Source organism: Saccopteryx bilineata, chromosome 1, assembly GCF_036850765.1.
Source record: "Saccopteryx bilineata isolate mSacBil1 chromosome 1, mSacBil1_pri_phased_curated, whole genome shotgun sequence".
In the NCBI taxonomy this organism is placed as follows: domain Eukaryota; kingdom Metazoa; phylum Chordata; class Mammalia; order Chiroptera; family Emballonuridae; genus Saccopteryx; species Saccopteryx bilineata.
The window spans coordinates 11402526-11468097 of NC_089490.1; the positions used below are offsets into that span (position 1 = coordinate 11402526).

The window sequence follows — 65572 nt, forward strand, 5'->3', positions numbered from 1 at the left end:
CTGCCTTTTTAGGACGGGACAGGGCAAGCCTGGGGGGAGGGATGAGGTGACCAGCGCTACAGGTGCAGGGAACACTGTCATGGAAGTGAGCCTCTGTCTCATTTGCACGAAGTGTAGGCCAGGCCACCACAAAGCTCCTTCCAGGCCTGCCGTCCCTAAGGATGGGGGAGGGGTGTTGAAGGCGCACCCTTCCCCGGAACCGGTCCAGTACCGGTGTCAGACAGGACTGCGGGGTCCCGGGGAGGGGAGGGGATTCTGTATGTCGGCCAGGCTTTCTGACACCCAGAGGGACAGATCCTCCAGGGAACAGGGATTAGCCATCCATTTCTGCAAACAGCTCAGCCAGGAAGAAGGCGGTGTGGGGTGGGGGTTGAAGTCACAACACAAGCATCTCACACATAAGAGGACACAATCACATTTTTTAACCATCATTCAGAATGGACACTGGTCATAGGGCTAGACAAGGTCTTGGGAGTCCCTTCCATCCATAAGCCGCACACTGTCCCTTGGATTTCAGGATCAGGGAAGGAGAGGGGTGCCCCGGGGAGGGACTGGGTGGCCAGGACGCAGTGGGATACTCGGTGGGGGGGGGACTCAGGGCTGCGATGACTCCCCAGCTAATACAGATTCCGATGTTTCAGCAGTCCACTGAGCAGCCTGCACTATCCCATGCTCCCGGGGCAGTGGCCTGGTCCCCGAGTAGCCGGCCCTCCTGCCAGGCCAGACCAAGTGTAGGAGAGTGGCCGCGTGGGCAGGGAGCCAGCAGGGATGTGGAGAGGAGTCAGAGCCCTGAGGCAGAACTGTATATTCCCGTGTCCACAGTGGGCGCTGCGCCTGGGGTGGGAGCTGGGCTTCGGCCCCCACACGCCCCTCCCCACAGTCAGTGAGGAAAGCCCTGAGGCAAGGGCGAGGGTCCGGGGTGGGGGGCTCCGCCCTGGAGAGCCCTGTCTCCCAAGTCCGCTGATGTTCCTTGGCCTTGCTCTCTTTATCTTATGTTGTTACTTAGTTTTCCGCTCTTTAAATAATTAATATAATTACTTTTAAATACAAAATACACAGTGTCCTTTCTCTTCTCTTCCTCTTGCTTGGGGTGATTGGGAGGTGAGTTTTAAATAAGAGTGTCAGCTGTCTACCAGGTCACAGGCTCCAGGGGGGATGCCACGAGCCCCAGATGCCACCCCCTTCCCCTGGGGGGTTCCAACACCGCTGCACCCCTCCCCTGGTCTACCCCCCGACTGGGGGCTCCCGGTGTCCTGGTCCGAGGCCCCCAGATGGTGAGGAGTCCTCTCGGGAGGTGGCACGGAGCTGACGCTGTGGGATCCCAGGTGGGCCTGGTTCCGACTGCCAGGGTCAGACAGAGGAGAAGGTCCTAGCCCATGAAGCAGACGGGCCCCAGCAGCACCCCTCCCCGCCGCGGGGGTGCCCCCAGGTCCGAGAAGGAGGCGTCCAGCACCGGCAGCTGATCCAGCACCGGTGTCCGCACCTCCAGCACCGTCCGGCCTTGCTGCATCTGGATGGGGACACAGGACAGAAGGGTGGTCAGCATGGTGGACAGGCCACACCCCACAGCACCCCATCCTCGGGCCCGGGCTGCATCACGTGTTCAGGTGCTACATTTTCTTACAGAGAGTCAGGGCTGGGAAAGCCAGGAAGGTTGTATGTGCCTGTGTGCACGCGGTGTGCATGCACAGTGTGTGTGTGCACGCGGGTGTGTGTGTGCACACGGTGTGTGTGTGTGCATGTGTGTGTGCATGCACAGTGTGTGTGTGCATGCGGGTGTGTGTGTGCATGCACAGTGTGTGTGTGCACGCGGGTGTGTGTGTGCATGCACAGTGTGTGTGTGCATGCGGGTGTGTGTGTGCACGTAGCATGTGTGTGTGTGTGTGCACGTAGTGTGTGCGCGCGCGCGCACTCACAAGCCAGTCTGTGCGGCTTTGGGTTTGTCTCTGTGTTATCCGCCCGTGATAAGGTGAGTCAGTGTGACTCCACAGGAACGTGTGTACATGTGTCTGTGGGTGGGCCTGTGTGCTTATCAGCCAACATGACTCCACATGTGTGTCCCCGTGTGACCCTGCCGGTGACTCTGGGACGTCTGTGCAGACTGGAGGTGTCTGCACCCCTGTGCCTCCATGGGGGTGTTGCCCCCACCCCATGTGTGCCCCTGCAGGGTGATCTGTGTAAATGTGTGCACTCAGGGGACACTGCTCTCTGTACACAGGGGAGCCCCACCTCCCTGCTCCCCACCCCTCACCCATCTGAGCCATCCGAGCCCCCTCAGCCATATCTGAGCAGGAAGCCACAATCCTGCTCTCCCTGCTGCCCCTACTCAAAGGGGCTTCCCGCAGCCCCCGCCTGGGACCCGCCCTACTGGGTTCCTGCTACGCCCACCTGGCAGCCCTCTCTGAACTCCTTGACGTAGGGGCTGGTGTCCGGGCTCAGCTCATCCTCATTTGCCCCCCTGAGCTTCAGGGGGCCTTCCCGGGCCACCCCAGAGCAGGGGTAGGAGATGTCCTGGTGGGCGGAGACGCTGAGCAGCCTCAGGAAGGTGAGCTGGACCACGCCCACCGGGGAGCCCTCGGAGTCCACGTAAGAGAACTGCAGGAGAGGGGCCGGGTCAGGGCTGCCAGAAGTGGAGCGCTGGGCCCTGTGTGAGCAGGGAATGGGCGGGAGGGAAGGGCTGGGGAGACGTGAGGGGCTGAGTGGGCACCGGGAGGCTGGGGGTGAAGGACAGGTGGGCATGTGTGCTGGCTGCCCGAGGAAGGAGAGGAGTGAGCACCAACGGCCGGCGAGGAGGGGAGGAAGAAGCCCAGGAATGGAGAAGGGCCGGTGGTCTCTGCAGGGGCAGCAGCCAGGGGCCGTCACCGACGCCCATCACCACAGCACCCAGCGTGGGAGAGGACAGCCAGGGACCGTCACTGAGGCCCATCACCACAGCACCCAGCGTGGGAGAGGGCAGCCAGGGGCCGGTCAGCACCCAGCGTGGGAGAGGGCAGCCCGGGGCCGGTCAGCACCCAGCGTGGGAGAGGGCAGCCCGGGGCCGGTCAGCACCCAGCGTGGGAGAGGGCAGCCAGGGGCCGGTCAGCACCCAGCGTGGGAGAGGGCAGCCCGGGGCCGGTCAGCACCCAGCGTGGGAGAGGGCAGCCAGGGGCCGTCACCGACGCCCATCACCACAGCACCCGGCGTGGGAGAGGGCAGCCCGGGCGGCCCGCACCTGGGTGACATCATCCCGTGGCAGCACGCAGGTCTCCCCGCCGGCTGTGAAGTTGCAGAACACCCGGAAGGCGTCCCGGGCGCAGCCCTGGTTGGGGTCCACCCAGTATTCTCCTGCGGGGTGAGGACAGGGGAGGCTCAGGGCCTGGGCGCTGGGACCCAAGATGCTCTCTGCCCCACATGCCCACGCCCCCAGCCCGTCCCAGCCCCCAGCCCCTGCTCCCCGCCCCCCAGCGCCCCTCACAAAGCACCCGGTCTTCCTCATCACCGACACCCCCGCTCCCGGACACCCTGACCCAGCAGCACCCCAGCTCCTGATGGCCGTGTGGCTGCAGGTGTGCACATGTGTGCGTCTGTGCGGACGCCGGTCCGTGTGTGCCCGGGCGTGTTTATCGGTTCCCGTGGACGGGCTGACAGCAAGCAGGCTCACACTGGGAGGGCCGTGCTCGGTGTTAGCCCTGAGATCCGTCCGGCCTGGACGGTGAGTGGCCGCTGCTGTCCAGTCCCCGCCACCCTCGCGACCACCCGACATCCCCCCCCCCGACTCCCGGAGCTCCATGCGCGTGCCCATGCCCACGCGGTTGTAGTTCTGTGCCCCCGAGGCTGGCACTGACCGTCGGGCAGCTCAGGGTGGCACAGCTTCAGGTCCTGGCAGGTGCGAGCAGGGCTGTCCTGGGTCCCCGTCGGCCGCCTCATCTGCTCGATCTCCTCGCGCAGGGAGTCCAGGGAGCCGAAGATCTCCTCCAGGCCCCCGGGACTGCCCGGGGCGCCCCCGGTCGGCGCGGCCTCGTCGTCCTGCAGCAGGCGGCCACCATCTACCGAGCGCCGGGTCTTCTTGGGCATCTGGATGGGCAGGGGCTGGATCACCTCGCCCGGGGGGCCCTGGGTGGAGGCACAGGTGGAGAGAGGGGGTGAAGTGGAGGCAGCAGGACAGAGGCCCAGTCAGGGAGGCAGGCCTGGCCTCGGCAGCACTCACCGGGTGTCCCGGCGGGCCCTGCACGCCCTTCTCTCCCTTGGGTCCGGCTGGTCCCTGCCAGAGGACGAAGAGAAGGTCATAGAGGGGTCAGAGGCACAGAGGGGTCCCCGAGAAGCCAGGCTGGGGTGAGGGCTCCACTGGGGGAAGCTCGTTTGCTCCTGAGAGACAGTGCCCAGCCCAGCCCAGCCTGGGGGGAGGGATGGGGGCAGGGCGGCGGGGGGTCACTCACCGTGGCCCCTTTGGCTCCCTTGGGCCCAGCAGGTCCCTGTGAAATGAAAAACCAGAAAGAGAGGGTCACTGCAGGGGGAGGGAGGACAGGGAGGAATGAAGAGTCCAGGGGTCGGTGGGACCACCAAGGAGAGGCAGGCGCGAGAGAGAACATGGGGAAATCACGGAGCCCTTGGCCGGGTGGGGGAGGAAACACGTCAGGTTCAGGACGCACGGGGGAAACTGAGGCCTGTGTTTGTTAGGCTGGCAGTTGCCATGGGAGCCACTGGGAAATGACCGAAGGGGAAGCAGGGAGGGTTAGGGATTTAGCGGAGGAACAGAGGGGGTACTCACAGTGAGGCCGGGGGGCCCTCCTAGGCCAATGGGGCCAGAGGCTCCTGGGATACCCTAGGAAAGAGAGGACCTCGTTCAACCGGGTCTTCCACCTCGCCCCTCCCTCGCCTCACCCCCAGTCTCCACCGCAGCCCCTCCCACCCCCAGTGAAGGCCCACCCTCATCTCCCAGACCCTCGGGACCACGCCCTCACTCACTGTCTCTCCCTTCTGTCCGGCGGAGCCCTGAGGCCCAGGCAGCCCCCGGTCACCCTTCTCCCCCTGCTCCCCAGGGGGCCCGATCAGGCCGATGAGCCCTGGGTGACCCTGGAGAAGAGGACAGGTGGTGGTCAGGGGGACGCAGAGGGTAGACATGGCTGCTAGACAAGGAGACCATGGGGTCGAAGCCCAGGAGACAAGAGAAACCCAGGCACGGGGCTGTGAGCAGCCCGCATGGAGTGAGGACCCTGAGGGCTTGGGGCCAGAGTCTGGGGACTCCGGACCACAGGCTCCACGCTGAGGGGGAGGGGGAGGGGACAGACGCCTGGCTGCCCGGCTGTCACTCACCTTCTCTCCCTTGGCCCCAGCATCACCACGGAGCCCAGGAAGCCCCGGGGGTCCCTGTGGGGAGAAACAGGAAGTCACTTTCCAGGGACAGGTGAAAGCCAGCTCTCTGCCCACCACGTCCCACTTCCTCCAGCGCCCCAGCCGGTGCCCCCTGCCCTGGGGTGCCCCACCCCCTCTCTCCCCGATCAATCCACAGTCACTCACCACAGGGCCGGGAGGCCCGGCCTGGCCGGTGGCTCCAGGACGACCTTGCTGACCCTACAGACCGGAGGACACCCCAGATGTCAGGAGAGTGACCCTCCCCTGGCATCTCACCCCGCCCAACCCATCCACCCCACGCCATGTCTCACCACTGAGCCGGGGAGCCCCCTCAGGCCGTCAGGACCGGGTTTACCCGCTGGGCCCGCAGGACCCACGGGGCCGGTCTTTCCTGGGGCGCCCACAGCACCGGGATCCCCCTGAAACACACACAGGAACGTGTCCTCAGGGGTGGACGGGGGGCAGGTGGGCAGGGCGTCCAGACTCTGGGACAGGGTGAGGCAGGACGCAGGGCCTACACCCCAGGAGCCCTGGGGGGCAGGAGCAAGTGCAGGGACCCCCGCTCCCACCAGGGACCAGCGTGGGGGGTGGACAGAGGGGCGGAGGGCAGAGGGAGTGTCCCAGCACCCGCAGTCTCTCCCTCACCTTGGCTCCCTTCTCCCCTTGGCGCCCCTCAGGACCAGGTGTGCCCGCAGGACCCTGCAGACGGGGTGGGAAGGAAGAGGGTGAGGGCGCACAGGCCCATCCACAGCGGCCGAGAGCAGGGGGCCGGCGTAGAGGGACCAGGTGCTGAAACCCTGAGCAGTTCTGAGCACCCGGTGAAGAGCCGCTCGGTGCCCACCTCCCAGCCCAGCACCTGAGGGCGAACTCCAGAGAGCCAGCCCTTCCTCCAGGGTCTGTTCCGACCAATGGGTACACACCACCCTCCTGGCAGGAACTCTCACACCAAACCCCAGGAGCAAACATACCCAAACGTGCACAGCACACTTGTCAATAAACGTGTGTGCTCAGGCACATGCACCGGCCCGGGACAGCCCAGACCCCAGGCATCTCGCTGCTGGCCCCACCGGCCACTGCCCCAGGCTCCGCCCCCCCTCCCAGACTGTCCACCTCACGTACCCGCTTTCCAAGTGGTCCAGGGGGTCCATTCTCCCCGGTGGGACCAGGGGATCCCTAGGGAGGGACAACAAAGGTGACTGAATGTCCGGCCTCCAGCCAAGGTTGCCCCCCAGAGCGGGGCCGAGAAGAGGAGCCAGGGGTCAGCAGCTTGGGCGCAGTGGGGGCGAAGGGGCCGCGGTCACTCACAGGCTGCCCTGCCTCGCCGTCCTCTCCACGGTCACCCTTCGCACCATCCTGGCCCTGCGGGGGAGAAGCAGCGTCAGAGGGGGCCCCCAACCTGGCTGTTGCCACCTGAAAACAGCTGACACAGGCCCCACCCCCAGCTACCCCCCACGCCCCGCCTTCCAGCAGCCAAGCCCGTCAGCCGCATAGAGGCCCTGCGTAGAAGCCCGGGGTCCTCTGTCCTGCCCCCCACTGGGTAAACTCACCCGAGGGCCGCCTTCTCCAGGAGGGCCAGGGTCACCAGGAAAACCAACTGGGCCCTAAGGCAGAGAGAGTACAAAGGTCAGGCTCACACACACCCGGAGCCCACCCAGGAAAACCAACTGGGCCCTAAGGCAGAGGGAGAACAAAGGCCAGGCTCACACACACCCGGAGCCCACCCAGGAAAACCAACTGGGCCCTAAGGCAGAGAGAGGACAAAGGCCAGGCTCACACATACCCCCGGGGCCCACCAGGAAAACCAACTGGGCCCTAAGGCAGAGGGAGAACAAAGGCCAGGCTCACACACACCCCCGGGGCCCACCAGGAAAACCAACTGGGCCCTAAGGCAGAGGGAGAACAAAGGCCAGGCTCACACACACCCGGAGCCCACCCAGGAAAACCAACTGGGCCCTAAGGCAGAGGGAGAACAAAGGCCAGGCTCACACACACCCCCCGGGGCCCACCCAGGAAAACCAACTGGGCCCTAAGGCAGAGGGAGGACAAGGGCCAGGCTCACACACACACCCGGGGCCCACCCAGGGGCAATGCAGGTGCCTGGGGCACATGCCACTCTCTCCCTGTCTGCAGGCAGTGCCCACCCGCACCGCCCTAGGAGGGGCCCTGCACCCCTGCCCCTGACTAAGTGCCTCCTGACGCTCCCGGGTACTGACTAGAGGCCTCTCCCACGTTCTCACTCTCTGGGCCCCAGACTCCGTAGACCCCACCGGGGAGACCCTATTCCCAGAGTCTTCCTCCCAGGTGCCCCTGCTTCCGGGGTCCCCACGCTCCTCGGTCCTCACACACACATTCCCAGGTCTCCCCATTGGCAGGACGGCCCTCTCGGCCCCTCCCCCAAACTCACAGGATTCCCTTTGGGGCCGTCATCCCCGGTGGGGCCTTTAGGCCCTGGCGGTCCCGCCTCTCCCGGCTGCCCGGACTCTCCTTTCTCTCCACGCTCCCCGCGTGGACCCTGGAGGACGAGTGGAGGGTACAGATGGTCTCAAGGGAATCTTTTTTTTTTTTCTATTTTTCTGAAGTGAGAAGCAGGGAGGCAGAGAGACTCCTGCATGCGCCCAACCGGGATCCACCCGGCATGCCCACCAGGGGGCGATGCTCTGCCCTCTGGGCCATTGGGCCCTTGCTCCATTGCAACAGGAGCCATTCTAGCACCTGAGGCAGAGGCCATGGAGCCGTCCTCAGCGCCCGGGCCAACTTTGCTCCAATGGAGCCTTGGCTGCGGGAGGGGAAAAGAGAGACAGAGAGGAAGGAGAAGGGAAAGGAAGAGAAGCAGATGGGCGCTTTTCCTGTGTGCCCTGGTCAGGAATCGAACTCGGGACTTCCACATGCAGGCCGACGCTCTACCACTGAGCCAACCGGCCAGGGCCCCAAGGGAATCTTGAAGGTCAAGGATGCAGTCTCTGCCTCTAAGACGCCTTCATCTCCTCCCAGTCCCTCAGTGACAACAGGATGCACCCAGAAAGGCAGCCCTCGGGGGTCCCCGGGACCTCCTCCCTTGGAGGGCAGGGTGGCAGGGCTCACTCAGACACAGGGACCAGGCCCCACAGAGAATGGCTGAGGGCACAGAGTCCTGGGCGTGGAGGAGGCCCGGCTTCAGGAGGCCGCAGGGAAAGTGGGGGTGGTGTTCAGGGGTGAAAGGCACTGGGAGGGGGACTCAAAGCCCTCACTCACCTTGACGCCTGGCTCACCCTGGACCCCGGGAGATCCCGACTCGCCTGGCTCCCCCTGCAGGGAGATTGGTGTCAAAATCCTCCTTCCCCCCAAATCCTGGGATTGCCCACACCTCATTCTCTTTTGATCCCCAACCAGAAGAGGCGGAAGTCCCACCCCCACGCCCTCCCAGACCAGGCCATTCTCCCCCTTCCTAGTTACCTTCTCTCCAGGGGGACCCAGGTTCCCGACACCTCCTGGGGGGCCTTGGGGACCCTGGAAAAGGAACAGAAATAGGGATCACCGCTCAGGGGAGGTGTCATTCCAGGGGCAGGGCCTGAGTGAGGGCACCGAGGTCACAGCGTGGGACAGCAGGAGGCCTTGGGGGGGAGGCGTGCCTTCTCCTGGCACCTGAGATGAGACTGGACTTTATAGTCTGGGGAAAGGGAAGCCGAGGACGGCCACCCTGACCCAAAGGGACAACAGGCCGAGAGGACTCACATCAGCTCCATTGGGTCCAGCTGGGCCTCGAGGTCCTGGTGGTCCGGGGGGTCCCTGTGGAAACAGACACAGCAGAGATGGGGCAGGGATGCAAGGGACACAGCGATGGGTGCCCATGAGTGGTGGAGGGTTGGGCAGGCAGAGGTCCTGGGCAGAGAGGAGGGGCCGGGGCAGCCAGGTGGGGGAGCACGGGGTCAGTGGCAGTGGGGTGCCAGATGGGTAGGGGTGACTGGTAGGCGGGTCTGGGGTCAGTTGGGGGTCACACACCATCGGTGGGGTCACACTCACCATGGGGCCCACATCTCCTGTTTCTCCCTTCTCCCCCGAGGGGCCTGGCAAACCCTGTACAGGTACACACAGCAGAGACCCGGGTGGGCCACCTGTACTAGGTCCCCGGTCCCCCTTCTGGTCCCACACGCCGGCCCCGGTCCCCCGTCCGGTCCCACACGCCGGCCCCCAGCCTCCCCTCTGGCCCCACACACCGTCCCCTGGTCCCCCCACCACCACCACCTCCGGTCTCCTCATTAGATGGGGCTGGCAGTCTCCAGGGCAGACATCAGCTCCTGAACCAGATCCCCCTCACCCCCGTCTCACCTGTAAACCAATGGGTCCTGGGGGCCCATTGAATCCTCTGGTTCCTTCATCACCTTTGGCTCCGAAGTGGCCCTGGGGTCCCCGGGCTCCGGGCTCCCCATCTGCCCCCTGCGGTGAGGGAAGGGTTGGGACAAGGACACAGAGGTGGTCATGGTCAGGTGCTCTCTGCCTGGAAACCCCACACAGAGCGGGGCAGTAGGCCTGGAGCCCCCTGCTCCCGTCCCCACCCCAAAGGCAGAGGGAACAGTGGGCCGACCGGGGCCTCCAGCAGGCGCGGCCAGGCATCAGTCACTCACCGCTGCTCCCGGCTGCCCCACGGGGCCGATGGGGCCAGGCGGCCCGGGAGGACCCTGGGAAGAAAAGAGAATCAGAGACACCAAGACCCAAGACGCCAGAGAGAGAGCAGGTGGGCAGGAGGTCAAAGGCCAGAGGTCAGAAGCCAAGGGCCGTAGTCACTCACATGTTCACCCTTGTTCCCTTTCGTGCCCTTCTGTCCCGGGTCGCCCACCTCGCCCTGGGAGAAGGCAGATGGGGTGTCAGAGAGGGGAGGTGGGGACACAGGGGACAGTAATGAGACAGAGATGGCGGGCCATGCCCACACCCGCAATCCCATCCGGGAAGAATGGGGGCCGGGGGGCCCCTCACCTTGTCTCCGTCCTCTCCAGCCACGCCCGGGGGGCCGGCAGGACCAGGAAGCCCCACCGGGCCCTGCACCCCGTCGCGGCCCGTCGGGCCAATGGGCCCCTTCTCGCCCTGCGGGAAGGGAAGACAGGAGTCACGGCCTGAAGGTGACCCTGACCCTCCAGCACCCCACAGGGAACCTTCCCCACCCCAGTCGTTCACAGACCCCGCCCCGGGCCCCCCACACTCACCGGGACACCTTTCTCTCCGGCAGCTCCAGGGGGGCCCTGAGGTCCTGGGCGCCCCGGGGGGCCGATGGGCCCCCCAGACCCTGCCGCACCTCGTTCCCCAGGGGAGCCCTAGGAGAGGAAATGAAGTCAGACCCCAAGGAGGGGACCACAGCCTCCCCACACCAGAGGGCCCCCGAACGTGGTTCCAGGGAGAACAGCCCCAAAGCAGATGCACTACGGCTGCCGCTGCCTGGCACCCAGTCCGTGCCCGGCCCGCCCAGGCCCAGGCACCACGCTTCACCCTCTGCGCCCGGCCCCTTCCCCGGCCCCGCCCTGCTGCCCCCAGGGACCCCGGACTCACCGCAGGGCCAGGCGGACCAGCCGGGCCTTCATTTCCCTTCAGACCGGGTCCACCCTGCGAACCGGAAATGTGAAGCCACAGAGGTGAGACGGGCAGGTGGGACATCGCAGGAACAGGGGGACACGGCAGGTGGGACATCACAGGAACAGGGGGACATGGCAGGTGGGACATCACAGGAACAGGGGGACACGGCAGGTGGGACATCACAGGAACAAGGGGACACAGAGGGTTTAGGGGCGGTGGGGACAGGCTCAGCAAGACGGGAGGGGGGTGATTCCCCCGGACGCCAGAATTCACAGGGACTCATCACAGGCGGTCCGGCGGGGTCACACTCACCGCAGTGCCCGGCAGGCCTCTCTCTCCTGGGAAGCCCCTCAGCCCAGCAGGACCATCCTTCCCGGGGGCCCCAGAAGGACCAGGGTCGCCCTGAAAGGAAAGGAGAGGTGGTGAGCCACCACCAGGCTCCCAAAGGAGGCAGAGGTCTCCGACCCGCCCCCTCAAACCCCAACCCTGACCCCAAGCTCCCCGCTGCCCTGCCCCTTGCTCACCTTAGTCCCTTCTTTCCCTGATGTCCCCGTCAGCCCCTGCTCTCCGGGGGGCCCTGGGGGGCCGGGGTGACCTCTCTCCCCCATGGGCCCGGTCTCTCCGGCTGCTCCCTGGGGAAGAGGCAGAGAGACTCCAGGCTCAGGCCCTTTACCCCTCCGTCCGCCCAAAGCGACCACCGGCCACCCCAAAAGGCCCCTGTAGAACCCCTCTATCACTGCCCCAAAGCTGCTGGGGATCCCTGGGGGCTCTGGTTTGCAGACCCCGTGTGGGGCACCCCCACACACACACCTCGTGTCCCCTTGGGGAACTGCCTTTCCTTGAGCCCAGAGAGAACTGACCCAGGAAACAGACTGAACCCCGCGTTGACCCCAGCCCCGGGGTCCCCGGGGGCCAGGGCGAGGCCTGGGGGCCACTCTGTCCGGAGGGCAGACGTACCTGAGGCCCCACCACCCCTGGGGGACCGGGCGGGCCGGTCTTCCCTTGGAAACCCTGAGAGAGGAAGAGAGGAGAGCAGTCAGACACACAGGCAGGCAGGGGACACTGGGACAGCCCCGGGATCCTGGAGGAAGCGCAGAGTCACCACCGAGTCATGGTCATGGGCCTGAGGAGCAAGCGCCTGGATGCTCTCCGTCTGCCAGGAAAGCCTCCCTGGGGGCCTCCCGGACAGCGCTGGGGTCGGGGTCGGGGGTCAGGGACCAGGGTCTCCCGACAGCGCTGGGGTCGAGGGTCGGGGGACCAAGCCTCCCGGACAGCGCTGGGGTCGGGGGTCAGAGGGGCCAGGGCCTCCTGGACAGCGCTGGGGTCGGGGGTCGGAGGGGCCAGGGCCTCCCGGACAGCGCTGGGGTCGGGGGTCGGGGGGTCAGGGCCTCCTGGACAGCACTGGGGTCGGGGGTCGGAGGGGCCAGGGCCTCCCGGACAGCGCTGGGGTCGAGGTCGGGGGGACCAGGGCCTCCCGGACAGCGCTGGGGTCGGGGGTCGGAGGGGCCAGGGCCTCCCGGACAGCGCTGGGGTCGGGGGTCGGGGGGGCCAGGGCCTCCCGGACAGCGCTGGGGTCGGGGGTCGGAGGGGCCAGGGCCTCCCGGACAGCGCTGGGGTTGGGGGTCGGGGGGCCAGGATCTCCCGGACAGCGCTGGGGTCAGGGGTCAGGGGACCAGGGCCTCCCGGACAGCGCTGGGGTTGGGGGTCAGGGGGCCAGGATCTCCCGGACAGCACTGGGGTCGGGGTCGGGGGTCGGGGGGACCAGGACAGCACTCACCACTTCTCCTCTCTGGCCCGGGTGACCTGGCAGCCCATCCTTCCCGGGGGGGCCCTAGAAGGGGTTGAGAGGTCAGCTGAATTCTAGGCAGGGAAGGAAACGGGGCAGAGGCAGACCAGGGAACCGGGCAGGCCACAGGGCAGAGGTCAGCTTACCGGAGGTCCTTTGGGGCCGGGAAATCCATTGGGGCCCTGAGGCCCAGGGAGACCCTAGACACAGAGGCGATTGAGTCAGGAGAAAGGGTGCACTGCTGCGCAGGGGACACAGCCTCCTCCCGGGGGCCAGAGGGGGCGCTCTGCTCAGGTCCCCTGGGAGGACGGGGTCCCAGACACGCCCGTCACACTCACCCTTTCTCCTGGAGGCCCGTGGGGACCATCGCCGCCCGATGTTCCCTGGAGGGGAGACTGAGTCAGAGGAGCTGCTCTCCGGCTTCCCCGAGGCCAGGGGGGACCTGCAGGGGAGCCTGGCCGAGGGGCAGACCGCCCTGCACCCCCCGGGACCACTGACCTTAGCTCCGGACTTCCCTGTGGCTCCTCGGGGTCCCCGCTGACCCCGGGGGCCCTAGAAGAGGGGGGAGGAGGAGTCAGGAAAACCAACCAGCGCAGCCCTCTGGGTCCGGACCCACGGGCCCCCCTGCCCCTGCACTCACCGTGGGGCCCCGCTCGCCCCGGGGCCCGGACTTCCCCGACAGGCCCTGGGGGAAGGAAGCAGACAACAGTCACCCAGGGCCCCCCAACGGTCACCCAGGGCCCCCCAACGGTCACCCAGGGCCCCCACGGGGCGGCCCGGCCCCACCCCCACCCCCACCCTGCACCCGCACCCTGAGCCCCGCACCCTGAGCCCCAGCTCACCCGGGCTCCCTTCTCTCCACTGGCTCCCGGAAAACCAGGAAATCCCAGGGACCCCTGGTGAGGACGGAGAAGGAAAAATTAGGAAGTCAGGACAGGGGCAGGCCAGGCGGGGCTGAAGGGGTGAGGAGAGGAGATGGGGGGCTGGCGGGAGACCGGGCTCCGCCCACCAAACCCCGGCTGCCCCCCCCCCCCCCGAACTCCGTTTCCTCCTCTGTGGACAGAGTGGGCCGCACTCTCTCTAGGAGCCACCACTCTGTCGGTCTGTTTCCTGCAGTTGGGAGTCAGGGGAGGGAGGAGGGGTGGGGGTACGAACAGGGCATCACATCACCTTGGGGCCCTGGCGTCCGGGGTAGCCGGGCAGACCAGGAACGCCCAGCTTGCCCTGCGGAGGGACAGGGAATGGTCAGGGGCCAGAGGACCCACAGATCCAAAGACGGGGGCCCAGCCCCCTGCCGGCCGCGGCCTCACAGACTCCAGCCCTTCCTCCCCTCTGCCCCTGGCTGCCTGGCTTCTGGAAGCTCCCCCCCTGTCCCCCACTAACAGTGGGTTTCCCCCACGTCCCCCTCTGTCCGGGGACTAAAGTCAGCCTCTCTATCACAACCCCGTGGGGGCTGAGGTCTAGTCCCTGCCTACCTGTCCACCACGGCTCCACCGTCCCCAGCACCCAGACCTGCCCGCCAAGGCCCCCACCCAGCTGGGGCCACCTCTGCCCTCTGCACATGCTCTGCACCACCACCACCACCCCCGGCACCCCGGCATGCACCCCCTCCTGATGCCGCAGGGCCCCTGGTGCCCAGGCAGCGGGGCAGCGGAGGTGGGAGCAGGATGCTGCAACCCGGCTGCCTGGGCGCAAACCCTGCTCCGCCCCTCACTGGCTGCGACTAATGAGTGTCCTTTCCTCCCCGGGGGGGCCCTGGGAAGCAGGACGGCACGAGTGTCCAATCCCAGGGTGACAGGAAGCGTCAGCCCCGCGCTGGCGCGGTGGGTGCCCGGAGGGCCAGCTCTGAGGACCTGAGCTCACCAGCCCCGCTCGCCCCCTCGGAGCCCCTGGCTCTGCCTCTGGTCACAGGTGTGCTCTGCCTCGCACCCAAGGACCCTGTGACAGGCTCTGTGCCCGTCCCCACCAATCTGCCGTGAGCTCTCCGTGATGACAGGGACTTTTCTTTGACTTCTTCCCCATCGCCCCTCAACCCTCAGTGTCCGGGGCGGGGGCACATACAGAGAGGGGCATCATTAAGGCATGGGCGTCTCCCACTGACGCACTGACGACAGCTGTTGGCAAGCCCGTGCCCACGCTGACCCCAGTGCCCAGGCCCTGGCCCCCTCCCTCCCTGGCCCGAGAGAACGCCCGTCCCTCAACCCCCCTCACCTTATCGCCCATGAGCCCAGTGGGCCCCGGGTCTCCAGTGGGTCCGGTGCGACCCTTCGGCCCCTCGGGGCCGTCCTCTCCCCTGGAGCCAGGGACTCCAACCTCGCCCTGAGTGAGAGGGTGGGAGAGGTGAGGGTGGGGGACAGGGGCTGGGGGGGCTGGGCCCCAAGGGGAGAGGCCGGCCCCAGAGAGGCTGAGGGGGGTGGGCAGGGTCCCAGAAGCTATTGCAGGAGCGGGAGCCCCCAGGAGGGAGGGAGACGGCCGTGACTGGAGGGACACAGGCCACGGGTTTGCTATCCTGCTGGGACCGGGCCCCAAAGGGTACAGGGCGCTGGAGATAGGACCCCGGGCTCTCATGAGGTCGGCTGGGGCGCCACCGTGGAGGGTCTTTAGGACTTGGAGTCGGGGGGCCAGTGTGGGGGTCTCTACTCACCCTGTCTCCTTTCACACCCATGTCACCTTTGAACCCAGGAAAGCCATCGTCACCCTGAGGAAATTGGGAGTGAGAGGACACCCCAGATGACCGAGGGTCGGGAGGTTGAAAGGAAAGGTTTCGGAGAACGTGGGTGGGGCGGGTCCCAGGAGCTGAAGGACAGCACGGGGCTGGGACATGACTCACCTTCTCGCCCTTGTGACCCTTCAGACCCCGAATTCCATCCACGCCCTAGAAGTCATCAGGAGGAGAGACGGGGAGCAGGGATGGAGGGCGGGCCAGAAGGACCGAGCCCCGAAGAACCCAGCGGGTTCCCCCAAACGCAGCCCTGTCCCCCCAGCCCGGTGGCCTGTACCTTGGCACCCCGAGGTCCTGGGTATCCTAGAGGACCCTGCGGTCCCGATGGACCCTGGAAGAAGAAAGAGAGGTGTCTATGAAGGGGTCCTCACAGGGTGCCGCTGCGGGGGCCTCCGGGGTTGGGGAGAATGAAGTGACCCGGGAATGTCCAGACGAGGGAATCCCAAGGACCCTGAGACCCCGAGTCAGGGTGGAACCCGTTCTGGGGGACGAGAGGAGGTGTAGAAGGTCTCACCTGGTTTCCTTTGGTGCCAGGGGGACCTTCCTTCCCGGGGTGACCCTGGGGGTGGGGAAGAAGAATGTGACCACTGGCCCCTGGCCCCTGCTCTGAACCCCTCTGTATTATTTCATTCAACCCTAATTTCCCTGGGACCCAATGAGGCCAGTGGACCATGGACCAACACCATCAGTGACCTCCCAGTGCAAGGGACACACGGTATGGATGGTCACTGAAGGTCCTTGGAGGTCATTTAGTGGGGTGGAGGGTCAGGGGTATTGGAATAGAAGCGGGGGCCCACTCACCGGCAGTCCATCCGAGCCAGGCATGCCGGGGAGCCCTGGTTTCCCTCGGGGACCCTGCAGGGAGATGAGGAGGTTCAGGGGTCACCAGAGGGGTCAGGTCTGACCATAGCCCAAGCCCCAGCCGGACACGGAGGGCCCTCCCAACAACCCCTCCCCTGCACACCCCCTGACCACTTAGCCACTCACCTTCTCTCCGTGAGGGCCGATGGCACCCTGAGGCCCAGGAAGACCCTACACACAAGGAGAGAAAAGTCACAGGGACCCCCCAGAGGGCCTCCCGCCAACACCCCCCTATTCACAGCACAAGCAGGCAAGACTTGAGACCCTCAATGCCTGTCCCCATCACCCAGGTCCGACCCACTGCGGAAGCCCAGGGAGGTCGCTAAGGTTGGGCAGGGCGTGGACAGGACTACTCACCTGGGTCCCAGGGGTGCCCTGCTGTCCGGGAGGTCCTGGCTCTCCCTGGGGGCCCTGGAGACAGACAGGCCACCAGGCAGGGGTCAGAGGAGGCGGTGAGAAACAGACAGGGCGGAGACCTGAGCCCCGGCAGGAGCAGCCCAGCAGGCATGAGCCTGGTGGGCAGGGCTCCCAGGGCGGTAGACAGGGCTCAGGGTCGGGTGGGGCCTCCACGCCCCTCACTCACCAAGCTGCCTTTGGGCCCGTGGGGGCCATCCATGCCTCGGACGCCCTGAAACACGAGAGGGGTGTGAGCAGGCTGGCAGGCAGGGGCAGCCCTGGAGGGACCTGCGGTTTCCGGGAGGCCCCGCCATTCCCGAGGGGGGGGACAGGGCAGGGGCGCCCGGCCAGTCCTCCAGGTCACCCAGGCCTGAGCAAACAGCCAGCCCAGAGCCACAGGGCGTGGGTCTGTGTGCCTGTGGTTTGTGGGTTGTTGTTTGTTTGCCTTGAACATTTTTGGGGGGTGGGGGGGCACTCTCGGAGACTCTGGTGCCTGGCACCATAGGCCCTAACGGAGTGGGGGCAGCTGGGGCGGCCGGAGGGGAGGCAGGGCAGTGAGGGCCGCAGAGACTCGGGAAGTCAGGGGGAGGGGAAGATGCAGGTCAGCAGCCAGGGGCGGTCACTTACCGGGGGTCCGGGAACACCAGGTGGGCCTTTAGGGCCGAGGAGACCTCGAGGTCCCTGCACTCAGGTGACGGGAAGATCAGGCGGGCATGGGTGAGGGAAGAGGGTCCCTTTCATATCCAAGTCCCCCCTCAGGCATCCCCGGAGCCGCCCCCCTCTGTCCCCGCCACTACCGACCGGACCACGGGACACTCACCGACTCTCCCGGCAGCCCGCGGGGCCCGATCTCCCCGTCGTCGCCCTGGAGGAGGGGGACATGGCGCCGTGGCCTCACCACCCAGCCCCTGCCCCACCCAGCCCCTGCCCTGGCCACAGCGCTGCTTACCCGCTCTCCGTCCTCACCAGGGGGCCCAGCAAGGCCCTGGCCACCAGTGTCACCCTGGGAAATGGGCGAACAGGTCAGAGGGGCCTCAGAGCCCCCAACACAGGCAGACACTCCCCCTCTTCCATGAACCAACCCCTTTCATCACAGAGCCCCCGCGGGGACCCTCCCTCACCCTCCCTCCCTTTCCTGGAGATTCGGCCCCTCCCCCCATAGACTCACCCGTTGACCCTTCTCCCCAGGAAGCCCTGGAAGTCCATCAAAGCCTCGGTCACCCTGGGGGAAAAGAGGGGCGACCCACGTGAAGTCCGGTCCTGTCCCCCGCCCCATCCCTCACCCCTCTTTGTGTCCTGAGTGCAGAGGGGCCACTCGAGGAGAGAACCCTGGGGACTCAGTCATCCCCAGAAAGCAGGGCCCCAGCCTGTCACCTTGGTTCCGGGTTCTCCGGGCATCCCTCGGGCTCCGTCGGCCCCGGCTCGGCCCTGCGCAGACGAGGGGAGTGTCAGAGCAGGCGGGGGACAGTCCTCCACGCCCGGCGCCCCACCTCCCACGCACACGCACGCACGCGCACGCACGCACCCCGCACGCGGTCACTCACCCTGCGCCCGGTCTTGCCAGGAGGCCCTGTGAGGCCCTGAGGTCCCCGGGGGCCCTGGAGAGGGAAGACGGGTGCACAGGGTTAGTGGGCCCGGATGGAGGGGAGGCGCTGGGCTGGGGGTCACATGGAAGGGGGGTGTCACCTGAGGCCCTAGGTCTCCGGATTCTCCTTTCAGGCCAGGGCTCCCAGGTTGTCCCTGCGGGAGAGGAGAGAGGTTGGCTCTACATACCCCACGGACACCTCAAAGCCCTCCCCCCCAAAAAAGCAAAATAACTCTGGATCTGGTCCCTCTTCAGAAGTGTCCATACCTCCCCGCACACACACGCAGATAAAGACCCTCCTACCCCACACCCCTCACTCACTCACCAAGGGTCCAGGGCGGCCTGTGTAGCCCATGGGTCCAGGGGGTCCGCGGAGCGCCAGCTGGTGGAGCAGGGGACACAGCAGAGCTCAGAAGAGGCAACCAGGGCCCCTCCCCAGCGCCTCCTCCAGCTTCGTCCTTCCTCCTGACCCTTGTGTCCTGCCCCAGGGGCTCCCCAACCTCCCCCTCGGCCTCACACCAACCCAGACCTCCCCTGCCCTACGCTCCCGCCAACCTACCTCCCCACCCTCCCGCCCTCCCACGCCTCCGCCCACCAAGACGCCCTGGCGCCCTGCTCACCCGTGCCTGCTGCAGGATGGCCTGGGCCTGGGCCTCCTGGGCGGCCACCACTGGGCCCTTGTCACCCCCGCCACTGCCAAACCGGAACTGGTGGACAAGGAGAGAAGGTCCAGGTTCTCTTCCAGGAAATCCAGGTGGCCTTCCCAGTAGAGGTGTCACCTGCATTTCTGCCCCGTCTCCCAGGCTCAGGGGCACCCCTGAGCCTCCAGCATCTCCCACCAGGTTTCCAGAGAGTCACATTGATGTTTTCAGAAACTCAACTCTTGGCCTTTCCCCTGGCTGTCCAGCCTCTTTCCCCCCACACACAAAGACTCTCAGGATTTTCTGCTTGGTTCTAGATGACCCATGTTTGAGTCTAGAAGATCCATGGTCTGGTTCTAGGTCATCTGATGAGGACTTGGTCCCTCCTTCCCAAAGATCACTCTCTGTGGACTGAGGTCTTAGAGACAGCTCCCCCGACCTCCCGGTTCTCGGTGACACAACGCAGTTTCCCTGCCTTCCCCGTATCACCCCGTCCCAAAGCCCAGATGACAACTCACGGGGAGCATGAGGGATGTGCCCGGAGGGCCAGGGGCCCCGTCTGATCCAGGGAGCCCTGCTCGGCCCGGGGGGCCCTGGAGCGGGGAGAGAACGAGGCGGAGAGATAACAGATAGGGCACATCAGCGTCCTCGCACCACTTGGAAACCCTCCTAAACGCAGACTCCCCTAGATCCTTCCTGAACCCCACCCAAACCCCACGGAGGAAAATGCCGGTAAGACACCAGACGCCTGTCGCCTGCCCTCCTCCCCGACCAGCCTGCCCTCAGGTCTGCTGCTGAGTGCGTGCCGGGCGCCCCGGCTGGGTACCGGTGGTCCCTCTGCAGCCCTGCCCCTGCCCCCAGACAGAGGACACGCCCTCACCCTCTCGCCCGGGTCTCCGACTGGGCCTGGGTTGCCCTGGATGCCAGGGGGGCCGGTCAGCCCCTGAGGAACAAAAGAGGAAGGGTCAGGGTGGGTGTTCAGAGGTCAGAGGGGCGCGTGGCTCCTGAGGGCCGTCTTTCGGGAAGGGAGATATGGGAGTCTGGGGGCTCTGACTGGGAGGACGCCGCTCCGGGGTTCTGAGAAGGAGGCCTGGGCACACGCGCAGAGGACACGGCTTAGTGCATAGGGGGGGCTTCTGGGAGAAGAACAGAGGTTCACGGGCGGCAGGCTGACTCACCGCAGGGCCTTCCGGCCCAGGTGGCCCCTCCACGAGCATGCCCTGCAGAGACAAAGGTCCCCATCAGAGGCGACAGGACGAGCGCCCCCCTGCCTTTTCCGCCTCTGCCCTTCCCGCTGCCCCCAGCTCCAGGGCCGGCGCGACTTACGGGCTCCAGCACCGCCGGCTCCCCCTTCTCTCCCTTCAGCCCCCGGGCTCCACGGGCAGCCTGAGGGAGACACGCATGTAACCCCCAGCGGGGCCCGTGAGCAGCCAGGACACCAGGACTGTCCCCGTCCCGACGCCCACCTTCACCTACACACACGTCTTCCGGGAGACCTCCTTGACCCTCCCCCGCAAATCCACCACCCTCCCCCCGAGACCAGCTTCACAGACCTCTAGGCCCCCCCTGTCCGCCTCAGCAAAGACAGCCTCCTCTCCTCCCGGAGACCCTCTTTCAGACAGGTCCCCACACCCTTCCCGGGAGTCCAAACCCCTCAGCCTTCCCAAAGCCTCTTCTGGAAGACCCCATTCTATCCCCCCCAAACTTCCTCTGACCCCAGGAATCCTTAGAGCATTAAGAAACCATCAACTTTCTAACCCTTGTTCCAACCCACCAAATAAGAATCTCTCCAAGGTTACGGACAGATTTTTATTTGGAGAGGGGGGGAGCATGGATCCATATGAGAATCTGATATCACCTACGGAGTCTTCAGAAAAGAAAATGCTGTATACGCCTTTACGCACAAAATTTCTCTGAGAATTTCAAGGGGTTCGTAAGTTAAAAACTCACTGGAGGTTAAACATTCGTACTCGAAGCAGGTGTGGAGGGCGGTCCCTGCTGACCTCCCAGACTCAGACCCCCAAAGCTGATTCTTAAAAAAATACAGCTCTTGGGCTAAGTTACTCAAGTCTCAAAGCGGGCCCCCTCCGGTCAGCCCCCACGGTCCCTGTCCCAGTAAGGATACTGCGTGCCCCTCTAGCCCTCACTCACACTCCAAGCCCACCCGCTGCCTCTCTGCCACGCCTCCTCTCCGACGCCCACCCCCAGCTCTAGGGCCAGAGCCAAGATGAGGACAGGGGGAACGGAGGCCACTCACCACGACCCCCCACCCACCCCCACAGTGATTTCCAGAACGCTCCCCTCTACCCCCACCCTGGTCGAACGGTAATAACGATCAATATCCAAACCCTCCCATATGGCAGGTCAACCTCAAGTTCCCGGAAAGCAGCAGAAAGGGAGGCAGCAGAGGGTCCAGGTGGCCGTATTAGAGGAGGGAGGGGCGGGGCGGGCAGCAGGGCAGAGAAGGCGGCTGTCACTGCAGGCAGGCGGACGGTGACAGGAATACCCCCCCCCAACCCCGCTCACAGGGAGGGTGAGGACACGGGACGCACTCAGGAGAGGCAGAACAAAGAGACAGACACTTGGAAGCAGAAATGCTGCCAGGGCCAAGGAAGAGTCGACATGGCCCGACACGGCCAGTAAGAGGAACCAGACAAACAGGACACGGCGAACAGAACAGGAAGCAGCAGCCAAGAAACGAGAATCCATCCAGAGAGCGGACCTTCCCCAACAACCTGGCTAACCGTGACCGAGCAAAAGGAGACATTCACCAAGCAGACAGAACGTGACTCCGGAGGGACGAGGAAAGAAAATTCTTCCAGAAAACACAGACATCAAAGCGAGGACACACACACACACACACGCACAGGAAGTGACCAGGAGAAAAATCTAGGCCCACCATGGAAACTGGATCGTTCATATGACCTGAGACACACACAGGAAGTAGCTCGTTTTCAAAGGAGATTGTCACAGACAGCAGGAAACGCGAGAGCCCGCATAGGAATAGGAAGCCCCTTTCGGTCTAAGGTGGCACAGTCACCGAGATGGACAGCATGTCTGCGGAAGACAGGGAGGGACAGACGAGCGGTGGCCTGTAGGGTAGAAGCCGTGACACAGGGAGCTAGGTCACTGGGCAGCAACATGGATAAGAAACTGTCTTGACTAAGAAGAAACAACAGAGACACAGAAAACGGACACAAGGTATGCGTTCACTGACCAAGAGCTTCACGAAATCCAGCCTGACGGAGGTATGAAATGGCCAAAGAAGACAGGAAGTGGCCATAAGATTTTTAAAAAATAAAATAAAATCCCATTTCCCTGGGCTGAAGGATCCATAGTCACAAGGTAAGCCATTTGGCAAGGGAAGGCAAGAAATAATATTTCCAAGCAACACAGACATCGCAGGTGGACGGATGATGGCGAATCACGGGTGGGAAGTAGCTCACCGCCGACAGACAGTAATGAAGAACAGCAGGAAGCAGCCCTGGCCGGGCCGCTCGGGGGACAGAGCGTCATCCCTGCACTGAGGCCGCTGAGGCCGCCGGTGCGAGCCTGGCCAGGGCAGGTGCAGGACGCAATCCACGAATACACAACTAACGGAACAGCTAAGTGGAACAACAAATTGATGCTTCTTTCTCTCTCTTTACCCTTCTCCTCTCTCTCTTTCAAATCAATGGAAAAATGAAATAACAATGGAAACAATGCTTGGAGCTCCCACGGCGGGGGGGGGGGGGGGGGGGGGTCAAGCACAGAAGAGGAGCTCCGGTCGGTCACTTACGGCTCCCGAGTGGGCTGTCTCCGCAGAAAGGGCAGGGCCAAGCTGCGTCTCCTCAGGGTAATCGTCCCCATAGCCATAGGTGTAATCGTAGGGCCCCGCGGGGGCGTCTGTGCCACCCTCCCCATAGTCCTCTGTCGGGAGCCTGTCAGCTGTGGAAGGGGCCTGGAGATCTGTCTGCTCCTTCCCGGGGGTGGGGGTGGGGTGGAGGAGAGGGGTGGGCGGGGGCGTTAGGGCCCAGAGGAGTTTCTCCCTGGCCCCCAGGGCTGCCGACTTCTAGCCCAAAGGACTCCAAGGGCCACTGGGACCGGAGTTTCTCCTCCCAAGAAGAGCAAGGGGAGAGCACTGTATCGAAAGGTGACGGCCATCAGAGACCCCAACTCGGGGCGGGGGGGGGGGGGAGGCCCAGAAAATGGACTCGGTAGGAAGAAGTGGCGGATAACAAGAAGGGGTGGCCGGAGGGCTGGACACAGAGCGGACAGTCCAAGGACATCACGACAGACAACGGAGTCCAGGAAAGGACCAAAGAGCCGGACGGAAAGAAGGGTGGGCAAGAAGGAAGGACAGCACGGGACAGAAAGCTCCCAGGAGCAGGCACACGGAACACGGCACAGGGAGTAAAACCATTGGACGCCGCCGACAGGAAGAGCAGGCGACTCCGGAGTCAAAGAGGAAGGACAGAAGGAGACGTGGACACCAGAGAAGACGGCTGGACTGAGAGAGACGGGTCTGCAGTGACCAGAAGACAGAGGCCATAAATGGACACGACAAAGAGCCCTCCGGCCAGAGGGGCTGATTCCTCAGGAAGACACCCACTGCCCCGGCCTGGGGCGAGGGTGGGGGACGGAGTTACCTCCTCGGGGAGTGGCGAGGGGCTGGACTCCAGAACGCCTTCCTCTTCGCCTGGGGTGGGGTACTAACCCCGAGGGGGGGGGAGAGGAGCAGCGTGGGGGGGGGGGAGAAGAGAGGTTAGCCAGCCGGGAGGGCAGAGCAGCCAAAGCAGCACGCGAACCCCCCCGAGGGCGGTGTCTGTCTGCGCTGGGGGGCGGGGCGGGGGGGGGGGAAATCTCAGATCTTGCGGCCCCTCTGGAAGGGGGAGCAGCTGAGGGAGAGCGAGACTCTCCGAGGTCCCAGAGGTTGGGGGGCAGAGATCTGGATGCCCCGGCTCTACCTGCCAGGAACCGCGGCCCCTGGTCCTGGGGGGGGCCCGGGCGGCTGGGGGAGCTGCTTGCCGCGCTGGGCGCCGGGGCCCAGAGCCTCCCACGGGGGAGGGTCTCCGGCCCAGCGAGGGGGCCGGCCTCTTGGCGGGCGGGGTCGGCGTTCGGGGCGGGGCGCGACGCCCCCTGGGGGGAGGGGGCGCCCTGTGGCCGGGGCGCCGCGGCCGCTGCAGCGGAGAGACACGGGTGGGGGCCGTGAGGACACTGCCGTAATCTAAACGGATGGCGTCTCTCCTAGCACGCAGTGTCACCCACGTTTGCGGGGGGCGGTGGGAGGAAGAGGAGAGAGGATGGGGGTCCCTCGAGTTTACCTGGTAATCGGGGGTCGTCCCCGCAGTCATCCCATCATAATAGAGGGGCTCGTAGTCATAGTGGAGAGACTCCACGGGCTGGGGTTAGGGACAGGGCAGGACAGGGGGGCGCGGAGGAAGGGGTGGAGGGGGGGGAAGCGGAGGAGGGGAGAAGGCGTGGGGTTGGGGTGGGAAACAGAGCGTTGGGGTGAAAGGAGAGGTTGGGGGAGAGGAGGAGAGAGATGGGAAGAGGCCGGAAAGGGGGGGTGTCCCACATGTGGGACAGAAGCAGACACGATTAAGAGATTGACATGCCCATCTTAGACCCCCAGCCCAGATCTTATCTGTCACCTGACCTTCCGGACGCCACCCACTGCAGAGGTCCCCTGCCCTTCTCTCCGCACAGCCAGCCCCTCAGCCTGCACGGCTGTGTGCAGGGGGCCGAGAGGGCCCTGCCCCCCACCTTCCACAGACACCTCTCTCTCGGGATTCCCTCTCCCTTCCCCTCCCTCTCCCTTTCTCCTCCTCCTCCTCCTCCTCCTCCTCCTCCTCCTCCTCCTCCTCCTCCTCGGCCTTACACGGTCAACGTCTTTCTTCTGGTTTCTGTCTCTCCCCCTACTCTGCCCTCCCTACTCTGCCCTCTGGGTCCCTGAGTCTCATCCTCCACCCTCTCTCCCAATCTCTTAATTCGAGGAAAGGATGGGACCCCCAAGGACACAGGGCCAGGAAGATTGGCAGAGGAGGCACAAGGAGGGGACACAGCTCCCAGCCACGAATTCTTCTCAATGACTCTTTTTATTTTTTGAATGAAAATAAAAAGGTCAGTGAATGAGGACTGGGGTGTGCACGCTGGGAATAGGGAGGTATGGCTGGGAAGGGGCTCTAGGGAGGGGACAACAGGAGCGTAAAACAGGGTGCGGCGCTCTGGACACTAGGGGGTCCCCCCGGGGAGACAGCTGGCTGCTCTGGACACTGGGGGGCCCCCCCCCGGGAGACGGCTGGCTGGCTTCCCTCCCTGGGGCGTGTGCTGCAGGGTGGGGTTGGCCCAGCTCCCTCACCTGCCGCTGGGGTTCCTGGTTCTGGGGCCTATGAAGTCTGGATGGTTGCTGCTTTGGGGACCTCTGGGCTCTGTGAGACTGCGGCTTCTGGGGCCTCTCCCTCCGGTCCCCCTCACACTCCTGCTCCTTCTGCTCACAGGATCCATAGGCAGCTTGCACCCCTGGGACAATGGCCAGCTCCTGGACATCACCCTGCAAAGACACGAGGGAGGGACGCCCATGGAGGGAAGCAGAGACAGCTTCTTCGGAGAGACAAAGGGTGTGGTCTGGGACAAAGGGTCTAAGGAAGCCAATCCTAGATAAAACTATATCATGGGAGCCTGACCAGTCGGTGGCGCAGTGGACAGAGCATTGGAACGAGACATAGGTTCAAAACCCCGAGGTCGCTGGCTTGAACACGGGCTCATCCGACTTAAGCACAGGCTCACCAGCTTGCATGCGGGGTCACTGGCGGCTTGAGCGTGGGATCATAGACATGACCCCATGGTCGCTGGCTTGAGCCCAAAGGTCACTGGCTTGAGCAAGGGGTCACTTGCTCTGCTGGAGCCCCCAGTCAAGGCACATATGAGAAAGCAATCAATGAACAACTAAGGAGCCACAATGAAGAGTTGATGCTTCTTATCTCTCTCCTTCCTGTCTGTCTGTCCCTATCTTTCCCTCTCTCTGACTCTCTCTCTGTCTCTGTCTCTCTCTCTCACACACACACACACACACACACACACACACGCACTATATATATAATGGGAGGTCATTATCAGCCCCCACGTGTCCTTTTCAATTTCCCATTGGACCCTCACAACTGGGAAAGTCATTAGTTCAAGGATCTCTATGCCCACTTTTCAGATACATTTCATTCAGAAAAGCTCAGAGCCAATGACTGGCCTGAGGACACTCGTAGTGGTAGAATCAGGACTAGAACTCACACCGTCCAACTCTAAATTCAATACTCTTTGCCAGTGCCCCCCCCCCCCCGTGGCAACGCTTGAGCCCTTTCATGGGGGCTTCTGGAGACAGTAGCCTGGGCTTAGTTCTTTGACCTTCCACTGGCAGTAACGTTGAGGATTCTCAGAACTTTTAGGAAAGGGGAAACTACTCCAGAATGTCAATGGCTTTTACTTGTGCTCATAGGCGGTGCTTAACACACCCTGCCTTGTACTGTAATCCGGGGGTATTGTCCCATCTCCAGAGCAGAGCAGGGAGCTCCTTGGAATGAGAGAACCCTTGTACTATTCTGTTCTCCCCCTTGGCATTGAGTAACGTGGATTCCAATAACAGCAACTGGCCAGGGGGTGGGCGCGTGGATGAGTGGATGGCTGAGTGGACAGACAGATGGGTGGACGGATGGACAGATAGTTGGGGTTGGGTGATGAATGGGTTCTCAAGTGCAGGACTGAACATGAAGGTTGATGAACGGTGAAATGAATGGAGGAATGAACGAACAGATTGGTGGTAGATAAATGAACAGGAGGTTCAGAGCAGGTGGAAACAGCCTGGTGGGTAGGCAGGCGGATGGGAGAGAGTAGTAGGTGGGTGAACAAACGGGTGGATGGTGAGGGGGCAGGTGAGGAGAGGGGTGTGTGAATGGCTGGATGAACGGTTGCACGCATCCTTACGTGCGAGCCTAGGTAGGTGGGGTTGGTGGGTGGATGAGTGAATAGATGGATGTATGCGTTAGAGGATAGATGAATAGAAGGACAGATTGATAGATAAAGTGGTTCAAAGGAGGGAGTAGCTGTGCAGGACAAGGGTGGGCAGATGAGTGGATACAAATCTGAACATCTGAGCAGGTGAGTGAGTGTGTAATTGGATGGGTGGAAAATAATGATGAGTGGGTGAATGGATGAGTGGATAGACTGGTTGGATGGAAGGATGGGTGGGTGGATGGATGGATGGATGGATGGCTGGATGGATTGGTGGATGGATGGATGGATGGATGGATGGATGGATGGATGGATGGATGGAAGGATGGGTGGATGGAAGGATGGGTGGATGGATGGATGGAAGGATGGGTGGATGGAAGGATGGGTGGATGGAAGGATGGGTGGATGGAAGGATGGGTGGATGGATGGATGGAAGGATGGGTGGATGGATGGATGGATGGACGGCTGGATGGATTGGTGGGTGGACGGATGGGCAGAGTGAAGAAGACTGAATGACAAAGACTCAGTGACAGAATAAGTAGCTGTGGACAGTCCTGTCATATCAGTGGCCACCATCAAAGTGGACCTAGTTCTCCCACAGAGAAAATTAGCCCCAAGGATAGGACATGGGAACATGACTTCACAAAAGGAAGAGTGAGTGGCTGGGGCGTAGAAAGACTGCGTGCTGCGGCAGAGGGGAGCGGACACGAGAGAGGGGACCCGAAATCACTCTGTTCTCTTATTGCTCCATTACCTCGAAGACTTCTTCATCCAGGATCCGAGCACCAAAGATGATCACTCCCCGGGTGTCCAACGCCGGGCGGGCACTTCGGGGGAGGGGCCGGGTGACCCGCTTCTTGCAGTCAACAATGAGGGTGACAGACTGGCCCTTCACAGCCACTCCAACCCGGTGCCACCTAGTCATGGCGGGAGAGGTTCCAGTGACTGACTGAAGGGGGACAGTCAACAGAGCTGGGAGCAGTGGATAGAGGGGGTAAGGCCAATGATAATAGCAACAGCGGTAGTCATCGCAGGAGTTATCATGTACTGAATGCGTACAGTGAGCCAGGCACCAGGAAATAAGGTTCTGACCTGAGTCTCTTGATTCTGTGATCCCTATTTTCACAAGCACAGAAATGGAGGCTCATTCAGTAACTTGCCCAAGGTGCAGGCTGGCACTACACGCAAGGACTTGAACTCTAAAGGCCAAACTCTGCACTACAAGTGATGGACGTTTGGGTGGCGGTGAGGTGTGGTTTCCTAGTTTGGGGAGCGGGGTTTCTGAGGCAGTGGCCAGGGAGGAGCCCCTGGAAGGGCAGGCCGGCTGGGCGGACCAGAGGGGCTAACTCACTCACTTGCCGTCCGCTAGGTTGAGGCCTCTGAAGACGGGCTGGGCTGGAGGTCGAGGCCGGCCGGCCTGGTCCTCATACAGGAAGCGGACAGGGCGGCCAAGCTCCAGGCCCAGCTGGCGGACACCCTGGGCACTGTAGAGGGTCAGGAGGGGGGCCTGGAGGCCGGGCCGGGTCCGGACGACAGTCAACAGGGAGAAATCTTTGGGGAAGCCTCCTGGGACCCAAAGAGACACACGCAGGTGGAGTGAGTGGGTGGAGGAGAGAGAGAACCCTCATCCCTTCCTTCCCTCAGGGGGCTGATCTCAGGCCCCACCCATGGCCTAGCCGGCTGCTCCGACCCTGCCGCGTGCGTCGTCTGTACCTGGGAAGAGCTGGCGGGTGGGCGCGCTGAGCTGTGCCGGCCGGGACACCCTGTAGGCCACATCTGCTGGGCAGATGCCCCTTGACCTCCGGACTCCATCGGGCAGCGAAGGGAACCTCAGGGCCCTGAGCACATCCACAGGGGGCGCACCTAGGAGAGCCGGGGGTCAGGGGGGAGACACACCCTCAGGAGGGCCCGGGCAGGGGACAGAGCGGTCCAGAGCTCAGCCTCCGAGGGCTCATGCTCCTGGGAAGGCAGAGGCCACCTTTCCGTTACCTGCGCCTGGATGGACGGGAAACCAGAGTCCTGGGGAAAGACTGGGCCTGGCACACTCACACCCACCTCTGCCCAAGCGCCACCCTGCGCTGCCCACCTGCCTCCAGTCCCCCTGCCCGCTCTGTCCCAGCTCTGTCTTTCAGCCTCTAAATCTCTATTCTCTTAACGGCTCCTTCAGCTCCCCACCTGTCTCCTCTCCTCTCGCGGCCTCTCTTCCTTTCTGTCCCTCCGTCTGTGGGTCTCCCTGTCTCCTCTCCTCTCCTCTCGCGGCCTCGCTTCCTCCTTCTGTCCCTCCGTCTGTGGGTCTCCCTGTCTCCCCGTCTCCTCTCTTCTCGCGGCCTCGCTTCCTTTCTGTCCCTCCGTCTGTGGGTCTCCCTGTCTCCTCTCCTCTCCTCTCACGGCCTCGCTTCCTCCTTCTGTCCCTCCGTCTGTGGGTCTCCCTGTCTCCCCGTCTCCTCTCCTCTCGCGGCCTCGCTTCCGCCCTCTGTCCCTCCGTCTGTGGGTCTCCCTGTCTCCTCTCCTCTCCTCTCGCGGCCTCGCTTCCTCCCTCTGTCCCTCCGTCTGTGGGTCTCCCTGTCTCCCTGTCTCCTCTCCTCTCGCGGCCTCGCTTCCTCCTTCTGTCCCTCCGTCTGTGGGTCTCCCTGTCTCCTCTCCTCTCGCGGCCTCGCTTCCTCCTTCTGTCCCTCCGTCTGTGGGTCTCCCTGTCTCCCGTCTCCTCTCCTCTCGCGGCCTCTCTTCCTTTCTGTCCCTCTGTCTGTGGATCTCCCTGTCTCCCCGTCTCCCCGTCTCCTGCCACGCCCCTCACACTCTGTCCACCTTGCTTTCCTTGTCTTTCTCTTGCTCCCTTTCTCATTCACTCCCTTTCTGTATCTCTTGGTCTCCGGGTCTCTGGCCTCTGGCCCAGGTCTCCAGCACAAACAACATCTGGGCAATCCATCACCCTGGGCCAGGGAGGTCCAGGGGCGCTCAGGGAGGAAGCAGAGGGGCAGCTCTACGGGGCGGGGGCGCTTCACACTGTGGCCGTTGCTATGCACACGCGCGTGCGTGGGGGGGGGGCGGGGGGGCTGATACTTCGGACCAGGCGGAGGAAGGAGAGAGACACAGAGAGCAGCTGGGGAGTCTGTGCCCCAGGTTGAGCCGGGGAGACAGGCTGGGGGCGGGGTGGGGGAGGCTGAAGCTGCCACGCAGAGCCAGAGCGGGCCCAGGGCCCGGAGCCACACTCACATCTGTGGATCCCATCAGAGTCCTTGCCCAAAGCTCAGGCGAGCTCCCCACACCTGGAATGTCCACCCTACCCCTCTGCCCCCGCCACTCAGCGTCCAAAGACTCCAGACCTGTGCCACCAGCCCTGTCCACCGGCCCTGTCCACCAGCCCTGTCCACCTAGAACTCGGCCTCCCGGGCTCAAAGTCCCGGGAAGACAGAGGCCATCGCTCCAGGTCTCCGCTCCCTGCTTCACACACGCCTCACACCATCAGCTCCAGGTTGGAAAAAGTCCCCAAGAAAGTTCCTGCAAAACCTGCCCAGAAGCCTGGGGCAGGGCAGGGGCCAGCGCGCTCGGAGCAGCGCTGGGCGGGGCGGCTGAGGTGCGGCGGGCAGGCAGAGAAAAGGCCCTTTGAGTCCAGCAGCCGGGAAACCACGGGCCTTGCCCCCCGCCCTAGCCTGGCCCCCGCGTGTGGCAGCTCCACAAACACCAACACACAAGGGCTGCTTTGAGAGGCCGAGGGTGAGGGAGACAGAGACACAGAGACTCACAGAGACCCCAGGCCAGGGAGACATGAGAGCCCCCCCCCAGCCCCGGAAAGTGCAGTTCCATCCTATGGATGACACCACGGGCTGCCCTCTGGTCCTGTGCGTCCCACTGGCTCTGGCCTCCATCGGCCCCGGAGGCGCCCGCTGGCAGCCTAATGACCCCGCCACCCTACCTCTGGGCCCCCAAATGCCCCCTTCCTTACTTTTTTTAATTCCACAGTAACCCATTTCCCTACAGAGTCCCAGCTCTGCCCACTCAGCTCCAAACGAGAGACAGTCACCTCTGCCCTGTCCTGGCCTCCGCGCGGGAGGTCCCTTTTCTCAAGACCCCCAGTCTAGACATCGCACACTTGTTCTTGTCTCTGAGCTGCACACTGCTCACAACTGGAAAGTCCTCCCTTCTGTAATCTAACCTAAATCCTTCATGCTGCTATTCTGACCACTTTCTCTTCCAAGCAGAGAAGAAATGAATAGTCAAGTTCTATGCAAATCAGACTCCAGCGTTCCCAGGAGTGGGCAGACTCGCTCCAGCCTGCCTAGGACCCAGGTGCTCTCTGCCCCCTGCTCTCTGACATCAAATCGCCTTCCCTACGAGCCAGGAATTCTGGGTCCTGGGAAAAAGAAGGGAAAAAAAATTGGGGCTGTGGACACCGGGGTCCCAGGAGAGCCTGGCTGGCCGGAGGGGGAGGGGCGGGGCAGGAATGCGAAGAGCTGGCTCCCACCTCAGACACCTGATCCCGGCCTGTCCAGCGGCCGTCCTGTTGGCAGCGCGCCCCGCTGCTCCCCAGAGCCAGCCGCGTGGCAGCGTCGAGGGCACAGGGAGGGGGAAGCCAGTGGAACAAACAGTCCGGGCACCCCTTCTTTCTCTACGTGCTCGGCTCTGCGCGGACCCTTCGGGGCTCCCCTCAGCCCGAGATACAGACCGGAAAGCCCAGAAGAGGTTCACGCACCACTCACCCACCCACACTGGCATCTGCCCGTCGGCCCGCTCCGGGTTGGACTGCACCGCCAGGGCATCCCCTGCTCTCCCCAGCACCCCAGCGTCCAGCCCCACTCAGAGCTCTCTACGGTGAGACCTCACCTGCCGAACCCCCAGTCACTTTAAAGGAAGAAAAGAGATCTCGAACCTGGCTCCAAGGGACCCAAGGTGTCCTGCCCTCCACCCTGGGCCTTGGGTCCCCCCAACGCCCTTGTCAGATGCAGCAGCTCCGCCCCAGGCGACAGCGGTGCCCGCCCGGGTCCGCGGAGCTGCAGCCTGGCCCCGAGGACTCGGCGGCGGGACTTCTCTTACCTGCCCGGGCCGGGGCCCAGCTCAACCCCAGCACCAGCGGCACGAGCAGGAGGAGGCGCTGGCAGCGGCCGCACCGCTCCATGGCCGGCGACCGGAACGCCGGGTCCCGGGGACCCAAGGGCGCCGGAGGCACTGGACGCCCCGAGGCTGCCAGGGGACAGCAGTGGTCTGTGAGGCTCGGATGCGGGGGTCCCGGGGAGATCCGAGGCTGTCGGCTGGCGACAGCTCTTAGCCGCCCAGCTCCATCCAGCAAGGCGCCGTCGGGGATCGGGCGCTACTGACGCCTCGGTCGCCGCCGCTTGTGTGTGTCCCCGGCCACCCCGGCGGCCCGGAGCCCCCACCCCGCCCCCGGCCCCCGCCCCCGGCCCAGCCCCCGCCCCCAGCCCAACCGCCCGCCCACAACCACCGAGATGAAATCCCACCCTCGGTCTCCACCTGGGCTGGGAGGGGGGGCAGGTAGCGCCGGACGGGAACGCTCCCTCCGACCCAGCGACTGCTCTGCCCCGCTCCCGGTAGGGACTCAGTGGTCCGTACCCTCAGATGCTCCTTTCGCGAGCCCCAACGTCTCTTCCCCAGCCCCTTCCTTTTCTAGGACCCAGACCTCCAGTCACAGCCCCCCCCGCCCAGAGTGCCCTCCCCCTTGGGGGCCCAGAGTCCCTTTCCAGCAGAGCCCGGGGCGGGACTTAGGGTCCAGTGGGAGGGCAGAGGAGGGCCCGGGGGTCTCTACCCCCTCATCAGGTCTCCGTAATTACTGCCCCCGCCCCGCCCGGCATAATTACAGAGCGGCGGGGAGCAGGGGTATTTATAGACTGGGCTATAGATAGCGGCTGCCGCAGGGGTCAGGGGGAGAGGCGAGGTACAGGGAGCCGGCGTCGGGGCAGCCTGGACAGACGGACAGACGGGCTGATCAGATCCCCGGGATGAAAGGGGGTGGGGAGGAGTGAGGTCTGGGAGTCCCGGCACGCAGGTGAAAGGGACCCAGTGGAGAGACGACGGGACAGTCTACGCTACTTGGAAGAGTCTGGGGAAACGGGGTCACGCAGGGACGGGGCCGCCTCCGGGCCGGCAACGCCCGGGAAGGCCGCGGCGCCCTGCGCCCAGCGCGCCCCACGAGCGGGCACAGCGCCTGGTCTGCCCGGAGCCCGCGCGGCCGACGCGGAGACGCGAGCGAGGCGCGGCGCCGCCGCCCGCTGGCGCTGGGCTTGCGCGAGCGAACAAGGCGCCTTTGAGAATCTGCCGCCCCCCTCCCTCCGCGGCCGGCCCGCCCCGGCCTGGCACACCCTCTCCCCCCGCCCCGACAAAGCGCGCCTTGTCTCCCACCCTGCGCCCGCCCCTCGGGCCCCAGGGAACCTCCGCGGCGGTGTCGGCGTCAGGGGAGCGCGTCCGGAGGTCCCGACTGACCGGATACCCCCCTACACACACCCAGCCCGAGGCAGCCATGTCCATCCCCCGCACGAGTCAGCTCAGTCCAGAAAACGACGGTTTTGACTTGAAAGCGATTTTATACGTCAAAGAGGAGAGAAAGAAAACCCCGAGAGAATGGCAGGGCGAAAATCATGCATCCCCAGCACCCTCTCCGCGGGCTGGCCGTCTCCCCTCAGTCCTCAGGCCGGGATCTCGGTCCCCGGCCGACACTGTGTGCCAGGACTGAGGCGGGGGGGGGGGGACAGCCCTGCCATCGCAGCCCAAACCCCTTCCCCAAGCTCGACAGGAAGAGACGAGGGGGGTTCGGAAGGCCAGTGCTTCAAGAGCCCAGGGACAGCCATGGTGGGGCCCTGCCTGTCCCACATACCACCTCCACCACCGGCATCTCTTAGTCAGCCTGGGTCAGTACAGTACTTCTTTGAGTCTAACTGTAAGTCTCTATCCTCAGAGGAAATTAAAAATAGCAGATGGGTTCCTGTATCTCCACCCACCCAGTAACCACTGCCACCTTTTCATTTTTCAGTCTGACTGCGGGGGGAGGGCAGTGTGAGGTGGCCCCCCACAGGAGGCAGTGACGGGCCCCCGCCTGCCAGGCTTGGTTGGAGGAAGGCCTGTCAGAGCCCTGTATTCCGTGTCTATTGGTATGGGGGGCCTGCCCCCCAATATCCATGTCTGGGGGAGTCCCCACATCCACTCTTCAGGAGGGGGCTACGTGAGGAAGATGAGGAGGAAGTCCAGTCCCAGGAGCGAGGCCAGTGCACTGTGCTGGGGGAAGGAGGTCATTCCAGGCAGGGGGAGAACTCATCCCATCCCCAAATCACGGCCAGCCCAGACAAATCCAGAGACTCAAGGCCACGGAAGGAAGAGGTCCAGCCCTCACACAGGGGACTGGGGTCCCCTCTGACTTGGGGTATCAGGCAAACCCCTTGGAGGGTGGATGAACCCCCCGAGGTCTCAGTTCCGGCCCACTGCCTTCACCCCAGCAAGACTCTAAGAACACAGCCCCGCCCCGCCCTGCCCCGGGCTCAGAGTCCTGGAGAGCACTGTGTCTGCCCCCTCCGGGCTCAGGCCAGCTGGTGGGGTGCCTCCAGCATCTCCATGAGGAAGGTGTCGATGGGGGTGTCACCAATGAGCTTGAAGAAGAACAGATGTTCTAGACACTTAAGGCCGATGGACCTGAGTGCAGGAAGACGCAGCAGCAGCTTGGCAAACCTGAGGAGGGGGGCGGGGTGGTGAGAGCCGGAACAGCTCAGACCCTGACCCACACCCTTGTGCCCCCCCACAGCGGTTCGCACCCCCCCCCTCCCCACAGCTCCGCCTCACCGTCCCTGCTGCTCGGGGTACTTCTGTTTGCAGTAGGTCTCCAGGGACGCGTACACCTTCTCCCGCAGGACCTCCACCTCGCTGGGGTTGGAGAGGCCCTTGGCATCTGGAACAGCAGGGCAGAGAGGAGGAAGAGGAAGGCAGGCAAAGCAAATCAGGACACACGGGGACGGGAGGCCCACGTGATGTCCCCTTCGGCTCCCATCTCCTTGCCCTTCCCTGGCAAGGGAAGCAGGGCACGCAGTGTGTGGGGTGGGGCCGGAGGGGACTGTGTCGGCGGACGTGGGGGATGGCCGGGCTGAGGGCCCCACTGAGGGGACGGCTGGGGAACGCAGGAGTCGCTGGAGCAGAGGCAGCTCCAAGGTGGCCTTGGTCTGCAGACGGGACAGCCCCCTCTTACCTGGATTGAAGAGAATGATTGCCCGCAGGCAGCCAAGCTCTGTCTTGTCCATCCTCATGTCACGCATTTTGGACACTAGCTCTGTCAGCACCCTGGAGAGGGACCTGCAGGTCACTCAAAGGTCACAGCTCAGCCAGCCTTGGACACGGACCAGCCTATAGCCCCACCCCTCGACCCAGAAGCCAGCCCAGCGGAGGGCCACTGACCGATCAAAGATGGCTCCCACGCCCGCAGAATGGGCAGAGTTGCGGTGCACGTGAAGCCCCGTGGCCAGGAGGATGCCGTCTCGGACATCGATGGAGCGGTGCGAGAAGGAGGCGATGAGGAGCTCGTTCCAGCCTGGGTGGGGGCAGCACCGGTCAGGAGCCGGGGGTCAGGCCATGGGAGGCCAGCACAGCAGGGGAAAAGAAGAGGCGGTGAGGTCAGTGAGCTGGGTGCCCTTGAGTATGCAGGTGTGCACTGGGGTCACCGAAGGTCATGTCTAAGAGGAGCCAAGTGTCAAAACGTCAGAGGGACCCCAGGCCACTGACCTGCCCGTAGCAGTATGACCTGGTCATCCAGAGGCAAGGAGGAGAAGTGTGGGATCCGCTTCGCCCACTCAACCAGCGTGAACAGCTGTTTGTCGGCTGCCTGACAGATGTTGGTCACAGGGTCGTTAGGCTGCAGGTGACAGGAGGTGAGAGTCACAGGAGGGTTGAAGGTATACTGGGAGACCCCCTGGTAGAGACTTTCCACGCCCCCTCCTACAATGTACCACCCCTCCGAGCCCCATCTGAACCAACCCCTGCACACCAAGCTTTCTCCTGGGATTCGTGAAAATGTTTATTTGGAACGTGCCTGCGGTTCTGCCAATCACTGGGCTGCTGGGGGGGCAGGACAAAGGACACTATCACACCCACCTCAATGGTTTCAGAGACACGTGTGACAGCACGTCCAGTCCCAGACAGGGTCGGGAGGGTTGTGGGGGGAAGGGAGAGGAAGGGAAGACAGAACAGCCCCCACCCCTCCCAACCCGACCAGGAAGGAGAGTTGGTTGGACCCCATCACTCACGCTGCTGCCGCTACCCCCGGTGCCCCCGGGACCCTCAACGCCCTGGTCACTCTTCTGCTCCACAGCGAGCTCTGCCTCCAGGATCCTGTCCACGGGCATTTCCTCGGGGGCTCCCCCAGCGCCCTCCCCATCCCCGTCCTTGTCCTTCCCCCGCTGACGCTCCTCCTGTACCGCTGGGGGGGGGGGTAGAAAAAGTGGAAAGTCAGCAGCCAGCCTCCAGGGACTCCCGAAACGTCCTTAAGGCCTTATCAGGGTCTGATGGCCCCGAGGAGATACTTATAGGAACTGAGGAAGTCCCTACAAATAACGGTGAGCCGGGGGCCATCTGGAAGCAGGGTTATCAAAGGGCTCACAGTCAAAAAGGAAAGGCGAGAGAAAAGCAATTAGGGAGACAGCTAACATTTAAACTGAGGGCCAATGACACACTAGGCTTTAACATTCACTCCATCCCCGTGACCCTGTGAGCTCTTGTCTCCGTTTTTGAAGATGAAGGAGTTCTGGCTTGGAGAGTATCAATAGCTCGCCACATTCACGTAATCCACAGTAAGCCATACATTTGAACCCAAATGCGCCTGACTGCAAAACCTTGTGCTCTTCCGACTCAACAGAGAAGCAGTAAAAGGAGCACTGGCCTGGGTCTTCTGAGACGTGAGTTCCCATCCCAGCCCTGCCCCCCTTACTGCATGACCTTGGAAAAGCGACATCTCAGGCTCATCTCCTAAATAAAGGATTCTGGCAAGATATTCCCAGCCCTGGCCGGTGTGGCTCAGCAAACAGAGTGTCTGCCCGGCATCTGGATGTCCTGGGTTCAATTCCCGACTAGGGCACACAGGAGAAGCAACCATCTGCTCTCTCTCCCTCCCTGTCCCCCTTTCTCTCCCTCTCCCCCTCCTGCAGCCACTGGCTTGACTGGTTTGAGCACGGCCCTGGGCGCTGAGGACGGACAGTGGTAGGGGTGCCTGTGAGAGTCTGCCTCACTGTCTCCCCACTTCTCACCTAAAGAGAAATAAATAAAGATACTCCCTCAAGTGTCTCTCACCGAATTCCAGAACCAGACTGAAGAAGATAGAATAAAGATGAGAGGAGGCAGCCCTGGGGTCTTCAGTCAAGTCTGCAGCTTAAGAGTGGAATCCCAGGAGGAGAGACCACACGAAACAGGGAGACAGAGACCAAGAGGGAGCTCCAAATCAAAGAGAGGGGACACAGAGACACCCACATGGGTAAGGAGCAGTGGCCCACCCTCACACCGGACGGGGCGGGGTCACGGGTGCAGGCCAGAGGCAGACCCATCCAGAAGGAAACTCAAGGGACAACATAATCAGGGGACCAGGGAGAACTGGTGAGGAGAGGAGACATCACATGGCGCCCTCTGGAGGAGAGAGCAGTCCAGCCGGATGCAGAGGCTTGTCAGAGGGTTCCTGGAATCTTCCCTGCCGCGTCTCCTCCGCTCCCAATGGGTAGACTACCGGGAAGCCGGGGCGGGGCGGGGCGGGGCGGGCCCCTACCTTCCCTCTTCATGCCGGTGGCCAAGCACTTCTGATAGCGGCAGTACTGACAGCGGTTCCGCTGCCGCTTGTCCACCGTGCAGTCCTTGTTGTCACGGCAGGAGTACGTCAGGTCCTTCCGGATAGTGCGCTTGAAGAAGCCCTTGCAGCCCTCGCAGCTGTAAACCCCGTAGTGTTTGCCTAGGGGGGGGGGGGGGCAGAGCAGTGACAAGACTGCACGTAAGCCCCTCACCATGAAGTGATCTTGCCAACCTGCCTCCAGCCAACTTAGTTTCAGAGTCTCCTCTGTGTTTGCTAGACACAGAGCTGGGGAACAGGGACACCAGAGGGGGTCCAGTCCCACTCTTCCCTCTGACCTCCCCGCCTCATCCCACGTCTGAGCTTCGGGCTTTTAGCTTTCATTGCCCCCACCCCAGCTCACTTGCTCTAAAGAAACCCCATGAGGCTCTGGGAATCCCACAGGGGATGGTAAATGGCTCTCTCTCTCTCCCCCTCTCTGTTGGTCCTCTGAACCCCCATACCTGAGCTTCGGTCCCCGCAGATGGCACAGAGCCGTTTGCCGGCCCCAGGGCCACCCGGAGGGGGTGGACAGTGCAGGCCCCGGACCCCTAAGACTGGTGGCTTCACATCTTCAGGGGTGCCAGACCCACCCCCAGGGAGCGACACTGTTGAGTTAATCTGGGACAGGGAAACAGGGAAGTCACGGGGAGACTCACGGGAAAGGGAATCTCTCAGAGGTGATGGAAAGCATGCTCTAAAACCCCTAGGGAGGGCCCTGCATTGCACATCCCAGAAGGCATTATCACACTTCGGTCTGTGTGAGGGGCCACCCCTGGAGCACAGCCCAGATATCAGACACAGTGTCCCCTGAAACTGTGTAACACAGTGGCCCAGAGAGACTTGTATCTCAGAAAAGCAGATGGGACCAAAAGGGCAGAAAATCACCGACAGAGGAAAGGGACATTAGGAATATTGGGGTTCCTTTATAGGGCTGGGGAGGTAGCATGCACTGCAAGATCAATCACCTCAAGAAGGGCAAGGGGTCTCACAATGACCACAAGCCTGCCAAGTTAGAGGTCTGGAGATCAATGGGTCATGGGGAAGTACACACAAGGATCTGAGGTCACAGGAAAACAAGGAAATGAAAGTGGAGAGGCAGAATGCGGGTCACAACCTCTCACCTGGGGACTGCTGACAGGCCCGGAGAATCCTGGGGGAGCTGGAGGGGGCAGGCCAGGGGACCCCATGGAAGAGCTGATGACTGGGAAGGGGGAGCCCAGTGGGGGTGGCGGCATCGGGGGTGGGGCCCCAGAGCCTCCAAGGGACGGAGTTGCGGAATGGGGGAGAGGGGGCCCGGGAGGAGAACAGGGAGGGGCGCCCTGGGGAAGGGGATTCGGGGAGGAACTGTCTGGGCTTCGGGAGTCTGAAAGAGGGGGATACAGAGACACACAGACATAAGAGAGAAAAAGAGAAAATGAGTCTTTGATCAGCCAACTGAACAGTTTCAAACCCTCAACTCCTCCCTCTCCCTGCCCCACCCCAAACCCCAAACCCACCCCAGTGCCCAAGCCCAGAGACACCCTGCTGTCACGTTAACAGCTTAATTCCTAATTGTGCTGACAGGAGAGGTGTCCCCAAAGGAGAGGAGGACAGACAGTTCAGGTGAGGAAACACTTCAAGCGATGTTATTTGGTCAACACAAGCCCGACGCCCAAGCCTGTCTCGTCTAGGTGGGGCAACACGTGGGATGAACCCTCCATTCCCAGCTTGTAGCCTGAGAATGCAGGGGGGGAGAAAGACAGGCGGAGGAGACACCCCCCTCCTGGGACGCAGGACCTCTGCCTGCCTTCGAATGTGCGGGGTACCCCCACTCGAGGACTCCCGGCCCACGCTGGGGAGCTGCAGGGTGCAGGGCCCAGGGCAGCCGTGGCTCCGGGGGCGGAAGCTTCCCCACCCCCGCCCCGCCCCGGGGGGAGGGCGCTAGGGCCCTCGCGAGGGAGGGGACGCGTGTTTACAAACAAGGGGGCGGGAGCGCCAGGCACGGAGCACCAAGTGGGGGAGGGGGGTTGCAGATAATGCGGTCACTTGGCTGGTAGGTCCCTCTGCTGGGACACTCACCCCGCCCGCTGTCGCCCATCCCGTCCCGTCCAGCCTCCCCCGGCTCCGGCTCCGGGCTTTGTTGCTCTCCGGCTGCCGCCGCCGCCGCCGCCGCCGCCGCCGCCGCGGGATCCAGCCAGGGCCGTCGCCGCCGCCACCGGGACGCGACCCCACAATGCATTTCTTTTCGCACCCCCACCGGCCCACACTGCCCTGCGGCATGCCGCTGGGGGAGGAAGGGCGGGCGAGCGGCCCAAGACATGGTCCCCCCTGGCAGAGTGTACGGGCACCGGAGAGGTCCCAGCCAGTCCCGAAGGGGCGGCTGAGGGGCGAGCTGAGGACGAGGGAGCCCCAGAGGAAAAAGACTCTGGCCTGAACCCGGGTCGAATCAAGCGCTTCGCTCTGCTCTGTACCGAAATGACAGCGCCGCTGTGGCCGCCATCTTGGTACAGACGGGAAGTCTCCGTGCTAGTTCCGCCCCCTCACCTCGTTGGAAACGGAGGAGGCGGTCTGCTCCCGCCTGTTAGCCGGCCTCGCCCACCCTCCCCTCAAATAACCTCCACACCCCGCGCGTGCGCGCGCGCGCCAAGGCATGGCGGCTTCGCTGCAAGCGGGGTGCCGCCATATTGGTAAAGGAATGGAGACCGAGGTAGAACGGGAACTTCCTGTTCTCGCGGGAGCTAGAGGCGGGACTGCCACGTCCGAGCAAACCGGGAAAGGCGAGGATCCCGGAGCCGGTGAGAATTCCCTGCTTTTTCCCTCCCGTCCTTTCCAGGCCTTCCCCCACCTCACCACCACCACCACCACCTCGTCATAGAGACGAGGGCCCAGAGAGTCCGTAAACTGGGACGATCAAAGCTTAGAGCGCTGCCCCGGGGGCCCTACATCTGGGAGGAGGTTCGGAATAAAAAGAACGGGCCTTGGGAACAATGTGGGTGGGTGGAGGCAGAATGGAATGGGGGAGCAGCAACCCATAGAAGTGGATGGAGGCGCGAGCGGAGTAAAGGAGACTCCACATAGGTAGAGAGTTGAGGACCAAGTGGAGTCACTGTCTCTGTCCCTCTGGTCAGCGTGATGGCCAGAGGCCTGGGGGCGCCCCACTGGGTGACCGTGGGACTGCTGACCTGCGCGGCCTTGGGGCTGCTAGTGGCCGGACACGGGGGCCATGGAGACCTGCACGAGGACTTCCATGGCCACAGCCACTCACATGAGGATTCCCACCATGGACACAGCCACGCCCACGGCCATGGCCACACTCACGAGAGCATCTGGCATGGGCATACCCACGGTCATGACCATGGACATTCACATGAGGATTTGCACCATGGACATGCCCATAAACACAGCCATGGAGGCCATGGGGAGGCTCCAGGAATCAAGCAGGAACTGGACACTGTCACTCTCTGGGCCTATGTGAGTCCCTAGGGTCTGGGGGAGAAAGAGACTGGGTCTGGATTGCTGGGAAACCACGCACACCTGACCCCTGACTCTCCCTTACTAGGCACTGGGGGCCACAGTGCTGATCTCTGCAGCTCCATTTTTCATCCTCTTCCTCATCCCTGTGGAGTCAAACTCCCCCCGGCACCGCTCTCTGCTCCAGATCTTGCTCAGTTTTGCTTCTGGTGGGCTCCTGGGAGATGCCTTCCTGCACCTCATCCCTCATGCTCTGGGTGAGTAGCCACAGATCTCTACTTCAAGTCTTTGTGTGTGTATATGTATGAGTGTGTGTGTGTCTATGTGTGTGTGTGTGTGTGTATATATATAATAGAGGTAGACTTTAGAGAAAGAGAGAAAGAAGCATTAATTTTTTGTTCCCCTTTTTTTATGCATTGCTTGTTTCTTGTTCTTGGGTTTTTATTTTTGTATTTTTCTGAAGCTGGAAACGGGGAGAGACAGTCAGACAGACTCCCACATGCGCCCGACCGGGATCCACCCGGCACGCCCACCAGGGGCGACGCTCTGCCCACCAGGGGGCGATGCTCTGCCCCTCTGGGGTGTCCCTCCGCCTCGACCAGAGCCACTCCAGCGCCTGGGGCAGAGGCCAAGGAGCCATCCCCAGCGCCCAGGCCATCCCTGCTCCAATGGAGCCTCTGCTGCGGGAGGGGAAGAAAGAGACAGAGAGGAAGGAGGGGGTGGGGGTGGAGAAGCAAATGGGCACTTCTCCCATGTGCCCTGGCCGGGAATCGAACCCGGGTCCCCTGCACGCCAGGCGGATGCTCCACCGCTGAGCCAGCCGGCCAGGGCCGCATTGCTTGTTTCTTGTATGTGCCCTGACTGGGGATCAAACCTTGGCTTCTCGGGATCACCGTAACCAACTGAGCTACCTGGCCAGGGCTGAAACCATTTCTGGGGGGAGTGTGGAGGTCAAATCTTAATATATTCTGCTCAGAAAAACTGGGGGATATTTCAAAATGAATATGAAACAATAAAAAAAGAAGCATTTAATTTTTTTTATTAAACAAGAACATCAGGAAAGCAAACAAGTCAAAGGAAGTTGTTTGATTACGCAAATGAGATGCAAAACCAACTTTTATCTCGTTGGTGAAAACGCAGTCTACAAAAGGCTAGAAGTACTGGAGTATCTGCACGTTCCCTGATCCCCTAGTTTTTGTGAGCAGTGTATTTTATTCTCTGGAGAAAAGGGCCTTTCCCCTCTGTCATCCCTGACCTTCCAATATTGCTTCAAATACATACCCCGTGGGTTGGCTCTTCTCTTATCTGGCCTTTTCTTCCCCTTCTTCCAGAACCTCATTCTCACCAGCTTCAGGAGCAGCCAGGACATGGACACTCCCACAGTGGTGAGGCGGGGTCAGGTGGAGACAGGGTGGGGTGCTGGGGAAGGGCTGACTCTCCCACAGTTCTCCTCCTGCACCTGAGGGAGAGACCTCTGGAATCCACACCCCCCTTAATGTCGTTGCTTCCATTCCCAGGCCAGGGCCCCATTCTCTCGGTAGGACTGTGGGTCCTCAGTGGAATTGTCGCCTTTCTTGTGGTGGAGAAATTTGTGAGACATGCAAAAGGAGGAGATGGACACAGTCATGGCCACGGTCACACACACGGAAGTCATGGAAGACAGGGTAGGCCCGGGAGCAATTTTTCTGAAAGCCACTCCGCATGCCTCAGAAGCCCTTCATCTTATGGCTCTCAGGGGGGGAGGGGACTTTCCTTTTGAGGATGTATCAGGCGGTCTCTGTTCCGCTCTCTTACCAACTCCTTTCTTCTCACAGAGCGTTCTTCAAAAGAGAAACAGAACTCAGAAGAAGAAGAAAAGGAAGCAGGGGGGTTGAGGAAACGGAGAGGAGGGGGCCCAGGGCCCAGAGATGGTCCAGCGAGACCTCAGAACTCTGAAGAGGAGAAAGCAGGCTCAGGTGAGGGCAGGGTTGGTAATAAGCTTGGGCAAGGGGAGTCCTCCTAAGCCACGGGGAATATGTGGGTGATAGCAGGCATGTGGAAGACACTGGGGGCTGGGTGGGGAATGGTCCCGGAAGGGGCCGTGGGAGAGGTGACAGTGGCTGGCCAGGGCTGGGAGGGAGCTGACTGTTTGTCTTGTCTTCCTCTGATTGTTTTGTCTTCCTCTCTTCCTGTATAAGACCTGCGCGTGTCCGGATACTTGAATCTGGCTGCTGACCTGGCGCACAACTTCACAGATGGTCTGGCCATTGGTGCTTCATTTCGAGGGGGCCGGGGGTTGGGGATCCTGACCACATTGACTGTCCTGCTACATGAAGTGCCCCATGAAGTCGGGGACTTTGCCATCTTGGTCCAGTCTGGCTGCAGCAAAAAGCAGGTTGGTGATGATGTGCACCAGACATGGTTGCCTCTAACCCTTGACCCTCTGCTCATCCACTCCAAGCCCAAGACTGCCTCTCCTTAGTTTCAAATAAGTCATACTGATATTGACAATAAAGTTAGAAATGAGAGGGAGGGTCTATTTGTTTTTTCTGAAGCTTAGTACTTTTTTTTTTTTTTTGTATTTTTCTGAAGTGAGGAGCAGGGAGGCAGAGAGACACACTCTCGCATATGCCTGACCGGATCCACCCAGCACGCCCACCAGGGGGCGATGCTGTGCTCATCTGGGGTGTTGCTCCATTGCAACCAGAGCTATTCTAGCACCTGAGGTGGAGGCCATGGAGCCGTCCTCAGCGCCCAGGCCAACTTTGCTCCAGTGGAGCCTTGGCTGTGGGAGGGGAAGAGAGAAATAGAGAGAAGGGAGAGGGAGAAGAGTGGAGAAGCAGATGGGTGCTTCTCCTTTGTGCCCTGGCCGGGAATCAAACCCAGGACTTCCACATACCAGGCCGACATTCTACCACTGAGCCAACCGGCCAGGGCCAGTACGTTTTTGCTTTTTGTTAAGATTTTATTTATTGATTTTAGAGAAGAGGGAAAGGTTGGAGGGCCAGGAAGGGAAAGCACTGACTCAGTAGTTACTTCTCGTATGTGCCTTGACCAGGGTTTTGAACCAGGAACCTCAGCATTCCAGGCCAATGCTTTATCCACTGCACCACCACAGGTCAGGCTGCTTAGTACTTCTTGAACTGTGGTCCATAAACCATCTGAATGATTTATGGAGGTCATTTACACCACAGTCCCCATCCTGGATTACTGAATCAAAAGGTCTGTGGAAAGGACCTTTTATATATCTAAGTTGTTTCTGAAAGTGTTTATTCTAGACCCCCCCCCTTTTTTTTTTTTGCTATACTCTTTGTTTCCAAACACATGCACCTAGAGGGGAAAAAAAAGACATACATCCTACCCATACATACCTATACCCTACCAGCCACATCCGAACCACTGGTAATCTGTAGGCGTTGATGAGTGCCCCTCTCTCTCTCTTCTGCCCGCCAGGCGATGCGTCTGCAACTACTCACGGCCATAGGGGCACTGGCAGGCACAGCCTGTGCCCTCCTGCCTGAAGGAGGAGCAGTGGGCAGCGAAGTTGCAGGTGGTGCAGGCCCTGGCTGGATCCTGCCGTTCACAGCAGGTGGCTTCATCTACATAGCCACGGTGTCCGTGCTGCCTGAGCTGCTGAGGGAGGCATCGCCAGTGCAGTCGCTTCTGGAGGTGCTGGGACTGCTGGGGGGAGTTGTCATGATGGTGCTGATTGCCCACCTCGAGTAAGAGGGGGGTCAACTGCCCCCAGCCCCAGACCTGTAGCCTCTTAAGTCCGCAGGGTCGGGGGTCTGTGGAGGTTGGGGACCCTGGCCAGGGACATCTGCCAAAAGAAGGAGCTGTATCCTAGGGAAGTGGTGATGTTAGCATGAGGCCAACAAGGTTTGGCAGTCATACAGGGGCTGTAGGGATGAGAATGAGAGGCCCGAGGGACCATAGTGCTGACCACGTGGTTGGGTTGGGAGGGGTGCTAAATGCGGCCGTGTAGAAAGCTGGAAGGGACCCGTGATGGCATCCTCCCCCGCGTCTCCTATGGGACTTGTTCTTAGAGAACCGAGCTGCCACATACAGGTTTCTCCAAGGTCCTCCTCATCCCTCCTTCCCACCTGTTGGTGGAGGCTTCAGGGAAGACCGAAGCCCTGGACTGGACCGAGGGGGCAGCAGGAGTCGAGATAGGCATCTATTAAACATCAATCGTGTGTCCTGATTTGGAAATGATCTGGCGGGGGCGGGGAGCTTTAGTTGCTAATCTCATGGCCTAATTTGTATTTTGTCGCTAATTTTTTTTAATTTCGCTGTTTGAATCGAAGGGTGATGGGGTGGTGACCGAAAATAAAGTCCTCGGATCTTCCGCCCCAAATGCAGTCTTTTGTCTTTTTTGGGGGGAATGGGGGCCCTTAGTCTCCACTCCTCAGGCCCGCGAGTGTCTGGCCACACCCCCGCGGTGGGAGGTCGGCTTGAGCGGGTTCCGCCGAAAGCCGAAAGCCTAACGCTGGTGGGGCTGTAACTGGCCGGGCTTTGCCCTGGCCACGCCCCCTCTGCGCCCGGATTGGCTCCCTGGTGGAGGTGCCCGCCTACACGGCCGGCCATGGCGACTCAGCTCCGGCTCTGTTCTGCGCTGGCCCTGGTCACAGGTTGAGGGGGTGCTCGCCCGGGCGGGTTGGGGTGCCGGAATGGTGTGGGGGCACGCCCTCGGCCTCTGCAGCTGCTGTGGTGATCTCTGGCTACCGGTCCGAACTTTACTAACTTTGCGCCCCGTTAACCTTTGACTCCTTGCCCTTTTCTCCCCGCACCCCACCCCGCGTGTCCTCTCCCACCGCAGGTGCGGGTAGCGGCATCGGCCGAGCCGTCAGCGTGCGCCTGGCCCGAGAGGGGGCCGCCGTGGCCGCTTGCGACCTGGACCTGGCAGCGGCACAGGAGACTGTGCAGCTGCTGGGCGGGCCAGGGACCGACAAGGGGGCGCCCCGCGGGGCCCACGTCGCCTTCCAGACTGACGTGTCTGAGGCCGGGGCCGCCAGGAGCCTGCTAGAACAAGTGCAGGTGAACATGAGCGGTCTCCCCCGCGTTTACAGCGCTCACACTGCCTCCACCGCCTCTGGCTCTTCATGGTTTCTTTGGTGGGTTATCTCCCTCTTCCATAGGCCTGCTTTTCTCGCCCGCCATCTGTCGTTGTGTCCTGTGCGGGTGTTACCAGGGATGAGTTTCTGCTCCACATGTCTGAGGATGACTGGGACAAAGTCATAGCTGTCAACCTCAAGGTGGTGACCCGAACCTGTGATCTCTGGCCCCTTGAGCCTGGGAAGAGTTGGAGGATGACCGTCAGTCCTGATCCTTTCTGCCTTGCTATATATACTCTCTCCTCTCTGCCAGGGCACCTTTCTAATCACTCAGGCAGCAGCCCAAGCCTTGGTGTCCAGTGCTTGTCACGGCTCCATCATCAACATCAGCAGCATCGTTGGGAAGGTCAGGCTGAGCTGGGATGAGGTCAGGGCACAGACAGCAGAGGCCCTCCTGATTCATCCCAAATCTCTGCCTCCCCTGTAGGTGGGGAACATGGGCCAGACAAACTACTCCGCATCCAAGGCTGGAGTGATCGGGCTGACCCAGACTGTAGCCCGGGAGCTCGGACGGTTGGTCAGATACTTGGGGGTGCAGGGGGCTTGGCTGAGGCAGGTAGGAGCTGAGAGGGAGGGGTCCGTGTACGATCTTTTCCCGAGTCAGCCACCACTCTCCCCTTCACAGACATGGGATCCGCTGCAACTCTGTCCTTCCAGGGTTCATTACAACACCCATGACACAGAAACTGCCACAGAAAGTGCTGGACAAGGTAGGAGGCCTTGGAAGGAGGGCAGAGAGCAGAATCTGTCAGAGACCTCGCCTCCCTGGGCTTGAGAGAGTGAGAATGCTGGGCACTGTACCTAGCAAGAAGTAGGTAATCAGTTAAGTGTGCAAGAAATGAGACAGGAGAAGATCACAGACTCAGTGTACAAACCAACCAACCAACAAAAACCGTGAGAAACTTTCAGCCACATTGAAGTGTTTCCTTACAGGTGACGGCAATGATCCCCATGGGACATTTTGGGAACCCTGAGGGTGAGCACTGAGTGAGGAGGAGACCCCCCCCAGGGAGGGCCCTGAATGAATAGATCCCAAAGTCCGTGGTATCCTGGTAGCCGAGAGGGTCTCACCAGGTTAATAGTTGGTGCGTGTGTTTTGGGGAGGGAGAGTGTCTCTGGTGGAGATGATGGCTCCTTTGGGTCTATGGGGGTGAGTAGGATTCTGCCCTGTCCTCGCTCCTCGCTATTTCCATAGATGTGGCAGATGTGGTCGCATTCTTGGCATCTGAGGACAGTGGATACATCACCGGGGCCTCAGTGGAAGTCACTGGTATGAGGACATCCTGGGGAGGGAGAGGGTAGAGAAGTGGAACCCGGATGATAAGTGAAAGCAAATGAGGGGAGTCTAGAGCCATTGAAGGAAGAAGGGCAGAGGTTCCCGAAGGCCAGGGACAGAAGAAGGTGGGCACCCCCCCCCCCCCCCGCCCATTAGTCTCCACCTCCGCATCTGTCCAAACGTTTCTGCCCCTCCCAGGAGGTCTCTTCATGTAACTGCCTCCAGGACCCTGGACCGGCTCACCCCCCACCGCTCTGCCTGGCCTCCTGCTGATGAGGACTCTGAGTTCCCAGGCTACAAAAGGGGTGGCAGTGTATGGCGCAGGAATGCTGAATATGGGAGGCAGGGGTGATTGTGACCCTAATAAATTCCAAATCCTCTTCCCTGCCACCTCCGGTTCTTCTTGTGTCCAAGCCCACAGACCCTTCCCCCTCCTTTCCCTTTCCCCAAAGGATTGTTCCTTTTCACTGCCTCGTCTCCCAGGGCAACCCCTGCCACCGGGTGTGAGGCGAGATGTGTGTCACTGTGTATTCGTGACACTCTGGGCCTTTTTGGGTCTTAGCCCCACCCCCTACCAATAGTGCTGCAGCCCCAGCTTCCTCCCCCCAATACCCTGGGTCCCTTATGGTCCCCAAGGGTGATTTGTTCATGGCTCCATCCCAGTGTCCAGTCTAGCCTTGGGAGGGGGTCTTGGAACAGGTGGCCCTCCCCCACCCCTCTCCTTTTCCTGAGTCCCCCTCTCCCTTTTCTCTCCACCTTACAATAGCTGCAGCCAGCCTGGGGTCCATTGGGGGGGGATTACAGAAGGGGGCCAGGATTAGGGGAATGGACCAGCCGATGAAAAGAGCTGAAGGAGAGTAGAGGGAGGGGGCTGGGAGGAGGAGGAAGAAGGGGAGGGGGTCTGCGCTAATCGACTCTGGAGCCCACATAAGGACTGGCCACGGACTGAAGGAGAGAAGACAGGGAAGTAGGGGGGAACTGAGGGAGGGGGCGAGGGGACCCATTACTGCCTTGTCCCAGAAACAGGCCACCCTCTGGCAGCTGCAGCCCAAAGCCGGGAGCCCCAGCTCAGGCTGGCGTAGATTGGGATACCTATCACGGCCTCTTTTCCCTGTATCCCTCTCATCCCCTGCCCTCAGCGGGGATCGCTCTGTGTCCTCTTGCCTCTTGGTCCCCTTACTTTACTGCAAAGTCCTGGAGGAGTCCTCGGCCCACTTCCCACTCCAGACATTAGGCCCCCTTTGCCCCCATCCACCCACATGCGCATACCCCCTCCCCGACAGGGGCCCCATCTTGTGTGTGTGTCCCTGCTTCCGCGTGGTGTCTCCATTCCCCCGTTCCTCCTTGCGCGCCTCCCTCCCCCGCCCCGGGCCGCGGCTCCTGATTGTCCAAACGCAATTCTCGAGTCTCTGGCTCCGGCCGAGAGTTGAGTCTGGACGTCCCGAGCCGCCGCCCCCAGACCTCGAGGGGAGAGCAGACCGGAGGGTCTCTAGGGAGAGCCCAAGCGGAGGGTGGAGCCAGTGCCCAGGGCGGCAAAGGGCGCCCAGGGCGGCAAAGGGCATCCTGGGCACTTAGGACTGAGTTGCATTCACAGGACTGGAGAACTGACGTGGCAGAGGACCCTCCGCAGCTCTTGTCCCCGGAATCCCAGGGGCTGGGGTTACGAGAGTCGTGTTCGGGGATGGGGAGCCGGTCCCCAGAGCCGCTAGAGGACGCGGAGTGGGGGAGGTGGCCCTTCTGCAATCCCCCCACCCGCCCCCTCCCGGGACCCGAGCGATCCGGGGCCCGCCCTGCGGAGCGGAGGCCCCGGGTGGGGGCCACGGGGGGGAACCGAGTGGCAAAGGTTGGCCGCGCGGCAGTGCTGGGCCGGGGCGGAGGCCGCGGTCCCCACGTGGCGCGGGACTCTAGGGACGCCGGCTCCCGGCTGGGGGTGGGCACCGCCCGAGGGCAGGGAGCCCGGGCGTCCACGTCGCGTCCCACCCGCGCCGCGAGTGGCGGGTGACGTCTCCGCCGGTGGGGGGAGCGGAGTGGAGGGGCAGGCGGAAGTGACGTAGGGCCCCAGCGCCCAGGCCATGGCGGCGGCGGCGGCGGGAGCTGCTGTCTGAGCAGCGGCTGGGGGCTCGAGCGAACTCGGCCCGGGAGTCGGGACCCCGGGCGCGGCGCTGCGGCGGCGGCAGCGCGGACGGTGGGAGCCGGGTGAGGGGCCGCGCAGGCGCGGGGGCGGAGGGCGGGCGGCCCCGAGGGGCGGGGTCTGCGCGAGGGGGACCCTAACCCTGTCCTTCCCTCCCCTCCCCCTTTCCCAGCCCACCTCTCCCCCTCCTCCTGCTCCTCCTCCTCCTCCTCCTCCTCCAGGAGCCCCGGCGGGGGTCTGTGCTCGGTCACCATGACGACGCCGGCAAATGCTCAGAATGCCAGCAAAACGTGGGAACTGAGTCTGTATGAGCTCCACCGGACCCCGCAGGTGACAGAATTCCCCCTTCACAGCTCACTCCCTCTCCCCAAGCCCCTCAATCCGCAGACCCGCTCTTACAGCCCTTTCCCCATTTTTTTGTCCCGTTCTACCGATCCTGCCCGATTTCGCAGACTCCCTTCACCGTACCTCTGAATCTCCTTAACCTTTTCAAACCACTTCCACGTTTATTTCATTTGATCCTCGTAACAGCCAGAGAGGTAGAGCAAAAATATTACTGCCTTCTTTTGAAAGGTAGTAAACAGAAATTACCTTTTCCCTGTTCCTCAGTTCAACGTCATAGATCAATGCCTATAAGACTCACCTTCGGAGCTAATTGAAAACTGGAGCTTTCTGGCCTGCCGCCAACTCACCCTCAACAACGTTCCGATACAATAATGGAATAGGGCCCCAGAGTCTGCTTTTAGGGGATTCCGATGTAGGTAGTACCAAGACCACACTTAAAGACATTCTGTTACATAAGTCTTCCCCAAACTGCAGATGATGTGTGTCGCCCCCAACCCCAGGTGTGTCTTCACACTTCAGATGCTCATGTTGCAAAGCTCCTACTCTTAACTAAGGGACGTTAATTCTTTTTGTCCTCCATTCCCTCCAACTCAGTAGCCCCCTCTCTCTCTTGGAAGCCCCATCTTTCTCAAGTGGCCAATATAGGTTATTCAAATTCTGCTCTCAACATATTTCTCAAAATTCTGCTTGCATGGACCACTTGTTTCTAAAATTTTTTCCCCCGACGACACACTGCCACCTTTCCCTGCATCGCTGCCTCCAGGAAGCCATCATGGACGGCACGGAGATTGCAGTCTCCCCTCGGTCACTGCACTCGGAACTCATGTGCCCCATCTGCCTGGATATGCTGAAGAACACGATGACCACCAAGGAGTGCCTCCACCGATTCTGCTCTGACTGTATTGTCACGGCCCTGCGGAGCGGGTAATACAGGAGGGACACGTCTGAGATACGGGGCACAGGGTTCTGAGGGCACAGGGTTCCGAGTGGAGGCCTCGATGCCCTGCTGATCCACACTGCTCGGGCTTCCTCTCTCCCGCCGGCAGGAACAAGGAGTGCCCTACCTGCCGCAAGAAGCTGGTCTCCAAGCGATCTCTGAGGCCAGACCCGAACTTTGACGCCCTGATCTCAAAGATCTACCCCAGCCGGGAGGAGTATGAGGCCCACCAAGACCGGGTGCTCATCCGTCTCAGCCGCCTGCACAACCAGCAGGCCCTGAGCTCCAGTATCGAGGAGGGGCTGCGCATGCAGGCTATGCACAGGTGCGGGGGACGGGAGAGGTGGCGGCCTGGCTAGGGAGAGGGAGGCACAGGTCGGACTCCTGCTGCTGATGTCGCTGCCTGCTGATGTCTTCTAAGCCTTGGCACCCGGAGAGCGGATGAGGGCCTGCCTGTCCGGGCTAGAAGTCATGGATGTGAACTGGAGCTTGTTAGCAACTGGCGCCTTTTTTTATTTTTTATTTTTTAGTTATTGGTTTTGTTTTTGTGTGTTTAGTTGTTGTTGTTTTTTAAGAGAGAGAGGAAGGGAAAGAGAGAAACATTGGTTTGTTATGCCACTTATCTATGCATTGATTGGTTGATTCTTGTATGTGCCCTGACCGGGGATCAAACCCGCAACCTTGGTTTCTCAGGATGAGGCTCTAACCAGCCGAGCTACCCGGTCAGGGTGGCACTTACTATTCTTAAGAAGAAAACAGCTCACCTTCCTTCTGTAAGTCAGAGCAGTAGAGTTGATTTGGAGTATAAACTCTGAATGTGCACTGCTGGGAATGAAATTACCCCTGGGCCAGCGCCTGTCAGCCTTTAATGTGTATCCAGATCTCCTGAGGGTCTTGTTGGAAATGCACCTTCTGACTCAGTAGGTCTGGAGTCAGGCCTGAAATCCTGCTTTTCTAACAAGCCTGTGCTACCGGTTCTTGGACCACACTTTGAAAGGCGAGCGACGGTGATCTCAGACAAGTTATTTAGCCTCGCTAAGCCTCAGTTTTCTCACCATAAAATAAAAATGATGCCTCATAAAACTTGTGCAATGGAAGGCGATCAGCACAAGACACTTAGCAGCGTGCTTGGCACGTAGTCGGTATTGAATAAATATTAGGTGTAGGTGTCGTGGTTAAGGTTTCCCAAGCTCTTAAATCTCCTGAAGTGTAAAGTCTGAACCCCTCGTCCCTGATGCTTTCTAACCTCTACCGCTTGCTTCTACAGGGCCCAGCGTGTGAGGCGGCCGATGCCGGGGTCAGATCAGACCACTACGATGAGTGGAGGGGAAGGAGAACCCGGGGAGGGAGAGGGGGATGGAGAGGATGTGAGCTCTGACTCCGCCCCTGACTCCGCCCCAGGCCCTGCTCCCAAGCGACCCCGCGGCGGGGGCGCAGGGGGGAGCAGTGTAGGGACAGGAGGAGGAGGTCCTGGTGGGGTGGGTGGGGGCGCTGGTTCTGAAGACTCTGGTGACCGGGGAGGGACCTTGGGAGGGGGTACCCTGGGCCCCCCAAGCCCTCCTGGGGCCCCCAGTCCCCCGGAGCCAGGTGGAGAAATTGAGCTCGTGTTCCGGCCCCACCCACTGCTCGTGGAGAAGGGAGAATACTGCCAGACTAGGTGAGAGCCCTGTCCCTGCCCAGACCACTGAGAAACCAAAGATACTAGCCTGCCGTCAAAAGGGGACTTTGTCCGACTGAGAAAGGAGCCCTGTGCCAGAGGCTCTTTTGGAAAGCCCTCTACTTCCCTTTTGCATTAAAAGGCTTCCTGTGCCCTAAACATGCCCTCTTTCCCACGCCAGGTATGTGAAGACCACGGGGAACGCCACGGTAGACCATCTCTCCAAGTACCTGGCCCTGCGCATCGCCCTTGAGCGGAGGCAGCAGCAAGAGGCTGGGGAGCCAGGAGGGCCTGGAGGGGGTGTCTCTGATGCTGGGGGACCTGATGGGGGTGGTGGGGAGGGTGGGGGGGCCGGAGGAGGTGACAGCCCTGAAGAGCCTGCCCTGCCCAGTCTGGAGGGTGTCAGCGAGAAGCAGTACACCATCTACATCGCTCCTGGGGGTGGAGCTTTCACGGTGAGAGCCTCAGAGGGCTTCGGTGTGAGGGCAGAAGGAGGGGACTGCTGGGGGGGGGGGGGGGTAAGGGGAGGGGACTGCTGGGGGGGAGGGGCCTGGGGCCACCCACAGCCAGGATCTCGGCTTCTAACTAACCAGTTCTCTTCCTCTGCATCTCCCTTCTCCTTCTCCATCCTTCTCCATCACTCCGTGTTCCCTTGCTCTGCCCCATCTCTTTGCTGTTCCTTTTTCTTGCCTCCTCCCTTGGTCGTCTCTCATTCACTCATTTCCTTGACTGTGTTCTCCAACTTTCTCTTCCCCTGCCTCTTCCTCTCACCCCCTCTGTAGACACTAAATGGCTCTCTGACCCTGGAGCTGGTGAATGAGAAGTTTTGGAAGGTGTCCCGACCACTGGAGCTCTGCTATGCCCCCACCAAGGATCCAAAGTGACCGCACTAGGGGACAGCCAGAGGATGGGGACCATGGGGCATCCCCCCCCATGTCCTGGCCCACCACCGCAGCTTTTGTCTCCCCAGCCCAACCAGACAGCAAGAGAACAGAAATGAGGACATGTGGCTTTTATACAAAGTATAGCAGATTCTTCTATATTGAACAGAGGGGGGCATGTGCCCCCACCTACTGCCTTTTCTATTGCCCCAACCCTCCCAGCTGCACAAGATGTTGGTTGGGTAACGTGAAGAACCCTTCTTTCATGCCCTCCTACCAACAACAACAAATTTTCTTGTTTTCCTCTTTGAAACCTTCAGTTCTGTGTGTCTCTTTATCAGAGGTTTACTCAGAGCCTGGGGGTTGGGGGGAGATTGGGGAGGAAAGCCTAGAAATCATGTAGAATCAGCCCTGGAAATGGAGAGGAAATATCCAAGGTAATTCAAGGTGTGTAATTCCCATGTTCTTGAGCCTCTGAAGTAGCAAATAAGTAGGAAATGAGGGTGGGAGCATCTGTGCAGCTGGAAGAGACAGGCTGAAGGGCCCAGAAATGTGTGAAGTCAGGCCCCAAACTCACCTCCTAAACCCTAATTCGCCCAGGCTGAAATCGATCAGTACAGAAGGGAAAGCAGGAAATTGGCTCAAGACTGTAAGGCATATGTGTAGATACGACAGGACGTGATGTTTGCAGGAGGAGTAACTCCTTGTCATTGGAGAAGCTGGTTTCTATAGCTGGGGAAGAAAGGAGGGAGGAAGGAAGGTGGAGAGAGCTTCGAGAACCTCCCTGCTCCACTTCCTGGCCACCTGTTGTCTCCAAGGGGACTCCAGTTCTGTTCCCCGTGGTCTGGTTTCCGTGGGCAGGGCCAAGGACACGGGCGCAGGACTGAGCCACTGCTGGTCTGGTTGGTAGGGAGGAGGAATCGCGTGTCCAGGAGTGGGGGCTTCCTCTCCTGGCCTCAGCCTTTCTGCCCTTCACTTCCTGTTTCCGTTGCCCTTGGAGGCCCCACCCAAATCTGCCCCAAATTCCTGCGACTTTCTTGGATCTTCTCATTCCTCTAATCCTCAGGTGGCCGACCCCGGGACACCCCACTCCACGCTTGCGATTTCTCGCTTGTTCCCCACATTCCTGGTACCCTCAAGGGAATCCTTCAGCCTCTGCGAATGCCGCAGACCTGGCGATCTGGCGAGACCTCTCGCCCTGAAGAAATAGCTCCCACTCCACCCTATAGGAGCCCCTTTCCACACCTGCCTCCCGGAACCCTCAGCCTGACGCCCCTCCCGCGGGTACCCAGGGGGCGTGGCGCTCCCGGGCACGTGGGGCGGGAGGGAGGAAGAGGGCGTTCGTTGCTTCTGGAATTTCAAAGAAGAGAAACAAGTGGAGGAGTCCGGAGAGGAAGCCCGAGAACATGGAATGCATTTTTGGTTCCAGGGAGCGTCACCTCTCACCCTCCCCATTATCCCCAGCGCCTGACGGATGCCATCCTCTTCTGACTCTTCCCCTTCCTCCTGCTTCGCTCTGGAACAGCCTGAGGGCCTTGTCACCTGCCTGCACCCGTCACAGCCCCTCTATCCCTCCGCAGTGCCCACCGGATGCCTTCGCCCCTCCCTCCTCACCGCTCAGTTCTCGTTCGCCCCGTGCCCCTCCCTGCTCCCCGTGCTCTCTCCACCTCGGGTGCCCCCGCGACAGCCAGCGGACTTGGCAAACGTGCCTGTTGTTTTTAGGAAACACCGTGGGGGGGGGGGAGGGGATACATAGAAATGTTGACCCAAGTCTCCTCCAACCCACCAATCCAATCCAAGAAAAAATAGCCATCCTGCCTGCCCAGGTGTTCTTCCCCAGTGCCCGCCTGATTCTGTTCCGCTTGGGGCTTTCCTGGGTTAGTTCCGCCAGGTCCATCGGCCTCGCTCGGACACGTCTGCGTATGTATGTATGTATGTATGTGTGTATGTATGTATGTATGTATGCGTTCGGCAACGTGAGAGATACAAAATGGACAAAAGAGAACTTGACGATTTTGATCGGAGGAGAGAGATGCATGTAGCAGAATAACTAACAGTGCAAAACAGCAAAGTGGAGAAAGTCTGGTAGCAGAGTCAGGCAGACCTGGGCAAGAAGGATTCAAGAACCTCACCCATAAAAGAATCACTTAGATCAGGAAAGAGCATGGAGTCCAGCACGTGCCAGGACTGCCCTGGGACCTAGGCATCACACACGCATATGCTGATGGCTCCTGCCTTCCACGGATGTGACCTCGGGGTGTTGGTGCTGAGAATCCCAAGATCGAATCCAGCAGTTAGTGCTTGCTATCAACTGTACTCCTTGTAATAATACCTCTCCAGTCTGTCCACTCCCCTCCCCTCTACTTCCCTGGTCCCACCACCCCTGAACATCTGGCTCGCCTCTGAATCTTTGCAATCGTTAGAGAGGCTGGGGATGGCCTTCTCTAATACCCGCTACACACCCGAGTAAGAGGGGATGTCTTTGAAATGCAAATATGATTGTTTCAGGCACCCTACTTAAATTCATTCCGTGGTTACCCATTGATCTTAGGGTAACGACCCAGGTCCTTAAGCTGGCCCCTAAGGCCCTGTGAGGTGTGTTGTCCAGCCAGCCTCTGCAGCCTCACCTCCCACCTCTCACTCTCTCCTCACACCTCCGCCCCCTGCTTTGCAGGGCTCCACTTCCTGTCCCCGTGTGCTTCCTTCCTCCCCACCGGGAGCCTTTGTGCAGGCTGGTCCCTGTGCCAGAAAGACCCCTCCTTCCATTTCTCTCTCTTAGATCCTTTTCATTGTTCAGATACCAGCTCCTTTACCCCGCCCTCAGGCGAGGTACCCTAACCTTCCTTTCAGGGTCAAAATCCCCTTTTCGGAGCTTCCACACCGAGCTGTACTTTTCCTAATAACTGCGCCCGTCAGCTCAGTGGGCAGTTGCTGTGCACATGGCACACTTGCTGGAGACTCTGATTGATGTTCGTCTCACCGTAGAAGGTCAGCTCCCCGAAGGCAGGGGGGTACAGCTGCTATGCTCACTCTTACCATTCCCTGGACCTGGACATGAACACTCCATAAATATTTCTCGACATGTTGGTTGAACGGATCTATGTGGTCCAGGGTCTGGGGCAGGAGGGTTTTAGGAGGCAGCAGGGAGTAATGTGGCAACAGCACAGGGTCGAGAACCAGAATATCCAGGTTCAATAACTAGGTTAAAAGTATTAATGGCGTGAGCTTCAGCAGGCTGTGAAACCACTCTGAACCCTAGCTTTCTATAAAACGGAAACAACTGCCCTGGCCAGGTAGCTCAGTTGGTTGGAGCATCATGCCCATACGCCAAGATTGCGGATTCAATCCCAAGTCAGGGCACATACAATAACTAACCAATGAATGTAAAATAGGTGGAGCAACAGATTGATATTTCTCTCTCTCTCAAAATCAATCAATCAAAACTTTGAAAATGGATATTTTTCTCTCACCTTTCCTCTCCCAATATTTTCCTTTCTTTCTTTCTTTCTTCCTTTCTTTCTTTTTTTTTTTTAGTGAGAAAGAGACAGACAGGAAGGGAGAGAGATGAGAAGCATCAATTTTTCAATGCAGCACCTTAGTTGTTCATTGATTGCTTCTCATATGTGCCTTGACTGGGGGGCTCCATCTGAGCCAGTGATCTCTTACTTAAGTCAGCGACCTTGGGCTCAAGCCAGCAACTTTGGGCTTGAAGCCAGTGACCTTTGGGCCTAAGCCGGCAACCCTGCGCTCAAGCTGGTGAGCCCATGCTCAGCTGGCCACCTCAAAGTTTCGAACCTGGGTCCTCAGCATCCCAGGCCAATACTCTATCCACTGCGCCACTGGTTGGTCAAACAATAAATTTTTTTAAAATAAAATAAATAGGAACAACTTTAGAATCAAGCCAGATAGAGGAATTAGAGAATCTAAAAGTAGCCCTGGCTGGTTGGCTCAGTGGTAGAGTATTGACCTGGCATGTGGATCTCCCGTGTTTGATCCCTGGCAAGGGCACACAGGAGAGGAGCCCATCTGCTTCTCCACCCCTTCCCCTCTCGCTTCTCTCTCTCTCTCTCTCTCTCTCTCTCTCTCTCTCTCTTCCCTTCCTGCAGCCATGGCTTAGTTGGAGCGAATTGGTCCTGGGTGCTGAGGATGGCTTCATGGCCTCTGCCTCAGGCAATAAGAAGAGCTTGGTTGCTGAACAACAGAGCAACGCCCCAGATGGGCAGAGCATCGCCCCTTAGTGGGTTTGCTGGGTGACTCCCAGTCAGCGCGCATGCAGGAGACTCTGTCTCTGTCTCCCCTCCTCTCACTGAATAAAAAAATAGAAAGAAAAGAAAAAAAAATTTAAGAGCACCATCACCTAGAAATACTGGATAAAATATAGAAAAATAAATAAATGTATGACTGAGTTCTCAGAAGGAAGTTAAAATCTCACATGCTAGAAACAAAGAGGAAACAGAGCTGAAGGATGAGCTGCAGGGGCAACAGTTACTAGAAGGGGGGTGGGGAGAACTGGCTCTGTTGATTAAGACCCGAGTTTTAGCTGGCCAGGAACAGAGGCGAGGTCTTGGTCTTGAAGAGGTGGGGAAATCAGATGAAAGGCAGCCAAAGCTGCCTCAAGAAGAAGTAGAAAACCTGAACCGGTCTATAAATTCTAATAAGTTGAACTAGAAGCTAAAAAATGCATGCGCGTGCACACACACACACACACATAGCACCTAGATAGTTTTATAGATGTATTCTGCCAACTCCTAAAGAGACTGTTTATTTATTTTTATAAACTGTCCCAGAAAATGGAAAAAGAGGGCCAATTACACTTATATAACTAATAATCTCAAATGAAATATTAGCAAACTGAATCCAGTAGAGTGTGTGCAACTATGTGCATATGTGTATGTATGACAAAGAAGAGCTTCTTCCAGGAATGCAAGGATGGTCTACTTTAGAACTCTATTTATTGCCTGCCCTGTGGTGGAGCAGTGGATAAAGCATCGACCTGGAAATGCTGAGATCACCGGTTCAAAACCCTGGGCTTGCCTGGTCAAGGCACATATGGGAGTTGATGCTTCCAGCTCCTCCCCCCCTTCTCTCTCTCTGTCTCTCTCTCTCCTCTCTAAAATGAATAAATAAAAAAAATTTAAAAAACAAACAAACCCTGGGCTTGCCCAGTCAAGAAACATACAAGAAAAGAAGACAAAAAAAGAATGGAAAGATATGCAATGCTCATGAAGAGGAAAACTCAATATAAAGTTAGTATTTTTATTTTATTTTTATTTTATTTACAGAGACAGAGAGAGTCAGAGAGAGGGATAGATAGGGACAGACAGACAAGAATGGAAAGAGATGAGAAGCATCAATCATCAGTTTTTTATTGCGACACCCTAGTTGTTCATTGATTGCTTTCTCATATGTGCCTTGACCGTGGGACTACAGCAAACTGAGTAACCCCTTGCTTGAGCCAGTGACCTTGGGTCCAAGCTGGTGAGCTCTGCTCAAACCAGATGAGCCTGCGCTCAAGCTGGCAACCTTCGGGTCTTGAAACTGGGTCCTCCGCATCCCAGTCCGACACTCTATCCACTGCACCACCGCCTGGTCAGGGTAAAGTTAGTATTTTATAAGTTCAGTAAAAATCTCATCAAACCCCCAAGATATTTTATGGAACTTGGCAAGCTGTTCTTAAAATTCTTATGGAAAAGTAAACAGCCAAGAAAAGCCAAACAAGTTGGAGGTGAGAGAAAGAGCCCTTGCCTTGCTTTTGTTTGTTTGTTTGTTTGTTTGTTTGTTTAGTGAGAGGAGGGGAGGCAGAGACAGACTGCCCTGTGGCCCTGACCTGGATCCACCTGGCAAGCCCACTAGGGGGCGATGCTCTGCGCATCTGGGGCCACTGCTCCACTGCAACCTGAGCCATTTTTTAGCATCTGAGGCGGAGGCCATGGAGCCATCCTCAGCACCTGGGGTCAACTTGCTCTAATCGAGCCATGGCTTTAGGAGGAGAGGAGGAGAGAGAGAGAAGCGAGAGGAGGAAGGGTGGAGAAGCAGATAGGCACTTCTCCTGTGTACCCTGACTGGAAACCGAACCCGGGACTTCCACACGCCAGGGCCAATGCTCTACCACTGAGCCAACCAGCCAGGGCCAAGCCTTTGCTTTAACACACATCACAAGTTTATTCTCATGCTAGAGTGATTAGTCCTGGCACATGGGCCAATAAATAGATCCCTGGGACAGAAAAGAGCTTCTTGGAATCAGACCCTTAAAGATTTGAGAACGTGTCCTAACACAAAAACCAGTGAGAAAGGTTGGAATATTTGTTAAATTGTCTTGGATTCATTGGTAATCCCAATGGGAAAAAGGTAGATTACACACCCCAGAATAACTTTCAGATAGCTTAAAAGTGTGAAATGCAAAACTTACGAGACTGTTCAAAGAAAATATAAGGCACTATATTGACAATACCAGGGTAGGGAGGAGTTTCTTAAACAAGATACAGAAAGCACGAAGGAAAAGATGGACACATGACTCTGAATTTTAAATTTTTTGAACTTCTATAAGACAAGACACATCATAACAACATAAAAAGACAAACCACGACTTGGAGAATATTTCCAGTTTATATGACCAAGCAATGACGGGTATCCAGGATTTATAAAGAACTCTTGCAGATCAGTAAGAAAAGGACGAGGGCCTGACCAAGCAATGGCGCAGTGGATAGAACATCGGACTGGGATGCGGAGGACTCAGGTTCGAGACCCCGAGGTCGCCAGCTTGAGCACAGGCTCATCTGGTTTAAGCAAAGCTCACCAGCTTGGACCTAAGGTCGCTGGCTCAAGCAAGGGGTTACTCGGTCTGCTGAAGGCCCGCAGTCAAGGCACATGTGAGAGAGCAATCAATGAACAACTAAGGTGTCCCAACGAAAAACTGATGATTGATGCTTCAAATCTCTCTTCATTCCTGTCTGTCTGTCCCTCTCTCTGACTCTCTCTCTGTCTCTGTTAAAAAAAAAAAAAAAAAAAAAAAAAAAACAGGACAAGGCAGCAGCTCTGCCTCCCCGGAGGACACCTGGCCCTTCCCTCCCTTTCTCTTCTACCCCCGCCCCCAGCAGACAACTGCAGTGTCTGAGCTCCAACATCAACTGCCTATCAAATGAGTGAGGACGTTTGGGAACACCCACCCATCCCAGAGCCCAGCCAACAGTGAAGGAAGACCTGCCCAGTCAACCAGCAGAATTGTGAGAAGCAAGAAACCTGTTTTAAGATGCCAAATACAGTACTAGGGTGGTTTGATAAGCAGCAACTGATAGTCAAAATATGCATTAGAAAAAAAAGAAGCCTAATCTTACCTAGAAGAGTCAGGATTGGAGATTTGAGCTAATTCTTAAAAAGGCGTATATTGGTATTTCAGTGTGTGTGTGTAGGAAGGAGTGGATGGTGAGTAGTTTCCCCTACCAGAAGGAGAAAGTCTGTACACAGCATGGATAATAAACAGTATAATGCAATGAGGGTCCCCAAGTAAGTCAGTTGTGCCAGTTGGCAGGCGCAGTGCACCAAGGTGGGAGGGACAGAGATAATAACGTGTGTGTGTGTGTGTGTGTGTGTGTGTGTGTGTGTGTCAGAAACAGAGAGAGAGAGACAGATGGGAACAGACAGGAAGGGACAGAGATGAGAAGCATCAATTCTTCATTGCGGCTCCTTAGTTGTTCATTGATTGCTTTCTCATACGTGCCTTGACCGGGGGGCTACAGCAGACCGAGTGACCCCTTGCTCGAGCCAGCGACCTTGGGCTCAAGCTGGTGAGCCTTGCTCAAACCAGGTGAGCCCGCACTCAAGCCGACGACCTCAGGGTTTTGAACCTGGGTCCTCTGCGTCCAGGTCCGATGCTCTATCCACTGCGCCACCGCCTGGTCAGGCCCTTTTTCTTTATTCTCCTTATTTTTTTTAAGTGAAAGGAGGAGAGATAGACAGACTTCCACATGTGCCCTGATCAGGATCCATCAGGAGATAATAACTTCTAACATTTCTTGGAAACTTACTGTGTGTCAGGGATTGTGATAGATGCTTCACAAAATCATATATTGATACATCACTAATCCTCACAATGTTGCTATCTCGTTTTACACATGAGAAAGTTGTAGCGCAGAGAGGTTAGGTTACTTGCCAAAGATCACACAGCCAGCAAACGGCAGAGCTGAGACGTGGCGCTGCTCTGCGAAGCCTGTGCTCTTTCCACTCTATGGTGGAGACACGACGGTTTCATATACTGAGTCAGACCCTGAAGGGTGCTGTGCCAGGTGAACGGGTGGGATTGTCACTAAGGAACTGCGAGTAGGGGAATGAGATGTTCCCTTGTCACTTCCGAAGCATTCCCCTGGCAACTTGGCAAATCCCGAAGCAGAGGACAAGTAAGGAGGCATTTCCGAAGGTGCAGGTGGGGACTTGCACGGCCCGGTGGCTGTTCGAGGGGCTGGGATCGGGTGTTAGCTTCACGGCAGAACCCGGATAAAGGTCCTTTCGGAGGCACAGTGAGCACTGAAGGCCTGGCAGGGAAAACTGGGGTCAAACCCTGAGTCCAAAGGTCCAGAAATGAGACTTAAGGGGTTGGGGGTCATAAGGCCAAGAGTTAGAAGCTGGGAAACAGCAAGCGGGGGCGGGGGGCGTTTGCGCCACGGCCACAAGCTCTGGGGAGCGCTGTGACTCGCGTCTGTGACGCGGCCGGGCTTGCTGTGCCCGCGGCGGAGGAAGGCCAGGGGCAGGTGGACAGGCCGGATTCGTGTGCGGTCAGGGGTGGTGAGCTGGGTCACGGGCTTCGGGGGAGGCGCAGGGGTGTGACCTGGGAGCCCTTTCGTGTTTCTGGCCTGGGCAGCTGGGTGGTTGGTGACTCTAACTACTGAAACCGGGAACAGTGGAAAAAGTGCAGGTTTGGGAGAAAAGATGAATTCAAATTTGGGAAATTCAGTGCTTGCTTGGTAGATTTTTTATTAAGTGAGAGGAGGGGAGATAGACAGACTCCTGCATGTGCCCCGACCGGGACACCCACTCAGCACCCGTCACCCCCGGCCCGTCTGGGGCTGATGCTGGAATCAACTGAGTTATCCTCAGTTCCCCAGGGCTGATGTTTGAACAATGGAGCCACTGGCTGCAGGAGGGGAAGAGGGAGGGGGGGAGGGGAAGAGAAGCAGATGGTCGCTTCTCCTGTGTGCCCTGACCGAGGATCCAACCCTGGTCGTCCACACACTGGACCGATGCTCTACTATTGAACCAACTGGCCAGGGCCTATTTTATTTTTATTTATTTTTTTTATTGATTGTTTTTTAGCAAGAGAGGAAGGGAGAGAGAAAGAGAGAGACAGGAACATAAATCTGTTCCTGTATGTGTCCTGACCGAGGATCAAACCAGCAACCTCCATGCTTCTGGCCGATGCTTCAGCCACCAAGCTATCTGGCGAGGGAATATTTTAATACTTCAACACCCATCTCCTGAAAGGGCTTCCTCCTACATGATCACAAAGCCCTAACCACAAGAAAATAATGAGTCCCAAATATTATTCATATGCAGGCCCTGGCCGGTTGGCTTAGCAGTAGAGAGCGTCAGCCTGGCATGTGGAAGTCCCAGGTTCGATTTCCCGCCAGGGCACACAGGAGAGGCGCCCATCTGCTTCTCCACCCCTCCCCCTCCCCTTTCTCTCTGTCTCTCTCTTCCTCTCCCACCGCCAAGGCTATATTGGAGCAAAGTTGGCCCAGGCCCTGAGGATGGCCCCATAGCTCCACCTCAGGTGCTAGAACGGCTCTGATTGCAGTGGAGCAACACCCCAGATGGGCAGAGCATTGCCAAGTGGGCACACCCTGGTGGGCATGCTGGTTGGATCCCTGTCAGGCACATGCGGAGTCTGTCTGATTGCCTCCCCTGCTTCTCACTTCAGAAAAATAAAAAAATTTTAAAAAAATTATCCAGCCTGACCTGTGGTGGCACAGTGGATAAAGTGTCGACCTGGAAACACTGAGGTCATGGGTTCAAAACCCTGGGCTTGCCTGGTCAAGGCATATATGGGAGTTGATGCTTCCTGCTCCTCCTTTCTATCTGTCTGTCTGTCTCTCTCTCTCCTCTCTAAAATGAATAAATAAAAAATATTAAATAAAAAATTATCCAGCCTGACCTGTGGTGGCACAGTGGATAAAGCATTGACTTGGAATGCCGAGGTTGCTGGTTCGAGACCCTGGGCTTGCCTGGTCAAGGCACATACAAGAAGCAATTACTATGAGTTGATGCTTCCTTCTCCTCCATCCCACCTTTCTCTCTCTCTTCTCTCTAAAAAAAAAAATTTTTTTAAATAAATAAAAATTTAAAAATTATCCATTGCAGAATATACTCAAATTCTCTCCAGTGAATTCCAAAATGTCTTTTCAAAGGATCCCAGTGAGCGGCATGCACTGTGTGCATGAGAGGGGCTGGGCGAGGCGACCAACAGGTACACTTCTCCTTCTGAGGGGGGGTGACGTGGAGGAAGGGACGTTCTGTTTTTGTTCTGTTTGGAAAGGGAGACATTACAGATTCAGGGGAGAAAAGGAGCAGCTGAGGAAACAGGGTGCAGAACGCCGCTCAGAGATGAGCCTGGGCAGGAGGAGGGCTCATCTCCCCACCTCCTCATCTCCACCACCCATTCTCTGGTGGTCCGCACAGGGGGTCCCCAAGCCAGCAGCATCAAGCATCCCCTGGAAACAGTCACAGATGGAAATCCCCACCCCTCCCCCACTTCAACCTACTGAATCAGAAACATGTTTTTGGTTTATTTTATTTTTATTTTATTTATTGAATTGAGAGAGAGAGAGAGAGAGAAGGATGGAGGAGCAGGAAGCATCAACTCCCATATGTGCCTTGACCAGGCAAGGGCAGGGTTTCGAACTGGTAACCTCGGTATTCCAGGTCGACGCTCTATCCACTGCGCCACCACAGGCCATGTCTTTACATGCCCCCCAGGCGGTTCCGAGGCACGCAGAGTTGGAGGACGATTGCTCTGCTCTGATACGAGGACAAGGAGAAGGGTGCACAGCTGCAGCATTGGTTTGGGAGCAGGTGGTTGAGAGAGCTCACCTCTGATGGCTTCAGTCTTCTCTGTGACAATAGAGTAGGGTCGCTGACCAGGCAGTGGAGCAGTAGATAGAGCGTTGGACTGGGATGCAGAGGACCCAGGTTCGAGACCCCGAGGTCACCAGCTTGAGTGCAGGCTCATCTGGTTTGAGCAAAGCTCACCAGCTTGGACCCAAGGTCACTGGCTCAAGCAAGGGGTTACTCGATCTGCTGTAGCCCCCCAGTCAAGGAATATATGAGAAAGCAATCAATGAACAACTAAGATGTCGCAACGAAAAACTAATGATTGATGCTTCTCATCTCTCCATTCCTGTCTGTCTATCCCTCTCTCTCTCTGTGTGTCTCTGTAAAAAAATAAAGTGAAATAAAATAAATTTTAAAAAAATTAGCCTGACCTGCGGTGGCGCAGTGGATAAAGCATCGACCTGGAAATGCTGAGGTCGCCGGTTCGAAACCCTGGGCTTGCCTGGTCAAGGCACATATGGGAGTTGATGCTTCCAGCTCCTCCCTACCTTCTCTCTCTGTCTCTCTCTCTCTCCCTTTCTCTTTCTCCTCTCTAAAAAATGAATAAATAAAATTTTTAAAAAAGATTTTAAAAATTAAAACATTAAAAAAAAAAGAGTAGGGTCATCCGCTGACAGGGAGGTGAGAGACAGAGATGGCCTCTCAGGTCCCAGAGTCAGGGAGTGTAAAGTCACCAGTGACCAGCACGATGCGGTTTGGGTCGCTTAGGAATTGTCGGGTTGATGGCCGCGAACGAGGAGGGGTGGCCATGCCCTGGTTGGGTGACTTCCCCCAATGCTTGTCACCTCTCAGAATGAAATCCTGAAGAAATCAAAGCAGCGGACTCTGGGTCGGGAGCAGCTGCCAGGCTGGACGAGGGAGACACATGGGCTCCGGGGGTCCCGGAGACTGCACATGGCTGTGAGAGGAACAGACAGGCTGAAGGAGGGAAGGGTAGGAGGTGGGGAGAATGGGTGGTGGTCGGGAGCGGCTGCCGGGCTGGACGAGGGAGACAGCATGGCTCCGGGGTCCCGGAGACTGCACATGGCTGTGAGAGGAACAGACAGGCTGAAGGGTGGGAGGGT

General features: G+C 59.9%; 5 protein-coding genes across 13 annotated transcripts; 3 read left to right on the plus strand and 2 right to left on the minus strand.

The window, feature by feature from the left end:
• Nucleotides 1-410: 410 nt before the first annotated feature.
• COL11A2 (collagen type XI alpha 2 chain) lies at nt 411-33260 on the minus strand. Of its 2 annotated transcripts, none has more exons than XM_066273774.1 (67): nt 33225-33260; nt 31875-32021; nt 28557-28706; nt 28199-28409; nt 27598-27760; nt 25204-25395; nt 24167-24244; nt 23492-23554; nt 22642-22821; nt 20190-20249; nt 20042-20083; nt 19744-19806; nt 19382-19456; nt 18843-18929; nt 18548-18604; nt 18324-18377; nt 18182-18235; nt 18012-18065; nt 17806-17859; nt 17587-17640; nt 17458-17502; nt 17265-17318; nt 16825-16869; nt 16599-16652; nt 16368-16412; nt 16182-16235; nt 15895-15939; nt 15658-15711; nt 15489-15533; nt 15303-15356; nt 14870-14977; nt 13829-13882; nt 13501-13554; nt 13299-13343; nt 13157-13210; nt 12997-13041; nt 12805-12858; nt 12650-12703; nt 11830-11883; nt 11397-11504; nt 11185-11274; nt 10849-10902; nt 10509-10616; nt 10282-10389; nt 10097-10150; nt 9933-9986; nt 9637-9744; nt 9331-9384; nt 9043-9096; nt 8764-8817; nt 8563-8616; nt 7736-7843; nt 6879-6932; nt 6637-6690; nt 6451-6504; nt 5977-6030; nt 5643-5750; nt 5497-5550; nt 5293-5346; nt 4945-5052; nt 4748-4801; nt 4416-4451; nt 4187-4240; nt 3825-4092; nt 3212-3324; nt 2389-2595; nt 411-1510 (listed from the first exon to the last, which is right to left on the minus strand). In XM_066273774.1, exons 2-67 carry the CDS (start codon nt 31954-31956, stop codon nt 1370-1372), a joined length of 5211 nt encoding a protein of 1736 aa, XP_066129871.1. In that variant the 5' UTR covers nt 31957-32021; nt 33225-33260; the 3' UTR covers nt 411-1369. The 2 variants fall into 2 exon arrangements, with proteins under 2 accessions (XP_066129871.1, XP_066129804.1); XM_066273707.1 differs by lacking the exon at nt 33225-33260 and adding an exon at nt 32310-32428.
• A 96-nt stretch (nt 33261-33356) lies between these two features.
• Nucleotides 33357-40136, minus strand: RXRB (retinoid X receptor beta). 6 transcript variants are annotated; one of them, XM_066273952.1, is made up of 11 exons: nt 39697-40136; nt 38760-39001; nt 38100-38256; nt 37579-37758; nt 37113-37190; nt 36074-36246; nt 35553-35682; nt 35229-35361; nt 35023-35114; nt 34623-34728; nt 33357-34511 (listed from the first exon to the last, which is right to left on the minus strand). In XM_066273952.1, the coding sequence occupies exons 1-11, from the start codon at nt 39935-39937 to the stop codon at nt 34364-34366; spliced, it is 1680 nt and encodes a 559-aa protein (XP_066130049.1). In that variant the 5' UTR covers nt 39938-40136; the 3' UTR covers nt 33357-34363. The 6 variants fall into 6 exon arrangements, with proteins under 6 accessions (XP_066130049.1, XP_066129964.1, XP_066130312.1 ...); XM_066273867.1 differs by having other exon boundaries at nt 35023-35126; XM_066274215.1 differs by lacking the exon at nt 38760-39001 and having other exon boundaries at nt 35023-35126.
• Nucleotides 40137-40262: 126 nt separating this feature from the next.
• SLC39A7 (solute carrier family 39 member 7) lies at nt 40263-45424 on the plus strand. Its single transcript, XM_066274419.1, has 8 exons — nt 40263-40412; nt 40746-41088; nt 41177-41345; nt 42420-42473; nt 42606-42752; nt 42903-43043; nt 43266-43462; nt 44521-45424. The coding sequence occupies exons 2-8, from the start codon at nt 40750-40752 to the stop codon at nt 44791-44793; spliced, it is 1320 nt and encodes a 439-aa protein (XP_066130516.1). The 5' UTR covers nt 40263-40412; nt 40746-40749; the 3' UTR covers nt 44794-45424.
• A 198-nt stretch (nt 45425-45622) lies between these two features.
• On the plus strand, nt 45623-47840 carry HSD17B8 (hydroxysteroid 17-beta dehydrogenase 8). Of its 3 annotated transcripts, none has more exons than XM_066252901.1 (9): nt 45623-45698; nt 45887-46104; nt 46206-46322; nt 46435-46527; nt 46609-46694; nt 46807-46891; nt 47115-47157; nt 47377-47451; nt 47656-47840. In XM_066252901.1, the coding sequence occupies exons 1-9, from the start codon at nt 45653-45655 to the stop codon at nt 47670-47672; spliced, it is 780 nt and encodes a 259-aa protein (XP_066108998.1). In that variant the 5' UTR covers nt 45623-45652; the 3' UTR covers nt 47673-47840. The 3 variants fall into 3 exon arrangements, with proteins under 3 accessions (XP_066108998.1, XP_066108999.1, XP_066108997.1); XM_066252902.1 differs by having other exon boundaries at nt 47386-47451; XM_066252900.1 differs by lacking the exon at nt 47115-47157.
• A 1522-nt stretch (nt 47841-49362) lies between these two features.
• RING1 (ring finger protein 1) lies at nt 49363-53721 on the plus strand. The gene is made up of 7 exons (XM_066274546.1): nt 49363-49653; nt 49761-49918; nt 50697-50857; nt 50980-51195; nt 52138-52527; nt 52709-52982; nt 53310-53721. The coding sequence occupies exons 2-7, from the start codon at nt 49841-49843 to the stop codon at nt 53409-53411; spliced, it is 1221 nt and encodes a 406-aa protein (XP_066130643.1). The 5' UTR covers nt 49363-49653; nt 49761-49840; the 3' UTR covers nt 53412-53721.
• Nucleotides 53722-65572: the final 11851 nt, after the last annotated feature.

Excerpts from the sequence above, each read along its gene's own strand:
- RXRB (XM_066273867.1), bottom strand. The coding sequence starts at position 39,937 with ATGTCTTGGGCCGCTCGCCCGCCCTTCCTCCCCCAGCGGCATGCCGCA. Across the intron at positions 39,002-39,696 it reads GATGGGCGACAGCGGGCGGG|ACTCCCGAAGCCCAGACAGT; the intron begins GTGAGTGTCCCA and ends CCCCTCTTTCAG. Across the intron at positions 36,247-37,112 it reads CAGTCTGGTTCTGGAATTCG|CGGTACAGGAGGAGCGTCAG; the intron begins GTGAGAGACACT and ends CCCCCCCCCCAG.
- SLC39A7 (XM_066274419.1), top strand. The coding sequence starts at position 40,750 with ATGGCCAGAGGCCTGGGGGCGCCCCACTGGGTGACCGTGGGACTGCTG. Across the intron at positions 42,474-42,605 it reads ACATGGACACTCCCACAGTG|GCCAGGGCCCCATTCTCTCG; the intron begins GTGAGGCGGGGT and ends TTCCATTCCCAG. Across the intron at positions 43,463-44,520 it reads CTGGCTGCAGCAAAAAGCAG|GCGATGCGTCTGCAACTACT; the intron begins GTTGGTGATGAT and ends TCTGCCCGCCAG.
- RING1 (XM_066274546.1), top strand. The coding sequence starts at position 49,841 with ATGACGACGCCGGCAAATGCTCAGAATGCCAGCAAAACGTGGGAACTG. Across the intron at positions 51,196-52,137 it reads CGCATGCAGGCTATGCACAG|GGCCCAGCGTGTGAGGCGGC; the intron begins GTGCGGGGGACG and ends TTGCTTCTACAG. Across the intron at positions 52,528-52,708 it reads GGAGAATACTGCCAGACTAG|GTATGTGAAGACCACGGGGA; the intron begins GTGAGAGCCCTG and ends TTCCCACGCCAG.
- COL11A2 (XM_066273774.1), bottom strand. The coding sequence starts at position 31,956 with ATGGAGCGGTGCGGCCGCTGCCAGCGCCTCCTCCTGCTCGTGCCGCTG. Across the intron at positions 17,319-17,457 it reads GCGGGCTGCCGGGAGAGTCG|GGACCTCGAGGTCTCCTCGG; the intron begins GTGAGTGTCCCG and ends ACCTGAGTGCAG. Across the intron at positions 14,978-15,302 it reads TGGGTGTGAAAGGAGACAGG|GGCGAGGTTGGAGTCCCTGG; the intron begins GTGAGTAGAGAC and ends CCTCTCACTCAG.
- HSD17B8 (XM_066252900.1), top strand. The coding sequence starts at position 45,653 with ATGGCGACTCAGCTCCGGCTCTGTTCTGCGCTGGCCCTGGTCACAG. Across the intron at positions 46,105-46,205 it reads GCCTGCTAGAACAAGTGCAG|GCCTGCTTTTCTCGCCCGCC; the intron begins GTGAACATGAGC and ends CCTCTTCCATAG. Across the intron at positions 46,892-47,376 it reads CACAGAAAGTGCTGGACAAG|ATGTGGCAGATGTGGTCGCA; the intron begins GTAGGAGGCCTT and ends CTATTTCCATAG.